Source organism: Lolium rigidum, chromosome 2 (assembly GCF_022539505.1).
Source record: "Lolium rigidum isolate FL_2022 chromosome 2, APGP_CSIRO_Lrig_0.1, whole genome shotgun sequence".
Taxonomy (NCBI): Eukaryota; Viridiplantae; Streptophyta; class Magnoliopsida; order Poales; family Poaceae; genus Lolium; species Lolium rigidum.
In genome coordinates, this window is record NC_061509.1 from 165000662 (window position 1) to 165071876 (window position 71215).

Below are 71215 nucleotides of genomic sequence, written 5' to 3' on the forward strand. Positions count from 1 at the left end.
CCAAGCGCGACGGACCGAAAAAATCGTCGTTGGACTTTGCCTGACGCAGTTTCCACAACGGAACCCATATCGTCGGGTTAGGCCCATAGGCGACGAAAAATACCCCTTAGCGGACGATTTTGAGACGTTGTCTATCAGAACTTTTCTTGTAGTGTAGACCATAGTTGTAGATCAGTATCCTAGGTTCCTAATCCCGACCTAAACCCTAAACTTACACCCTAAACCCTAGCTTACACACTAGTAACAGAAAAAAAATCTTGTAACAAGTGACCGTAGGCACACTATTATGTAAAGGTCTTTGGACGTTTTCCGCCTATTCTCGGGGGCTAGAGGGAGTTGTTTTGGATTCACTTGTTTTCACTTATGCATGAAATGATAAATAGATACTCCCTCCCGTCCTTTTAATTGACTCGAATTTAGTACAAAGTTGTACTAAATCCGAGTCAACTAAAAGAGACCGGAGGGAGTATTACCTATCATTTCATATGTCGTCCCATCCTATTGCCCGCCAAATTATGCGCGCTGAAAAGCTAGGGTGTTTCCGTCCCGGTGGTCGTAGAATAGGGGCAACACTCATGAAATCGTGCTAAAAACCATCGAAACCCAAACTCCTTAGCAAGTAGTAAGGGCAAGCCCACAATTTTGAGTATGAGTATTTAAAATTATAGTCAATGAAGGACATATATTATATGTGCTTGAGAAACCCACACAATGAAGGATACTTATGCTTAAGAAACATACGTATTTACGAAAATAAAAGTAAAGAAATAATATTTGAATTTTCAATAACAAAAAGACATGCAAAAAAGATTATTTTGTAAAATAAGAAAGTGAGCTACATGATCCTTTTATGTGTAAAAAAAGACATGCGTGTATTTAAAAAAAATATTTGGGTGTGTAGTTGGGTATTCATGTGAATACAACTAAATTGAAGTACCCGCCCACCGTGTGGTAAGAACTTGGGTATACAAGGTTGTCGTAAATAGGGAAATACACAAATTAGTTTGGCATGGAGACCTAGACCATATGTGTAGATCAGTATCCTAGACTCCTACATCTTAACCATAATCCCGACCTAAACCCTAAACTTACACCCTAAGCCCTAGCTTAGACACTAATTAAGTCTGTATACCTAGTAAGAGAAAAAAATATTGCAACAAGTGACCGTAGGCACACTATTATGGAAAGGTCTTTCGACGTTTCCCGCCTATTCTCGGAGGCTAGAGGGAGTTGTTTTGGGATTCACCTGTTTTCATTTATGCATGAAATGACAGATATATATTACCTATCATTTCATGTGTCGTCCCATCGTAGTGGCGGCGTGCTATGAATTTTAGGTGCTTGGAGATTTCTCCATGAATTTCTTTTTCAGCGAGCCGTAACTTGCGAATATGATCTCCGGTTGAGGCGGTCCTCAAGGCAATGGAAACCTCCCTTGGAGTTAGGGTTTCTCATACTTCTACTTTTTGGATCTTGTTGATCCGTCGATCTCTACTTTGCCGGACGTCGTGGTCGAGGTTGACAGATCAGACCCCTTGCGACTGAGTGGAGGATATTAATACATAGAACATGATAATGTCGACAACTATATATATAGAAGCCATTCCTACAGAAGATGGCGTTGAACCCTTCTACACCAAGTTGGCGTTGTAGAGTTCCATAGCCATAAACCCTAGATCACATCCCTAAACCTCATTGGGTGCATCTATGTGACCGTCAAGTCCATCTTCTAGTCTTCAAGTCGTGTATTGTTTATGATCACGCCGATAAGAAATGTTTGAGAGAAGTTCTTCATCACGCCGATAAGAAATATTTCAGGTCGTCAAAGGGACCTCGCCATCGGCGGCGCCGAGCTCGTATACAGGTAGTTATCTCCCTACGTGCTTATTCATTCATGTGCGTCTACTCGCGCGGGAGAAGTCCAGCAGCGAAAACTCTGTCGAAATTCGTATCTACTCACGCGCCAGCAGAGTCCAACTGGCCCAGCAGCCCAACTAGCCCAATAGCCGAGCAGCCCGTTTTGCGCTCTGCGTGTTATTAGCCGTCCAATGCAGATCGACGGTCGAAGCTCATCCCCCGGAATAAAACAAGCCGAACCGAATTTCTCCCCCTTCTTTCCTCTCCTGCGATGAGAGAGGCGGCGACCACGCCGGCGCGGCCGGGCTTGCTCGCCGGAGCGCGCACGCCTGCGTGCATCCACGCGAGCGGCTCCGTCGATCTCGCCTTGCCGGCGTCGCGCGCGTGGCCGCGGCGGCTGCTGAGCGCGGGTGAGGGTGCGCCGGGAACCAGGACGACGCGCCGGCGACGATGCGTGCCGCGGAGATCCGTCGCCCACACAAGCCATCCTCGTTCCCTCCGCCGGCAACGAAACACGGCAGAGCCGACCAGCTAGAAGAGATGGCGGCCAGGGGACTACGGTGTGCTGCTGCTCGCCGGCCACCTCCACATCGCCGCCGGCGACCTCGTCCGCGACGAGCTCGCGTCCACCGGCCAGCTTGCCCTGCAGGTAAGGATCCCTGTTTCTTCACTTCTGGTTCCTGGTTCGGTGCGCTGTGGATCTGCCAAGGCTGACATTCGTATTCAGAATTTAACCTCCTGTGTGTGCTAACCATAAGATTTCTAGGTGTCTATTTCCGTGTGAGCTAGATCACACCATACGATTTAGTTTAGGCTTGCTATAAAACATTGACTCTTGTTGTGCAGAATTAGCTTGTCCGAGCTGTCAAGATGCAATTGCTGCCCAATTGCTCTTGATTGATTCTATAATAATAGAACAAGTTCGAAATGCTACATGTTTATATGAATCTCACCGAATCAATACTTGAGATCAACTTTTCTGATTGCTATTTCATTCCAATTGGGAAAGTGTAGAGCTTTATTAAGTAATTAATTTGTTCAGAATTCTTCGACAGCAGTAGTATTCTTGCCCCACGATTGTAAGTTCTCTTTATTTGTTCACTTCAGGATCTGCATTTATCTGCTAGTTGTTACCATGTCTGCAATGGCCACCATGGGCACTAGGATATTAGAGAACAGCTACTGCTAGCTGGGAAAGGCAGTAGTGTTATTGCGCTCTAGTCTAGATTATATTTGTAGTGCTTTATTATTCTTTTTTAGATAAAAAATCTTACCCAGAATATACACAATCGGCAGGTCTTTTTATGGCAGCTGCAACTCGCAAGGGTCGCAGCGATGCCCGTCACGTGCAAGTATGAGGAGATCTAGGCGCCAGAGGTATGGACACCAAACGCTTTTCATCTGCTCATCTCATTGATAATGTGTGTATTTTTCCATACCAGCTTAATTGCACTCGTTTCTTTTCTAATATGCATTTTCTAATATGTGAGGTGCATAAAAGTATGCTGTGTGACTGCTGCTGCCAAGGCCGTGGCGGAGAGTTCACCACGCCGCAACCGCGGTGGTGGTGCTATCTCGGTTTTGGCTACAATTCTTTCAGGTGATTCCTTGAGTCGATGTCCAGCATCTGGCTATGAAGTCTTTGAATTAATTATATGTGGAGGTTTTCTGGTACTGTTTTGTGCTGCTGGTGATTTTGTTTTGCTGCTTGTTCTTTCCCCTTTGCACCATTGAAAGATTTTTCAGTTGCCAATTGCTTGTATATCATTTCCTAGATGTTTTTGCCAATTCCCAATATGTATATGTGTTGTGCATGGTGCTGGATATATACAACTCAGTAACTTAATCCAGCTTATTTGTGTTGTACATTAACACACCAGTTATGGTAGTGTTTATGTGATTTTGATGTGCAATTTTCTGTTAACAAGAAGAGATTCTTATCTTTTAGATTCTCCGGTGCATCCATTTTAAGGGCTGAAATTCTCCTTTTTTTCCAAACTAAGATTCAATGACAGCGCAGCCATTAAATTACTTTAGTCTGGGACTAGTAAAAATTTGGTAATGTTGCCTGTTCAAATTTAGTGGTGTTGCTCAGCGAAGCAAAGCTAGTTTATGTGGTTTGTGTGATTTAGAGCAGATCTTGTTTAGTTCTTTTGACCTCTGTGCTAATTATTGTTATAAGATATATAAGAACAGGGTGTGTTGTACTAACCCTGAATTGTTTTTCTTCTAGGGCAAGGAAGGAGACCGACTAAATGACAGACAAGATGGAACCATTAGCTGTAGTACTTAAGCTGGACTACCTAGGAGACATGTATCAGTTCTTCTTTGCTTATAAGCATCAGCTGAACAATGGTAAGCTTCCTCTAGCTTCTGAAAGACGATTTGAATGTCTGAGACATTTTTAAGGTGCATGAAATTATTTGTTTGGTGCATCTACCATATTAACCCGTAGAATTTGGTCTTGACTAGATCCTTATTTCTGCTTGTTAGTAATGTCAGTCCGTATAGAGTCTTGATCTGTTATTGTTTCAAGAAGAAAGCTGTCTTAAAGTTCGGGTCTGTACAAGTCTTTTCTCGCTTTGTTTCTCTTTGGGATGCTTTTGTTTGTTCCCAATGTGGTGAATAATCAACTCGTTCTAGTTCAAGCTGTGAGACCAATCTCAAAATGAGCATTTTTTAATCACTATGCTAGTTTTACTGGCTGTATATATTGCGTCATGGTCTTTGCTATTCACATGAAACAATCTGGTAGTGTGCATAGTACTTGTTTCTGGCACGATATTTATGGCTACTTTGCAACCTTTCATCTCAGTGCCACAAGGTGTGAGTAGCTACCCACGTGTCGATTCATTCTAGAAGAATCTGATGCTCATTTGGTGTTTTTTTTATATCAATTGCACTTTTATCTTGAATAGCCATCGTAGCTGTTTATCTTTCTGCATCTTGTTTATGTCTATGTATGTGTGCTGTACTAACCATGAATTGTTTTTCTTCAAGGGCAAGGAGGACGACTTAATGGTAGACAAGATAGAACCAATACTTAATCCGGAGTACCCACAGACAACAGAGACATCTATCAGTTCTTCTTCTTCGTTGCTTATAAGCATCAGGTGTACAATGGTAATTTTCCTGTAGCTTCTAAAGACAATTTGAACCTCTGAAACATTTTTAATTTGTACGAAATTTTTTGTTTGGTGCAGCTGCCATCTTAATCTTGGAAAGCATTTAGAATATGGTCTTAACTAGAATCCTTGTTTCTGCTTGTTACTAATGTCAGTCTGTATAGAATCTTGATCTGTTATTGTTTCCAAAAGAAAAAAAGCCGCCTTATAGTTTTGGTCAGTACGAGTCTTTTCTCGCTTTTTGTTTCTCTTTGAGCCGTGTTGTTCATTCCCAAATGTGGTGAATAAAGTTTTGCTTTATATGTTCTCTGTGGATTCATTCCTTTGATTGTTTGTAGCAGCTGCGGCTGATGGACAATGGACGGCTAGCGGCTCGGCATGGTTTTGGTCACCGGCACCAGTAAACTGATAATACCCAGTTGCAGAGGACGGACGGCAAGCGTCGCTGGTAAGTGAGGACTAGCTGGTGTTCCTCGAACCCACGAGCAAAGGACGGAGGAGCTGGTTGGTCTGCAAGCATGGTTCACCCTTTTGTTGTTGCTGCATGTTGAGAAGCTATGCTGGATCGATTTGTGAGCGGATGATGTGTCAAGTGGGTGGTGTTATTATTATTGGTTTTGCTGTTTGTGATGTCTGACAGTGAAGTCAAGACGTGATATAGTTCCATGGTTTTGTGCACCCTTTGGTTTTTGCTGCTACGACGCTGGGATTTCCTGGAGCTCGAGGACCGTCGGTGTGTTCGAGTTCCAGCTGAATTTGATTAGGCGGCAGATCTGGAGGTTGATGATGAAGTGGAGAATGATGCAGAGGAGCTTCGTGGCGACGGCGTCGATTCCAGGGGTAGGTTGTTCGGAGTCGGTGCTCGGTGACTTGTCAGCAGCGGCGGTGGATCCAAGGCCTCGAGTGGAGACTCAGCAGCTTCGGACGGCGAGGTTTGGATTCGTGAATGAATTATGTCAGCCGCTTCGGAATCGGAACCAACGCATGCAGCAGGCAATTACGAGTAGTAATTGATTTGCGGGTTTCCTTGGATCGACCGACGACCCTTGGTTTCGTCCTTGACTCCAGTACCTTGCGCACGCTAGTGTAATTACCGGTTTTTGACAAGGCAAGTGATTGAGCACGCTGGAGGTGGAGACGCGCAGGCCTCCAACCAATTAATGCCTTCTCGTCTCAATGATCGCGCGTACGCAACCAAAGAAGGAGACTCAGATCGCCAGCCAGACTTGCCGGGTGCGACCCGGACACTTTACTGTGGACGAGACCAGAAGATTGGCCCGTTGCACATCTGACCGCCCAAGGCCCATTTCGACAGCACGGAGCACACTCATTCTCCCAGCTCCCAGCTCCACTAGGCAGCTCACTCATCTCCTCCAGGGTTTCCGGCGGCTGCAGCTCTTCCGCCGCCGCCGGCGTCTAGCTCCCGTTCACTCTCTCCACGCCAATGGCTACCTCCAGCGCGCGCCGTCGGAGCCCTCCCGCCTCACCCCTCCGCGCCCGCAGCCCGCGCGCTCGCCTCTGCCGCCGACTTCTCCTTCTCCTTCTTCCCCAACCACGGCGACTGGGCCGTTCAGGACATCCGCGACGGACGCGTCCTCCTCCTCCACCCCGGCAAGGGCCTGCAGCGCCAGGTCTCCATGGAGCTTGCGGTGTGCGACCCCTTGCACCGGCGATACGTCCTGCTTCCGCCAGTACCTGACAACCTACCCGCCTCGGTGGCCACGGCACAGAAGCCCTGGTGCGAGGCTTTCCTTGTCCCCCTCGACCAAGATCCGGAGGCGGCATTTGGTGTCATCTGGCTGGTACTTTCCGCAACTAGGGTGGCATCCTTCGTCTACTCTTCGACCACCGGACAGTGGCAAACCGCTGCATCCAAGGAATGGAATGACTTGTTCCTTGAACGGGGCGAGTCTGTCACGCCGTCACCGGTCGGTCTTGGCTTTTATCAGCGCCATTATGCTTATGGCTGCTTCTACTGGGAGTCCACCATGATGGATAACAAAGAGATGCTTGTGCTTGACACCCGGCGGATGGAGTTCTCGATTTCTGACGTCCCACCCGGAGATTTGTATATTCGGGCGCTGGGTCTAGCCATTGTAGAGGCAGGGGAAGGCAGACTGGGGATGTACGGTATCCTTAAACCTTCAGTCGGCAAGTTCGATCTCTGTTATTACATCAAAGGAAATGCAGGCGAGAGTTCGAGCCAGTGGCAGCTGGAGAAGATAATTTCACTAGGCTTTTGGCGCGGGTATCGGTATGATATCAAAGCTGCAGCCGGGAGGTACTTGCTCATAGGAAAGTTTGGAGCCCTGCGGTTTGTAGGCACAAATCCACAGCTGCCAGATCTGGAATATATCTCATTTGATGTCAAAACGTTGCAGCTTGAGAAGGTTTGTGGTAAATCTTCTGGGTTTGCCAATTCCAGGACGTGGATATATGCCAACTTTCCACCATCGTTATCTTCACCGACATTATGAAATGGTAAATTTTCTATTGCATCCTAGTTACTATGTCCTTGCCTTCGTAGTTCACACACAACTTTTCTTATGCTTAACAGTTCATTATTAGGATTGGCCATTCGCGTTTACACAATTTAGCAATTTTTTTGGCTTATGCTTTTGGGTAAGCTAATCAAGCTCCGGAACATAATTGTGATTTATTCTTTTGTTTGTTCCAATCGCCGTTTGGACGGAATCTGATAAGAGGAAAGATCTTCCACATCACTTATGCATCATCCATTGTTATTTTAGGCCTAATGAAATGATGGAAATGCTATATCACAAAAATTGTTTTCGATGAATGCCTTATGTTTGGTGTGTAGAAGGAATACTAACATATATCCAGTTTATCTTTCGATTGTTTCGCTCACCGCATGAAAATTTGTTTAGCACGGTTCAGCTTGTCTGCCTTTTCTTGGATAAATTTAAGGATATAGAAAATAAACCATAATTTTAGTCATCTTCAATCTGCATAATCGCCATGTTCACAAATAAGAGCCTGCCTCACTGCTCTAGTGCTCGTATAGCAAACACAGCTTGTGCTCACTGTTAAGGTTCATGCACTAGCCACTTGAACCAAAAGTCCGAACTGATGGAAAGGGCTAGGCAATCTACTTATACACTTCACAACACCCCCACTCACGTGTGACGGGAGAAGAGAAAGTCAACACGTGAAAGAAGAAGAGCACACCGAAACAGAGCATCAGCGGTGGCTAAAGAGGGGGGCAACAGCAATTTTTAGGCTTAATTGCGAAAACCATGAGAAAACCAGGATTTGAACTCGAGACCCGGGGCTCTGATACCATGTTAAGGTTCATGCACTAGCCACTTGAACCAAAAGTCCGAACTGATGGAAAGGGCTAGGCAATCTACTTATACACTTCACAACACTCACAAGCTGTTTGATTTGAATCAGCCTCATAAGATCAGTTATAGGAGGAGGGGCACCCAATTTAATTTTTGTTTCCTTTTAAAGAAAGTTTGAACATTTCTCCTGCCTCTTTCGGAGTCTGCCAGTGGATGCCATTAATCTCTGTAGGATGGTAGAGGCACACCCAGGCAAACTTTGTTGATTGTGGCTGCCAAAACCCATAATTTATATATATCTTTTGGTGAAGTTTAAGATTTTTTGGACTGGCCTAAGTTAGATGTTTGTTTGACTAATTTATTTGCGTTTACATAAATCCCTTGCGATGTATTCCAAGTTTCCAACGCACTGCAAATTACTCCATTAAACGCATAAAATTGATTGTTTGCAGTTACATATTTCAAGAGCTATTCTGCTTCTGCCTTTAATACTATATGTACTATAAAGCCTCCACATTCTATTCCATTTAGCTTGTAAACTGATAATACCGTGTGCTATACTGCTATGTGTGTAGCCTCCACAATCTTTTCCATTTTGCTTGTGAACTCTTGAATGTAAACATTTTGAGCTGTCTGAATGTTAATCCATTGCCCTGTTTGCACAGATCGAGCCATAGCCAGATCAGTATTCCCATTCTCACGGCTCCAAGTTTTTTTTTTTGGTGATTTTGGAAGCATGTACTTGGCGTGGATGCCATTGTCTTGGCAGTGTTCTTTTTTTTTTAAGAGCTCCAGTTGTGTCTACATTCGTGAACTCGGTCAATGTAGTTTAACCGACATCAGTCACGTGGCTGCTGTCCCAGCCTAATTTAGAATGTGGCACTGAAGTTTAACATTCCTGAACTTCTGATCAGCAGTTTGGAATATGTACTGACATGGCTACATTTGAAGGAGCCACTTTTCAGAGGATTGTCATCAGTTGAGATCGTCTGACTGAAATCAATGGGGAACCTTCAGTTTTCTTTTATCCATCCAGCGTGCATCTTTTCCTTGTTTCATTGACTAGGTATAGAAGATGGATTGATTGGTCAGTGCTTAATGGTAGTTTTCTTCAGGTTTTGTTTGAGTCTGAGCGAGGATCCTTTCATGTGCAAAAGGAATCAGGGTTGCTGCTTGTTCACATCCAAAAAGTGCCGCTGGCAGGTGAATTGCAAATCTCGCACCAGATTCTACCCTTCGTATCTTGGTTAATTGTTTGGAAATAATAAGATGTTAACGTGGGAATTCGTGCACCTTCTTGGCCTGCCTTGTTTATGGGCTCTTTAAGTTTTAAGCAGATGCAGAGCCATATTAGAGGTTATCAAGGATCCCGCATAGAGGAACGAAAGCACCGCCAGGTGGTCAGCTTTCTTAAGGATAGTTCCACATCGATCACCCAGCTCGGTGTAGGTGGTTCGTTGTGCAGTTAATAGGGACGCAAGGGCGTGATCAAAATCATACCTTTCTTGGCCTTTGGTTAAGATCAAGCGTAGTATCTGTTTTTATCAGTTTAATATCTGATGTGTGAGCCTATCATGATATTAAATTAAATTTTTATGGAAGATGTTTTAGTGGCTTGCTGCTGATTCTCTCAAACGTCGCCTTCGCGTTGCACTATAGCTTTGGCTTGGCACGCCCCAACCAAGATCGAAGAATATGAATCATGCACTCTCTCAGTTTCATAGATACATCGGAATTTTGACAAAGTTAAAGTTTAATGGGATGGAGGAAGTATTCATGTTCAGGTGAGTTGAGCAATTTAACAACATTCCTCTTCATCTTTGTTTGTAGCTCACACGCAGCTATTAGATGATGCTTATTCCTCAGCAAAAGATGTCACATGTTTATTTCCCTCTTACAAAAGACCACATGTTTATTGCTCATCCAAAATAAACACGAGAACATTATTCATCATGCAGGCAGTCTCGTTCAAAAAGACCACCAAAAAAGTTTGATCTAGTTGTTTCAATGCAACAAGGTCTTTTCTAAAATGCCCAGCGACAGCTCGCCACGACTCTTCTACCAGAACATACAACAGCAACAGAAACGCTTATGTCAAACATGGATTAAGGCATTCATCAAAGAACTAAAATATCTTTTCACGAAAAAAGAGAGCTGACATGCAAAGAAAGCCGTGACTGCTCGATGGTTTCTAGCATCTATTTTGTGGGCCAAAACTGATGTAGTACATCGAAAGGGACAATGTGCTTTTTAAAATCGCTTAGGAAAAGTTTTGACGGGTCCACAATCAATTAGATAACTTGCATTCTGCACATAAGCAACATCATCTGAGTTAAATAGCCCTGGCTCAGCAACAACCTGAAAATACATAGAAGGTTGGAGGGGGGAAAATTAGGAAAAAAAACCCAGTGAAAAGCATGGCCATTGCCAATTCGTGTCATTTGTTATCCTGTCCATGTCCAAGAAAGGCAGGGGAAACCTACCCTGACTTTGAGGTGCAATGCAATGCAATGCGAAATTCAGCATCACAACAATCAATGAATTCCAGATAATCCTGAAGTTTAACATGGAAAGATAAGTGTGCAGAGTTAAGTGTGTGTAGCATAATTTGTTCATGTTTCACTTGTACTGTAAAACTTGTCTTTCAAATGTGCAGAGTTAAGACAGTAATCTAGATTCAACATGTTAGAGAATATGCGTGTTGTATTATCAGGGGGCCAAATGCCACAATATATAGTACATGTACAGGTGCACATATGCAGAAAGCCCCCTAACATATGGGGAAACTACAATAGACAGATATATACATCTAACACCCCCCCTCAAACTCATGGTGGATCCACAACACTGAGTTTGGAGAGTAAGAAATCATGCTGCGCTCGAGTCTGTGCCTTCGTAAAGAAATCCGCCAACTGCAAATCTGAAGGAACATAATGAACCGCAACAACATCATCCTGTACCTGGGCACGTGTGTAAAAAGCATCCACACCGATATGCTTGGTCAGCTCATGCTTGACCGGATCACGTGCAATACTGATAGCACCTGTACTGTCAGACAAAAGTGGAGTGGGTGTCGTAACAGAGATCCAAAAATCTGCAAGCAACCACCGTAACCAAGTCACCTCAGCAATCAACAAAGCCATAGTCCGCAACTCAGCCTCAACACTCGAACGGGAAACTGCGACCTGTTTCTTCGTCTTCCAAGCAACAAGCGAACCACCAAGAAACACACAGTAAGCAGAAAGCGAATGACGATCCGTAGGATCACTCGCCCATGTAGCATCTGAATAGCACTGGAGCTGGAGAGAGCTAGAACGGGGAAAGAAAATACGACGAGTGATCGTGCCACGAAGATAACGAAGAACACGGAGGAGATGACTATAGTGAACAGTGGTAGGAGCTGAGACAAACTGACTCAGAATATGAACAGGATAAGAAATATCTGGACGAGTGACAGGAAGATAAACAAGACTCCCAACAAGATGGCGATAACGGGTGGGATCAGGAAGAGGATCACCATCATAGGGACGAAGCTTAACATTAAGCTCCATAGGAGTATCGACCGTGCGCTCATCCCCAAGAGCAGCACGAGCAAGAAGATCCTGAATGTACTTTTCCCGAGAGATAGAAAAGCCATCGAAGTGGAGGAAACCTCAATGCCAAGAAAATAGCGAAGAGGACCAAGATCAGTCATAAGAAACCGATCACGAAGACGAGCCTTGACGAAGGCAATATACTCAGGATCATCACCGGTAATGATCATATCATCAACATAGAGAAGAAGAAGAGTACGTCCACGAGGAGAAGTGTGAACGAAAAGTGCTCGGATCATGAAGACTACGAGAGAAACCAAGCAGCAGTCACGACAGAGGCGAAGCGCTCAAACCAGGCACGAGGGGCCTGTTTGAGACCATAGAGAGAACGTCGAAGACGACAAACCATCCCATCGGGAACAGAATACCCGGGAGGAGGCTGCATGTAAACCTCCTCACTCAACTCGCCATTAAGAAAAGCATTCTGAACATCAAGCTGGGAGACAGACCAGCGGCGAACAGAAGCAACAGCAAGAAGGGTACGCACAGTAGTCATATGAGCCACAGGAGCAAAAGTCTCATCATAGTCACGGCCGTGCTCCTGCTGAAAACCACGAGCCACAAGACGCGCTTTATAGCGCTCAAGAGTTCCATCAGTGCGAGTCTTAATTTTATAGACCCACTTACACGTGATGGGACGAACACCAGAAGGGGGAGAAACAAGATCCCAAGTGCCAGTGCGCTCAAGCGCAGCGATCTCCTCAGCCATGGCAAGCTGCCATTCAGGATGACGCTCGGCATCCCGATAAGAAGTCGGCTCAGAAACGACAGAGAGACCATACTGACTAGGAGAGTAATGAACTGGAGCACGACGCTGACGAATAGGCCGGGAAGGGGGAAGCTCATCAGCAGAAGACAAGTCATCAGAAGAAGAAGAAGAAGAAGGGACAGCATTGGAAGGAGCCGAAGCTGGAGAACGAGGAGTACTAGGTGGACTAGACGAACGAGAGGATGGCGCCGAAGGGGGCGCATCAGAAGTAGGAGGGACAGCAAGGGGTGCATCCGGAAAAAGAAGAAAAGAGATATCATCCACCGGGTAAGTACCCGAGGTGGGGCGAGGATAGAAGGGACGCGTATCATCAAATGTGACGTCACGAGAGATGCGCATCCGACGACCAACGGGGTCCCAACAGCGATAGCCCTTATGCTCATCACTGTATCCGAGAAAAACACACTCAACAGACTGAGCGGTCAGTTTGGTGCGTTCGCGAGGAGGCAGAAGGACATAGCAGACGCGACCAAATGAACGGAGAGTCGAGTAGTCTGGAGAAACACCAGAGAGACGCTCGAGAGGAATGCCAGACTGTAGAGCAGCGGAAGGCTGAATGTTAATGAGGTGGGCCGACGTAGCGACAGCCTCAGCCCAGAAATGTGGCGGAAGAGAAGAGGCAATCATCATAGCACGGGTGGTCTCAAGAAGATGACGATGCTTACGCTCAGCGACGCCATTTTGAGCATGCGCGCCGGGACAAGAAAACTGAGCGAGGGTGCCCTCCTCAGCAAGGACACCACGAAGGTGCTGAGAGATATACTCACCAGCAGAATCAGCACGGAACACGCGGATGGGTGAAGAATACTGAGTGCGGACCATGGCCGCAAAACGCTGATAAATAGAGAGCACCTCACTGCGAGAGTGCATGAAAAACACCCAGGTGTACCGTGAAAAATCATCAATGAATAAGATATAGTATCGATGACCCCCTTTTGAAGCAAAGGGAGCCGGACCCCAAACATCTGAATGGACTAAATCGAACGGTCGGTGAGAGACAGACACACTAGTAGGATAGGGAAGCTGAATCTGTTTGCCTAACCTACAACCCTGACAGTGTAACGACCCATCTCCAGAGACAGAACCCAGAAGGCCACGATGAACCAAAGACGACGAGCGAGAGTCACAAAGGTGACCAAGACGATGATGCCACTCGCTGAAAAGAGCCGGTGACAGAGGCAACAACCGGAGGAGAACTGGCAGATGAAGTGGCAGCGGAAGGAACACGAAGCCAGTCTAACTCCCAAAGCCCCGGAGACTGACGGCTACGAGGGCCAGCTCCAACCAGGGCATGTGTGCGACGATCCTGGACCGCACAAGACTCAGCGTCAAGAATGACGCGACAACCAGAATCGGTTAGCTGGCTAGCAGAGAAAAGGTTCATCTGAAGGCGAGGAACATGAGAAACATCAGGGACGAGAGAAAGAGGGAGTAGAAAGGGTGCCCGTACTAGAAACAGGAATAGAGGTATCATCAGCCGTGACAACACGGACGAGGAGAAATAAGAGACCGAAGAGCGAGACGGAATAGAAGACTCGGAGGTCATATGAAAGGAAGCTCCGTAATCCAAATACCACGGGGACCTACCCGATCGTGTAGAAAGTGGTGGTCGCGCAGTGCCAGAAGAGCCAATCACAGAACTAGCAGCGCCCGGCGAGGAAGAGTCTGGAGTAGCGTGCAGACCACGAAGACCCCTGAGAATGTCCTGATCAGAGAGTGCCACGGCAGAAGATCCTGAAGAGCCAGCCTGCTGACGATCCTGGAACTGCGGACGTAAACTGGGATCCCGCGTCCAGCAGGTGGAGGAAGTGTGGCCAACCTTGCCACAGTAGGTGCAATGAGGACGAGAGCGGAGACTCGGACCCCGGCGAGGCTGCTGACGTAAACTGGAATCTCAAGCATCAAGCAGGCAGTGAAGCTGCGCTATCTCATGCGCAGAGAGGGGCGCGACTGGAGAGGTCGACGTACAATCAGGTGTCGACGAGGAGCTATCACCCACACGCACAGAGGCCACCAAAGGGAGCGACGGAGAGCAACATGCCGATGAAGACAGAGTCGGCAAAGCGCGGTCATAACCACGTGTAGGGGCCGCGAAAGTCGATGAAGAGCGGCAGGCCGACATAGACGAAGTCGGCGAAGCGCGGGCAGAGCCGCGTGAAGAGGCCGCGAAAGTCGATGTAGAGCGGCAGGCCGACATAGACGAAGTCGGCGAAGCGCGGGCAGAGCCGCGTGAAGAGGCCGCAAAATTCGATGTAGAGCGGCAGGCCGACATAGACGAAGTCGGCGAAGCGCGGGCAGAGCCACGTGAAGAAACCGCAAAAGTCGATGTAGAGCGGCAGGCCGAGGGAGACAAAGTCGGCGAAGCACGGCCAGAGCCGCGTGAAGAGGCCGCAAACAGCGACGAAGAATGGCTAGCCATCATACACGGAGACAGCGGACAAATACCAAGTACCGAAGGAAGGCCCAAAGATAAGGCAGGATCAGCGGAAAAAGACATCGGGTAACAACAGTATTTTTTTCTTCTTTTTTTAATTTTTTTTTTTTGGAACAGATCGAAGTCAACTACTGTGCTGGATCGATGGAAGCAGGCGCGGGGCGGGCGACGCAGGAAAATCAGGCGGCGCGGGGCATTGAAACAAGGCGTAGCTCAGCTGGAGTGCTGGCCGCGTACGCCGCAATCTCACGCGCCAGCAGCAATCTCACGCGCCAGCAGCGGCCACGCGCGGATCGCGGGAGCGCGCGCAGATCGCGCCACGCGCGGGCTCTCCCGGAACGGATCGGCGCGATGCGAAGAGCGAAGCGGATCGGCGCGGCGCGGCGCGAGGAGCGGATCGGCGCGGCGCGAGGAGCGGATGATCGGGCGGGCCGGGGACGGAGAAGCGGCCGAGAACGGAGAGGCCGGGGCGGATTCCGGCGGACAACGGCCAGGGACGGAGAAACGGCCGGAGGAACACGTACTAGACTAGAGAATCAATTTTGGCTCTGATACCATGTTAGAGAATATGCGTGTTGTATTATCAGGGACCAAAGGCCACAATATATAGTACATGTACAGGTGCACATATGCAGAAAGCCCCCTAACATATGGGGAAACTACAATAGACAGATATATACATCTAACACAACAGACTGAAATATGTGATTTTTATGGGTTTTCAAGTTGTATAAAGTTTCTTTGAAGAAGTTAATTACATTATGTACGGAACCATTCAGCTATGCCTTCCTATTAGAGCACAAATATTATGGAGACTAACTATTTCTTTAAAAATTAAATAGACTAAGGGGAAAAATCCATTCAGCTTATTTTTATAGGGGCATTCTTGTGTACGCAATGGAATTACAAGCCCAGAGGCTCGAACCTAGACAGGCTAGCATGTATCAGCCCGTGCTAACCATCCTAGCTATGCCGCGGTTCTCATTATGAGGACGAACTAATGCTTTCCTAGAGTTAAACATGTGCATGCATAGAACCCTGGGAAAGGTTTCACATTTGCACCAATATACCCTTCTCCTTGATGTTTCATTCCCCTTCTTTGCCCGGCAATTTCTTCGTGTTTAAGATATCCACAGTAAATTTTTCTGCATCATAAATAATGTTTGACGATCTACCTGTAACCCTCCCGTGCCGCCCCTGCGTGGCGGCCGGGCGGAACCCTACCGCAGCCGCCTCCCCCTCTCCCCCTCCCCTCCCTCGCCGCCGCTAGGGGGCGCGGTCAGGCAAAGCCTGGCCGGCGCCAGCGGCCGCGGGGATTCCTTCGTCCTCTCGCGCGTGGGGGTCGGGCGCGGGTCGTCCTCCTCGGGCCAGGGCGTGGCCCTATCGTCGGGGACCTCGGTGGCGGCGCCTAGTGTAACATCCCAAATTTCAATAAAATAAAAGAAGAAGAATTCCAGAGATTCAAAATTCAGAGCCAACAAAAACTTTTATTTGCATATAGTGCCATGCATAGGACTTGTGCATTTGAGTGCTATGCCATGATGATTGTTAATGTGTTAGTGTGCTAAACCCTAAAACCCTAATGTGATCAAGTGAAGATCACTAACCAAATAAATAAAGGAGAAAGAAATCAAATAAGAAAACCCTAATACCCTCACATATGGTTTATGCCATTTTTATAAATCTTGACCCTAGACCATTTTGGTCTTTACCATTAGTTGGAATATGTTACTAAACACTTATTACAACTTTTGGAATCATAGAAACACAAATCAAATCAAATTCAAATGCAAAATGGGATCACATAGAATAATGGTCAAATCTGCCATTTATATTCTGGTCACTACTTTGAGCCCTTGCAATTCAAAATTTTCAAACTAAACTTGCTCAATTCTTTGCACCTCATCCAAGAGCACATCAAGGTGAACAACTTTGGTAAAGACCACCATGCCAAATTCACTTTGTATAAAATTCTATGCTCATGTAAAGTTGGAACTTTTTATTATGGGGAACAATCTCACTTTGTCCAATTTTGCATTACTTTGAATTTTAAAATTTCACCAACACACATAGTTGTCTCTGGTCATCTACACCATAACCAAACTCCCCATTTTCAAATTTTGAATCCACTTGAGCTCAACCAAATTTGGACAAATTTGCAAATTACAAATATGGATTAAATGCAACACTATTTGAAATAGTGCTCTACCCCAACCCTAATGCCCCAAACTACTCTACCCTGTCCCCTTGCCCCCTCTCTTCCTCACACCACCACAGCAACCCTAGGAGGGCAAGCCCTAGCTTGCATGCATGGCCATGTCGGCCATGTCGCCACCATGCCGCACCACCTCTCCTCTCCTTCCTCCCCAGCACCGGCCCTGCTGCCCAAACGCGCCACCAGGCAACCCTAGCACCACCTAGCACCGCCCTGGTCGAGGAGGATGTCGACAGTCGCCGGCAAACGCACGCCCAGAACGGCATCGGCATGCCGATGACGTCGCGAGTGTGCACGCCGCAGACGTCACTGGACACGCGCCGCACGGCCACCTCGCGCACGCCCTGGAACCTCTCGCTGCTCGTCGAGCCTCACCATGCCACCGCGACCTCGCCAGACACGCGCGCGACCACGACCCGTGCCCGCCGTCGCTGGAGAAGGAAACCCTGCCCCGCCGCGGACGCGCCAGACACGGAAGCAACGCGGCCCAACCAGATGCCACCCGACCCCGCTGTCGCCACCAGGAGGACCGCCTGGGCATGCTGAACACCGCCGTGTCACTGCCTAGCCCTCTAGCTCGCCGGAGACGCCGCGCGCATGTCGCCACCACCACTGCCCCGCAGCACCCAAGCTCCTCAATAAATAGGGCGTTCCCTGGACGCCATTGAGCACACCAATCCCTTCTCCTCCCATCCCTGACTCTCCACCACCACTCCATTCACCAAATCATCGCCGGAGCAAGCTCAATCGAGCGATCGGAGCCGCGGAAGCCCTGGTGCAATCGCCGTTGATCCAGGCCTCCTCGAGCTGCGCCACTGCTACCAGCTTCTTCCCCTTCATCGACAACCTCGCCTCGACCACCGCCGCCGCTCGCTGGACCACCGGTTAGCCCTCCGACCCCCTACCTGAGCCGCCGGCGAGCTCCTCTCTCGTCGTCGACGACGACGAGCATGAGCCGTTGGATTGCGTTTTAATCCAACGCACCGCACGCCCCGTACCGCTTCGCGTAGTAAATAGAGGCTGACGGGTGGAGCCCCCCTGTCAGGCAGCCCACGCGTGCGTGGACGCGTGGTGGGCTGGCCTTGGGCCGTTTTAATCGATTCGGCCCAACTGTGTTTCCCGCCGGCCCTTTTATTTCAAATTTAGTTTAAATGATTTAGTTCAAATTCAATACTGGCCCTGTGTTTGAAATTAAATAGAATCTGTTTGGCTTGGCCAAATTCAACAAATTTTATATTGTTGGAAAGCTAGTAAAAAGTTCTACAACATGCCACCGGTCCCACCTCAAGATCTGTTGTAGAAATAAAATGATAAAAAGTAGAAGGCAGGGACTTTTTTCATATTCAAATAATTATTAAAAATCAACCAAAATAGATATTTAGTTAATTCCAACTCCAATAGCTCACATTTGACTTACACTAATTGTTTCTGGAAGAAAATGGTGTGGTCACTTTGCATGATCATGCCCTAGTTTAAGTAGTGGACAATATGGCTAGTTTATTTAAGTGATATTGTCCAAAACTATTATGCAAATCATATGAAGTATTTTACTTCATTTAAATCTTGTCCCAAGTGAATTCATGTGATGTTTGCACCCCTGGTAAAACACTCTTAGATGAAATACTTGGAGATTTAAATCATTTGTAGAATTATTAAATGGTATGAGGTGGTCTACCTCATTTAAATCATTTTCTCAAATGATGATCATGAATGGTTGACTTAGGTCAATATAAAATTCATATATGATTGTTGAGAAATTAAATCTTAAGAAGATTCAATGAGATGAAATTATTTCTCAAGAACCTTATGGAAACTATCATTTACATACGTAATGAGAGAAAATTATTTTTCCTCAAGCAACACAACCAATGCACCCTAATTATATTAATTGTGTGCTTAGCATAGTTTGTGTGAATATATGTGATGTTTGGAATAGCCATTGAACTAGTTGAGTGATTATACTCGTATTTAAATTTAGACGCTAGCACCGGAGAATATCCGGAGGAAGAAGGTTGCTACCAAGAGGAGGAGGAGGAAAACTTTGAGAACTACCAAGGCAAGCTAATATTCTTGCAAAGTGCAAAGTTCTACCAAGAACAAGGCACACTCATCTTTTCTTATGCTTCATGAACCCATCCCAAGTTTTACTTTTCAAGTTTTCAATTTGACTATTGAAGTTTCCTTTTATAGTTAACTTTGGTCTAAGTCTAGAATACTACCAGAGTATCACACTTAGCCTAACTAGCATTACAAGTAGTTAGCACCCCTCATGACTAGATGCTAGTGCTAATATTAAAACTTGACTACTCTAGATGGGAACATGTGACTTGAAATAAAATTGAAACTTTGGAATGATGATGCATTCCATTGAATGAATTTTGAAGGTGAATATGACCAAGAGAAGATAGTGATTTTTGATTAAAAACTGATATTGGTTTGGATGCGATACCTTTCCAATTCTTGAGTACCCCCACAATACCTGATTATGGGTAAGGGCTTAACTAGAAATTTATGTATCTTAGTATGGGTTCCCTTTGAACACACATCATATGGGTTATGCCGAGGCTGCCTCCGTTGTTGAGAAATGATGTGAATTGAGGTGAATTGTACGGCCAAGCCTTGTGCAGTTCCCAGGTTGACAGTTGGTCTTCACTGGGAGGCCAAGCTCATGGGAAGAGGTGCTCATACTAGGGTTTGTAAATGAAAGGTTATGGTTGATGATCCGCGTACTGTGTTACGATGATTCGGGGTTATCCCGACCGATGAAATCAAATGTTGTGGCACCAGTGTGCAACCTCTGCAGAGTGTAAACCTATTCGAATAGTCGTGTCCACGGTTATGGACGGTTGGAAAGGCCATACAGTTTCCAGTGTTAGATTCTTGAAAGTGTTGATAAAATGAATGGTGAACTGGTGACTTGTTTTGAATCACAACAGAGTTGTGGGAATGACACTGATGTTCCCACTTGAGTTAGTTAGCACATGAATAAGTCTTTATCAAATACTTGTGAACTAAAATTGGCGTTATGCGAATAAAATAGAGCTCAGCACCCCTTACTAAAATTGCTAGCACTTACACTAGTATTAGTTTGCGAGTACTTAAAGTACTCACGGCTTTGTCCCTGGCTATTCAAATGGCCAGAGTATGAAGATGAACATAACTACCAAGGAGATGATCAGCAGGACGCCTACGACAACTAGGAGTCTTCTGACGTCAAGCGTTGGCCTGTGGACTAGAGAGTCCATTTATCTTTACGCTTCCGCTATGAACTTGTATTTGTTCGTTGATCAATAGATCAACTATTTGTGTAATATGGATCATGTGATTCAAGTTGTAAGACAATATGGTTTGTAATGAATGATGACTGTGATACTTAACTATTATGCCTCGCAACAACAATATTCCTGGGATTGCGATGAATGACATAATAGGCATCTGGACTTAAAAATCCGGGTGTTGACACCTAGCCTCAGCTCGGCGGCGGCATGACGGACGACGAGGCGGTGGTGTGCCCTGCCGGCGGCGGAGGAAGGCGTAGGGGCGGGCTGCAGGGGGAAACCCTAGGTCCTCTTCTACTCGTCTCTCGGCGGCCAGCGGTGGAGGGTGAGAAGCACTTCCAGGTTCGTCTTTTGAAACTATATCTATATCTAAGGCTACCATACACCGTTATGTTAAGTATGATATGATGTTCATATTCTAGAAATTTTGACACATCATGTTTGCATTTTTCTGAGCCAAGATTTTCCCCTTCTACGGTGGAAGAATCGTTTTTCTTATTACGTCAAACATTTTTTTCCAACAAAGAGCATATATTAATATCGGAGATACCAATTACACCCAGCCTTTGCAACAACGTATTGCCCTAGCAGCATTACGGATGCACACAACAACAAAAAAGAATTACATAAAAAGAAAAGTCTCGCTACGGTGGTTTAATCCTTGAACCAACAACACTAACACCACCAAGACAACACCATAAGTCCAACTTCTTCAAAAGCGGCGCCTCCAAGAAGGAAACGGTGCACAAAAGCTATCTTCGCCTGATCAAAGATCTGGGTTTTCACAATGAAGAATGTCCTCGCTCTCAAAACAATGCCTTCAACAAGGCCATTGCTAGGCATAACCAATTAAGGCCAGATCTTGAATTTTCACCCTGAAAGATAAGACTTTGGTCTTCTCCTGTGCAGTCGCTCCCACTTGCATGTCGTTGCTCCAAGTCATGAAACACCAAGCTGACTCCTCCTCGCCCCAAAGATTGGAACCTCCATTGCTAGTCCTCAGATCTCGGCCTTCATGACATTCTCTGCCAGCACCATGGAACGAGAACATGCCCCAGGATATTAACAACCAGCAGAGCTTCGAAGTGTTCCCTCTGAAACCAAAAGGCCAGAGTAAAACAGGGGTGTGCCGACCGAATCCCACCCGATCCAGCAGTCTCCAGGCGTGAATCGCCTATGAAAGATCGCCGGCGGCGCCTTCCGAAACCCGTCACTCTAGCCAGATCAATGGGGACACACCTCCGGCAGATCATCATCTTGAGGCGAGTTGAAATCCTAGGACCGCTGCCTTTATTCAGGTCGTGCCCCCACGCCCGCGACCATCCCAGGCCGGCCAAGGCTGCCGCCGGAGACAGCAAGCGCATATCGCGTAGTCCGGAGACACCACACATGCCTAGGGCCCGCCGCAACCGAGATCCACCGATCAGTCAAGATGCTCAAGCGCGCATCTCCTTTCCGTTCATATGCTCCAGCAATTTCGACCTACAGGACTCCGTGAGTACTATGCCTCTACTTCGTGATGCCTTCTTGACCTTAGCAATCAACGATGGCACCCTATTAGACTAGTAGGCTGCTGCGTCGGTGTCGAACCCCGTCAGTAGAAGATGAAGATCCGTTGCCGCCGCTGTGCTCACCTACTTCGAAAAAGCATGCCACCTCTGCCACACCTGCTTAGTGGGTTTTCGTTGTTGATGACGACGAGGATACCGATGAGCTGCCCCTGGCTGCTGCCAAGGACTGCACAACAGATGTTGTCGACCAAGGTAATGAGGTGGAGATGCCCATGTGGATGCTCTTGGTTGTCTCCAATGGCCGCGTCACCGAGGATGCCGAAGAGGAGATGGCCAGATGGGCTGTTGCTGACGATGGTGAGGCGGAAAAAGGGGTGCTGCCCCTCGCTACCGCACCGTCGCCTCCATCTTGGGCGTCCGCTACGGACAATGACGAGGAGAACAGCGAAGAGGAGCTGGTTCCCCAGACACCGCTGGCCGCCAAGTACTTGAATCGTGATGTTGTTGTTGACAAGGTTGATGGCAGGGAGGTGGAGTGTGTGGCGGGCACGAGTGATGGATGGCAGGACGTGGTACCGCAACATGGCCCGCAGCCCCGGTTCTGCCATCCCCGTCAGTTGCCCGTTGTCATGTCCCTGCTGCTTGGTTTAAGGGTAGATGTTGTAGGTCACTGCGCTGCGGTTTGCTGTGACCCCTTTAGGTGCTCTCGATGCCATGAAAACGGTCATTGGGCACAGGAATGTCGTAACGCTTGGCGTCCTCTTAGCTTTTTGGCAGGACTTGTCGTGCCGTCGCTTCGCCAAGCAAAGGTTCCGTGCCAGTCCCAGGTTGAGGTCTCACTCCCGTCCAATGTGCCTCGTCATCGGTCCTAGGCGTCAGTTGTTTCTGCTCTCTTGGTTTTAGGCCTCGGTGGATATGCAATCCTCCTTGCAGAAGCAAGCTAAGTTCTTTGAGGAGGTCGTTCCGTCTCTTCACGAGGTTGTTGATTCCTTGCATGGTTGGATGCTAGTGATTGGGAGATTTCTGGAGCGGGTGGAAGCTGTGTTGGGTAGGCTTTCCTAGACTCTTGCCGATTCTTTGGTTCTACCAGATGTTGGTAAAGTGGGTGCGAGCGGAGCAGTCCCTTCATGGTTGTTTCTCTACTCATGCTACGGCTGGCTCGACGATCAATGCTCTGGTCATGCAGATCATGCCTGAGCTCCTGGAGTTTTGTGGTGGCGTCCTTGCACCTCCTATCGTTGAGGAAGTTAGGCCCGACTCGCACGAGTTGTCGGATGTGGCTTGCAAACCAAGCGTCGCCGCAGCCATGGACGACAATATATCCTTTCCCATTTCTCCCAGGCTCGAGGGCGCCGATCCACCGGAAAGCACCGACATTGGCATAGCAAGGAGCACACCAGACGCCATCGCCACAGCCACCTCCATTTCATTGCTTGACCACCTCCCCTGCATTCCACAAGATGGTGTCTCCAAGAAGGGGAACGACATCGCAACACCGCTGCCATTCGAAAGGGGAACCAGAGCTTTTGCCCACGTAGGGGAAGGGTAGTGAGGGGTAGAGGAGTAAACCGATAGGATAATTTCCGCGCGGAAACCGGCCACGAATCCGTTTTAAGGTATCCATATCTTATTATAAAGAATCCAACGGATAGGAATATCTAATTCCGAAGTGATGCTCCGGATACAGTATCTAATTCCGAAGCAAATAGCATGCGGATATGGATTCTCCAAAATTTAATTAGGATAATCCGAAGTTTTTAAACCGGATAATACAATTTTTTAGTCATAATCTAAGGCCAATCTCACAAAGTTAGTAGTTATTGAGTTACCAAATTCATTTGGCCAGCATGTTTAGCTCTAAATTTCTATCGATGCTTGAATTTTGGTGTATTGTGTCTCTTTTTTCTTAAGTTCAAATCTCTCTCAATATTTGCAAGTACAACTATCTACCGATGAGAGCACATATCCGACTATTTTTGTTTCCGGTCCGAGTCCGTCGCATTCCCGATTCAAATCCTTAGTCCGTATATCTGCATTCTAATCCGAAACTGGTCAATGTCCGCTCCGATCCAAATATGATAAAAATATATGGTAAAAGATATGGTATGTGGAAAATGCTATCCGATCACACCCCAAGTGAGGGGCGATACCTCGACGTGGCCTTCGAGAAGGACCACGACGCTTGCAACGTTGCCATCATCATGGCCAACTCCGATGGCCAAGGGTTTCCCCAATACCTGCCCGCACACTAGATCAGGCTGCCCAACACCTAGATGGCGGAGACAGCCAAGCACCGGTTCTGGCAGGGGAAGAGTAAATCGAGGGGGAGGGGCTTCAATCTTCAGATCTGGGATCAGGTCTGGTGGTTCATCCCCGACACCATGACCTTCGACACCAGACTCTTCGCCGCCCGCACAGCCGAGGAAGAAGGAGGACATGCACCACGAATGCCACCCGATGCAGAATTGACACTATCCACAGAGCTTGGGGCCGCGGCCCTGCATTCCAGAACCCTCCACGTGAGGCAAAGCGGCGAGGTACCCGCCGCCACCTTCACCGGTGTTGCACGGGCTTGCCCGGTAGCACTTCTGGTGGCGGCGAGGCTAGGAAGGAGGCGGGAGGGGGAGGAAACGAGGCTAGGGTTTTTGCCCCAAGTCACCTCCGGAGAGACAATCCGAGGGTGGGGGTGAGATAGCCAATCGCTGAGAAACGATATCTTTTGTACTCCTACCATCGCCAAAAAGAAGTAGCAAATTTGTCTAAATTTAGATATCTCTATATATTAAATAGTGTTTAAATACATCTGAATTTAAGCAAATCCATGGCACCCTTTTGAGGACGGAGGGAGTAGTATATTTCATCTCAATCATTATCTCAAACGGTCATCATCATCATCATAGTATAACGCCATTTCTACATGCGGGTGCTCCTTTCACCTCTCCTGGTATCTCCACCATGTCTCAAACCATATACTGCAAGAAATTTGCATACCTGTGACAAAGGGAAGGCAATCCCTCAGCATGTGCATCTCTTGTTAAAAAAAATTTCTAGCTTGCATAACACTAAATAAGTGCAGTTTTTATGGACAAATATGCACATTGTTGAATAGTTTCAGTGTCGACCATTTGGAATGACTTCTCTTGATCTTCTTAATTAGATGGTTTAGTTTGCTGTGCCTGTGTGGGTGTCACCTTCAGAAAATTCATCAGAGATTTTTAATCGTGCGAAAGACAGTAGGATAAATCAATTTAAAATAGCATTGATCATCACAAAATGTTTTAGTACATCATTGCTTTGTCCTGCATGAAGCTTTCTTACATTCACCGCTGCCATCTGTATCATGAGATGAGAATGTACAAAAGCTCTCACATAAAAGTCAGTAGTAACCTGCATGAGGAGCGCACTCGCTGATCTATCAGAGCTGGCGATTCTTTCCCGGCCACCAGTACATGAACAAAGGAAAAGGAAGAAAGTGTGAATTTGGTCTCATGTGTATGTGTGTGTGCAAAGGCGAGAGCTTGCTTCTTTTAAAGCTGGAAAGGTTTGCAATTTGCATCCATGCATGGGCTGGTTTGGTTTTGGTGCCCCCTTCTTAATGAACACCATGCTGGCCCACATGTATGCACTTTGCAGTGGCATAAGAAACCTAAAGCCATCATGCATGTTCTTCTGCCACCATTGCTTGTTGCTAATTTGTGGTGCATCATGATGATCTTGTCTTAAGAGTGACCCAAAATTGAGATAGTTATTAATCATTTTGTTCCATATGTCCTCCAAGGACTGCAAATCAATCAGTGTGTGTACACATCTTGGTATCTCTCTTATACATTCGTCTAAATCATTTTTTCCAATGACAGAGATTCATGCGTCTCATCCCAATTAGATATGTGCATGAATTACCTGAATTGACCGCCAGTTTCAACAAAGCCCTGCATAATATAACAAGTGTTTTTCAACGCTTTCTTTGTTCTAGATTGTTTTCCGGTGCATTTTATTACCCAGGATGTTTGTCTACAATCCAATCAGGATATTACACCGACTATCATGGCACACCTCGCTAGACTAGACATCACTCCATTGGCCATTGCCCTTCTTGTCCTTCTATGCTTCATTCTTTGTGCTTCTTTTTAGCTTTACCCTCTTTAGAATCGCCCGAGATAAAGCCCAGCTGCTTCAGTGCTCCTCCTCCTTTCCTTCCCCAAAACGTTCAGCGCTCGCCGCGACCTTTTGCCGGAGACGAAGGGGACACCGGACGGACAGGAGCAAATCATGCGCATCATGACTTGGCTCGGCGGCAAAAGCAGCGCCTCCTTCCCTCACTCCGATCATCTCTCACGTTGCATACATGGCCATGGCCGAATCATTCCGAATGATCCTTTCTCTGTCCGCTTCTTCCATCGGTGCAAGGTGCTGCTCACCGTACGTTCTTGCATGCAGCCAAGGCTCACCTATCTGAACCTGAACCTGATTTCTGAAAGTGTCGATGCGTTTTTATCTGAACCTGCTCTGGAAAAGTGCAGACATGCTCATGGAGCCAGTCAAGCTCGACATTTTGACTCGGGCCCATGATGCCCAATGAGTAGACACACAGACAGACGAACCTGATCTGTTCTTCCAGATCAGCAGGAGATGAAGGAAGAACATCAGGACCCCTCCAAGTAAAGAAGGATGGTTTCGGAACGAAGCAACTCTGTCATGTGTGGTTCATGAGTGTACTCTAAGCTCCACTTTGCTTAGCTATGATGCTGAAAGAATGATCATAATTCAGAATTTCAGATAGATGGATGGATAGATGCTGACATGCTGTATTAATTAGTATATGTTCAATTTGCATGGGTCATACAGAGCGACATCGTTGGATTTGGATCTTGGAATGCTGCATTGATAAATAAGGATTATTCGCGATTCCGGCAAAGATTTCCTGGGTTTGTTTAAGCACGGTAGATTGATAGGTGCTTCTGCAGTGCACAGCTTGTCAGTGCCTTTTTAGCCCCCATAGCCTACAGCTTTAAGCAAGCTCCACATGATTTGCATCTTGATCATGAGCTGCTCCTGAGTTGTACTGTCTCAACCTGCTACTTTTGTTTCAACTTGACAGACCACGGCTGAGATTAATTAGCACGCATTGTGCATGGTTCTGACTGAAATATTTAACCCGGTTCGATCCGTCTCTGCCTCATAGCTTGTCAACCCAGTTTTGCATGAATATTTAAACCCAATTTTCCATGACCACTGGATCAGTCCTACATGTACTCCTCCAGTTCCCTAAAGGTTACTCCACATGTTCTAAAATGTAGGGCGTATTTGATATTACTTTTTTTTTGAAGTAGTATTTGATATTACTTTGTTAATGGTTACAAAACATAGTCATGAGAAAGCGCTTTTGAAGGCGAACGGAGTGATACAATTTGTGTTACATAATCCTCATATTATTTGATTCACTCTTGGTCAAAGCCTGAATTTAGGAAGCCAAAATATGCCTTAAGTACAGGAACATGAACAGAGGGACTACATATTCATTTTAGTAAAATGGCATTATGGTAATATGCATTTCTAGGGATAATTGGGAACATGCTAACACGTCAAGATGATACAACAGTTACACCCCTCATCAGGGAGTACCAAAAATATGCCTAAATGCACATATTTTACAAAAAAAATGTCTGTCAGTATCTTCAAACTTGAATCATATGCCTATATTTGTCCCATAAAATACTTTAATAAAACTACATAGATATATTTCAACAAATTAGAGGTCCAAGTTATGTTTCTGAGACGTAGTACATTGTGTAGAGGACCCGAGAATACGTGAAATGTGAAATGAGATAGTTCTTTATGTCACAGTTATTTTTCTATTCCGTGTTATACATACTAGTGTGCAAAGCACCAGCATAAAGAAACAACAAAAATAACAAAAGTGAGACAAGTCTGAAGTGGAAAAGGCAATGGAGTTTTCTGTATGAAAAAAGTGAGGAGATTGGATTTGGGGGCAATGGATCAACCACCATGATGTTGTGTCTGCAAAGAGGACGGCAAAACATGATCATCCCATCTCACATGCCTCCTCTCCTCAAATAAAGCATTATCTTACAAATGTATTAATTACTCCCCTCTTGCGTGCATCAATTATATTACCTGATACTTATACAACAGCTACGCAACACGAAACAAGGAGCTGTCAAATTACCTGACAACTGTACAAAGTTTAAAGTGTTAAACTTCCAAGCCTCTATGCATGATTGTGGTGATCATGCAACTTTTGACCATTTTAACATGTTATTTGACCACCCACAAGCACAATCAAAATACAATTTAACTATATCCGGCGAAATCACTACGCATTAATCAGCATTTTTCTAAACTGTTTTGTGCAAAAACAAGTGGTGAATTTTCAGCATCTAATCCACCATTGATATCCTAGTATCAGAACTGTAATTAACGGCCAATTAATTGATTCACTTATAAGAGATTAAAATGGGATTGGCGATGCTGATCAGTACTTGTCCGTACTAATTGTACCTGTCCACAGTACGTAGTGGTAATGGGCACTATATATACACGCATCCAACGGTCCAAAAGCATCAATCTTTCCAAGCTACTTGCCCTTGTCTCTTGTATAAATCAAGAGATCCATCTCTCCTGACACCAAGAATCACTAAGCGACCACACGAGCATAGCCAGATAGTGTGTGATCAGTGATCAGTAGTCGGCGATGGACGAGTCATGGAGGTGCACGATGGGTGCGGTGCTGCCACGGCAGCGCTCGTCGGACGGCCAGCACGGCGCCGGCGCCGGCCACCAGGGCCTCGCTCCCGACGATTTCCGGGACGTGTTCGGCGGCCCGCCGCGCACCGTGCTTCTCAGCAGCTTCTACGGCGACACCGCCGCTGACTACCACGCAGCGGCAGGACACGGCGGCCAGTACCCGCACAACTACTCCTACGGTGGCGCCACCGACGCCTTCTGCCGCCGTGACGGCCGGAGTAAGATGCCGCCGGCGGCCGTGCCCACCGAGGAGGGCTTCTTCGACGACATCTTCGGTGCACGCACCCGCCACGCGCAGCGGTCGAGGTCGAGGTCCAAGTCGACCAAGTCCTCGTCGGTGGTCAGCTCCGACGAGTTTGGCTCTGGACGCTCGGCCTTCCGATCGGTGGCCACCGGCGGCGGCCGCGGCGACGCCGCTCTCTCCTCTTTCGCCTCTAAGCTCAGGTAAACTAGAGGATGCATGCAATTGTGCAAAGCATTATATTTGGTCACTGACAGCACAAGCACATTGCATTGTTCGACACTGCATTGTTCGATGATCATGTCGACAATCTAACATTGTTCGATGGTTCTGCAGGCCGATCGCGATCCCGTCGCGCCGGTACGACTCGTCGCCGCCGTCGACGGCATCGACGAGGGGAGAGTACCAGAGCACCTTCACGTGCTCGACGGCCGCGTACCCGGCGTGCCGTTACTACTACGGCAACGGCGGCGACTGGACGAACCAGAGCAGCAGCACGGTCTCAGTGAGCGGCAACGGCGCAGCCGCGGAGAGCTCGTCGGCCACCGCCCCGCGGCACCACCGCGGCGCGAGCAGCGGCTTCTGCTGCTTCACGTCGAACCCGGAGACGAGCAGCCGCGATCCCAGCTTCCGGCGGACGCAACGGTGCGGCGCCAGGGCGGCACAGCCACCGGCAGACGAAAGCTCAGCCACCACCGAGTGCTCCGGCGCCGCCGACTACGGGTGGTACTACTCGCCGTCATCGGCCGCATCGTCGTCGCTCTTCGGCAACCCGCCACCGCGGAGGACGCCACACCAGCTGGAGGAGGCGGTGATGACGCACAGACTGGAGGAGGCGATGATGATGGAGGTGAGGGAGCGGGCGCCGCTGCTGATGGACGACGACGGCGACATTGACAGCGTGGGCGCTGCTGCCGTGGACGAGGCGATTGCGTGGGCCAAGGAGAGGTTCTGGAGTCAGGCCTAGTCTAGTGAACTGGCAGAAACATAATGTTATTTGAAGGCCAAGATTTGGTCTCTCAACTCAACAACATCCAATTTTGATCAATCTATTCATTGTTTGAGTTTTCCATTACATGGACATTCGAGCATATTTGAGAATTTAGATCAACGTTGATCCCAACTGCAATGCTTCATTATGAGGACTGAACATAAGTGCAGAATGTTGCAAGAATGGGATTATTTGGTTCACCTTAAGAAACGAAGGATAAAGATAACAACCATTATTACTGGGTTAACAGATTCAATATCGTACTTTCTCGACAAGCAGTTTCTTTCGTTCTTGTATATCATGTTACATACTCCCATTTATATGGTTACAGGCTTATGTCAGGTGATCCAACGCCAAACTAATACACAGATCCTGTTGCCACCAGTAACTAAAAGCTCTACAGCTGCGACTAGGATGATTCCCAGGAATTTGCAATCCTGAAGTTTCATCGATGTTACACAAAACCCAGACAATGGAAAGAATGCAATTACGAAACCGTGCAAAATTTTCCAAGTGGACCACTACACCTTTGGCAGATTTCTACCTTATCTTCACAATGTGAATGGTCTTGCTATTTTGTCCTTGTGATGACTCTATGTGTGATGTCAATAAGAGCACGCCTTGAAATCAGAACATCTTCGTCATCGCTATCTGGGAGAGCTTCTATGGCTTTGATTGCAAGGTTAACGTGTTCTTGTGCAAGCTCCTTTGTTCTTTCGATGCCCCGGCTCTTCTGGAGGTAGTCCAGGGCCTGTAATTTGCAAGTGTAGACCATTTATCAGGTCAAAACAGTTTTTCTCAACATGGTGTGGATATGAATCATATGGTGACTACTATGATTAGCTAACACAATTCTAACAGCTGGTTGTTTCAATAAATTCTAAAATCCTGAAATATAGGTTTATATTTGTTGAAAATCTAGTCTTCCAACTGTACAAGTGTCTGCTCTAGTGTCTACAAACATGACTTTTATGCATCAATAGCCCATTGAGCATCTGCCTCGAGGTGTAACAACGCAAACAATGTAAATGTTGTTTCTACCCTATAGGTGGAATGAATGAACAATGACATAGACAGCAGCCATTCTTGGTATAAAATAATTACTCACAAGCTCAACATTTGCAGGATTGTCAAAACCCTGGTCAATTACATCATGTAGTTGTGGGAATTCTTCCATCGCATATAGCATTGGGGCAGTAATGATTCCCTGCATCATGAATGCCATTATGTAACAGAAAAAAACAAGTGCTACCTGTGTGGCTGAGCATAACCAAGAGAAACAGCAGAATGTAGCCCTCGGTTGACACATTTCTAACTGGATATACTGGTAATTCATTGAGTGGGTGAGCATAAACAGAAACTAGTATTTTTAGTACTTTCATAGAAGAGCTCTTTGTTAACTGCTCTTTGATAATTGTAACACAATGCATAGACAATTATTCTTACAGCAATATGGTTCAGAATATTCTTCTTGTCTAACTACAAGCAATAAATTCTAGTATGTGAAGTTTATTGCGATACAATGATGGCTGAAAGAAGACACAATTATGCTAGTCTTCTTTGTGAGAAGTACTGTTATCTACACAGCATGAGGGTGACAAGTTCGAGACAGTGGTCAAGGCAATTACAGCAACATGCGTTTTAGTGTCAGACAAGAGGAAGTCTATGCTTATAAACCAATGTAGCATCATTTGAACAGCAAAATTTGATGTGTATATGCCCTAATGAAGGCTGAAAAATGATATTCTAAGTAGTTGGAACCTTGGAAGGCAAACGGCAATTTCACATAGTAAGACATTGCAAATAAAATATAACAAGAACAAGAGGAGGGCTGTTATTACATGACGAATATCAGATAATGAACCCTTTCCAAGTGAAGCAGATGTGCCTGTGAAATCAAGAACATCATCGATCAACTGGAACGCTAGACCCTGCAATGATATCGAGTTAATTAAGTTGCTGCCACGTTTACAGAATTACATCAGACGGGGTAAAAAGAGAGAACTATGAAATCCTTTACAAACCAGGTTTCGACCATATTCATATGCAAGCAATGAAACATCAGCAGTGTGCCCAGTAAGAACAGCAACAGCCTTGCAACTATTTGATATCAATGATGCTGTTTTGTAGTATGTCTTCTGTAAGTAGTATTCCATACTGCACGATTTTTAAGAAGCATATCAGAACCAACAAACAATGGCATCGAAATAAACAGAGTAAATAGAGTAAATAAAGAAGCAAAATATGTCCAAGCATTTTTATCCAGCATCTCTTGGTTTTAGTTGCTAAATGTGATGAACAATTCGAATCATGACGGAGATAAATAATTAACCTTCGCCGTTGCTCTCTACTTGTTGAAATTTGCATAGTTTCACCAGTGACTAGATGTTCCACAGCAGTTGCCATTAGAGATACCACCTGCATAAATTAGCTTGATTATGATCCGCCTCCTAGGAGGATGTAAACTAATCTCTATCTTTTCAGTGAAATGAAACGCAAAGGCCCTTTGCGCTTTCTCGAAAGAAGAGTAATACATAAGACTTGAAAGAAAGAGAACATGCCAGTGCCAGTACTGCAAATATAAGGGGCAACCTGGAAATACAATATGAGCTCAGCTAGGAAACAGGAAATAGGCAACGACAATATTGTGAGCGATAATTCATTAGAATGCATAAGCTTGGACTGGGAAAACAAGGCACATGAGCCCCTGAGAAATGGGACTGTCAGACTAATTTAACTAGCTAAATACTTTCCGAATGGAAAAAACCTAGCTAACTACTCATGTTTTGTAACAGATATATAAAATAACACCAACTGACCAACCAATGATAAAACAAATCAGGCTACCCAACTTTGCTAGAAATCAGGACCACCATCTCAAGTTTTTGCAACAAATCTAATTGACACATCAGCAGGGAGGAAAAGGAGGTGAACGGAGAGTGATCACCGATTGGCATCAGTAGGAAACATGACTTCAGCTAGGACATGATGTGAAAGAAATAATGAGAATCCCCCGAGCAAACTACAAATAATACAGTAACAAACTGGTTCAACCTTCCTGCTTACTTACCCTTATATATCGAGAAAGTAGTTTTTTCTATCAGGAGAAGTAAATGTCTAGAGATCCAGAGAGGTGACAGAAAGAGTCAAAAGCCTAAACGCCAATCTAACAACCAGCATAAAGCATAACCACTTTAATTTTCGCATCATTAGAGGAGCATACAGAATACGTACAACAATCTATGCTTTGCATAAATAAATGATATTAATGTACCTCTGTATTCCCAAGAGCCGCAAGTGCCACACATGCCCTAGACAGGAGGAAGTCACCAGCCAGAACAGAAAGCTGCACACATCAGAATTTCAGGAATACTGATACCAAGACAATTCTGATTGTAGCACCCTAGCATATAAATCTCAAAACATGATGCCCAGCTAAAGCTTCCCACAGTGGTACAGAGATTTTCCTTGGAAGTTCATCTTTTCATCGTGTGCTAACTACTAAAGTAACTTGTAGTTCTTAGTGTCAAGGACCCAGTTGATTCACTTAGTTTACTACATGTGCAATGGTGTGGTGCTATACCTTGTTGCCCATAATGCAATTCAACGAAGTGACACCCCGCCTAGTGTCAGCATCATCCAGAACATCATCATGCAATAGACTTGCGACCTGCAATATATGTGTGCTTGAGAAACTAAAAGACAACCACGGTGGGTCTGATCTGAAGGTCAGCCGCCATACTAACATGGATCATTTCAGTTATCTCGGCAATGTTTTGCTGCCGTGTGCGCATCGTACTTGCCAACATACTGAAAACTCCACCTTCTGCTGATTCTGATATTGGGAATTTCAGAGCTGATGCCATCAGCAACAAAACCTGACAATATAATAGATCACTGCATTCAACGCATAGGGTAGGATAGGGAGACAACCAAAGAGTGAAACGATGATGTAATAATGTAAATATTGACTTAAATAAATGAAGAGATCAATGTGTTACCGTAGGTCGGAATCTTTTTCCCTCAGCTCCCAATTTAAAGAAATATTCAGCAGCTGATGCTAGTTTAGGGACCTGCAAAAGCAAAAAAGAAGTGTCCACTTAGGCAAAATCGGTATGTCTGACAATGTGGTGATAACCAGATAAACGAAGAATCCAAACACTGTGCCACCAGCAGCCTAGCTTCAACAAAGTGTTGATATGAATAGGATTCATTCGGTAATAACCTCAGCAGCCACCATCGACCGTAGTCTATTTGCAAGAATTGACAGCTCATCAGCAACCAACTCAAATGGATCCTGTCGTTCCTGAGAGCATGAGGAAATTCACTCTTCAGAGAATAGTAATTCGCTACACTTTCCACAGCAACCTTTCATATGGAATAACAAAAGAGGTTTTCAGTGCCTATTTATTATTAAAATTAAATCAGCTTTATCTTTCATTTCGCAACAGCATAACCCCATAGCCAAGGCAAACTTAAGCCAATTTTTTCTTCGGCTTCTATATAAGTGGCGACATGCTGGGAACATCAAACATACTTTTCTCTGATGGAAGGAAAAGAAATATCAGTTTATTCAAGTTCCAAATTTATGTAGAGTATAATCCATGGTTGTCTTGTTAGGCTTTTCATACAACAATTTGATTCCATTACAGGCTCGATATAGTTCACCATAACAAGCCAATTTATCCAATAAAAATTGATGGTAAGAAGAAGCCATTCACATGGCATGCCATATCAGCAAAAATGCCACAAATAAGTGAGAGCCATAAGAATGTCAAGGATAAATAATCAAATGGCAGCAGTCAATAAGCAAAACAAGGGGTGTCCCACGTAGCAGATAATGTGTGGAACTAGCAACTAAGAATTCTGTTTTACAACAGCCTACTTTACATACCATCTTTCATTGCTAGACAGGTGACATTTCAGACATTTAAATTCATAATCATGCATTCAGGGGGCACGTAGAGTATAGCATGTAGCTAGCAGAACAATGTTGTGATCTGCCATTAGTGATGCGCAGTTTCTATATTAAGCTGGGAACTACTGGTTTCAGCCTTTCAGGTACAATTGCAAAGATCATTACTTCATTAGCAAAACAAACGAGCAGCCCGAAACCAAATCACTGAACAAATAAGGATTCACCTACTTCAGCCCTCGAACCTCCATCTTGGTGAGTCTTGTATTGGGTGGCATCGTGTAGCCATCGCGCGCTCACGAAAGCAGCTCCTCTGCAAGCCACCACCTACTAATCCACACCAAAAGTAGAGAACGTATCAGCATAACAGAAGGCTAACTGAATCCGCAGTTGAATAATACGTGGTCACCTACCTAGCAGGCAAATCCCACTAGAAGTAGAAACTGAAAACAGGTCCATGGGTTTTACTATTTCTGCCCCCCTTAATGCTTTTACTGTTTGTGGTGCTTAACTATGTAGCCGATTGACTTGCTAAATTCAGTAAACAAGTAGTACAAAAGACATCAGTAATGAGAGTTAGGTGGCGTCATGTAGCCATCTCGAGCTCACAAGAGTAGGTCCTCTGCAAGCCACGACTTACTAGTCCACACCAAAAGTACAGAAACCTATCATCACACCAGAAGGCTTATCCAATCTACAGCTCAAAAAGGCATGGTCGTATGTTCATCAATACCATTAGAAACTGACAGCAAGCCCGCGAGTTTCACTACACATCATTTAAATTCTCTTTGCGTTACTGAAATTAGTACTTCAAGAAAATGGAAAAACATCAGTAAGGACTAATTGGTGTGTAGGCCGATACTTCACAACTACGAAGACGACCTGATTAAGATTTCCCCGGGGCGCTACACTACTGTGCATAAACACAAACACATTGCAGGCAGCTCGGGCGCTACACGGACCGATGAGCAGAACAGTATCACGACCACGCACGACGCGACGAGGCGCCAACCGGAACCCGCTACGCTGACCGCCGAGGGCATGGGAGAAAATGGGAGGGAGAGGAGGGGACCTCGTTCCGGATTTGGGACGCGGGAGGGAAGCGCCTCCCCAGCAGGGCGCCCGACGAGGAGAAGAGCCTCTGCGGCTGGGCACCGGCGGCGGGAGCGGTGCTGGAGCCGGTGCCGACGAGGGTGGCGAGGCGCCGCGCGAGTGCCCAGCGCCAGGACATCTCGCTCCCGAGATCGGGGGCGGCGGGGCGGGCGGCGGAGCGTTGAGCTTGGGGAAAAAGTCAGAGACGGAAGGGGACGGAGAAGAAGGCGGCGGCTAGGCTTGTTGGTTTGTTCGTTCGTGTGACGGGGTGGGGTTGCCTACGTGGACGCGCAGGAGGTGTGCCACGTCAGATTGTGGTATGCAGGGACAGGGAGTTGCCACGGCCTCGTCTTCGAAGATGAACCTGAAGTTCCTAAGACTAGTCATAGTGGGGAGTAACATAGAGTAGTAACATGCACATGTTACTAGTCTATGTTACGGAGGAGGCATTTTGGCTCATAGGAGCATTTGCTCCCATTATATAAAATAATTAAAAAATAATTTTAAAAATGATAAAAAATTCTGACATAATTTTTTTGGTGTACATCGTGACATTCTATGTGCATACACAAGTTTTTGTAGAAAAACAACATTTTATGTGGCATGTACAAAAAAGACAAAAAAATGTACTGTACGTAGTCGTGTTGGAGCATAAAAATTTGTCTTTTTTACATGAGTCATATAAAATATTATTTTTTTCTGAAAACTTGTATACGAACATAAAATGTCTAGATGTACATGCAAAAATTTATTTTAGAATTTTTTGATACTTCAAAATGTATATTCACATAATGGGTTCATATGCTCCTATGAGCCAAAGTGGATTTCCCTCTATGTTACTACCTTCATAGTGGGAAGTAACATATGTGTAGTGTCATGCAAAGCCACATTAATTAGGTTGAAGACTCATCTAATCTTGAAAAATGTGATGTTATGGTAACATAGCTAGTTACCACAATGTTCTCTTTCCTCAATTAATGATGTGCCATGTCATCAAATTGCTTAGTTGGCATTGCATGTAGCTCTATGTTACTACCCAAGTTACTCCCACTATGAGTAGTCTAAAAATTTCCAAGATCTTGTCGGGCATGTGGTCACTTTGGTCATAAATGTGGTACTAGAGAACACGAGGAGGCCAGCTGACTTTGAAACTTGGCACACCCGGTTTGTCAATGGGTAACCGAGGAGGTTTTAGACGTGGAAGAGGACACGATCGATTCAGTTGGGTTTCGAGGGCCAACATGGCTAATCTTGGTTAGCATCTAAGTTGGACATAAAATGCACTCCAATGCACTTCTTCTGTTGATGATGATGATGATTTGGTGAAAGACACGGCCTCAAGCCCAGTAAAATTACCGGAAATCGACATGCAAGATGGAGGGTATTGGATATGGAAGCTGCAGACGCCCTTGTACCAAATCCTCCTGACGCATTGCGTCATACGGGTGACCCACATGCCATGGAAGTGCTGGAATTAGTGGGCATTTGGCCTTTGGCCCATGGCCCATTATCAAATTCTGAAACTCACATGGCCCATATCATAAATCAGTGGCTGCACTAGTGGGGACTAAAGTTTAGTCCCACATTGCTAGTTGGGAGAGAGTTGGAGTGGTATATAAGGTGGGCTGTTCTAGTCCTAGTAAGTGAGTGAGAAGAGAGAGAGCCCTCGCGCACTCCTCCTCCTCCGCCGCCCGCCTCGCCGCGCCTCGCCTCGTCACGACGCGCCGCGGGTTGCGGGAATCTCGCCGAGCCGAGCTTATCTTTTTGTTGTTCGGGAAATTGATTGTGTAATCAATCACAATTATGAGTCATTAACGGACGCGTTAACTCAGCCGTTTTGCCTTCCGGATTTTCTGGATCGTGGCTGTGCCGACTCGGACGTGGGCTGCGCCCCACGACCTTCCCGAAACCGCACTATATAAGCGCGGACGAGAACCCTAGCCTCGTACGTGCCACATATGCGACTACCTGTTTCCAGTTCATTGCGCCGCCGCCTTCGTCTTCCTCATCCCGTCCGTCGGCGTGCACCGACTGCCGGGACGAGAGGCCTCCGGAACCCCGCCTCTCGTGAACCCGTACGGGTGAGGGGCAATCGGGTTGTTGGGGAGCGCTCCGGCGCGACTACGCGGCAGCACGACGTCGTCTTCGGACGACGAGTTTCTCCACACCGACAACTTCTTCCCGGACCTCGGCGACTTCTTCGACAACCTCAACATGGGCGACAAAGACGCCGCTGTGAAGTATGTGATCTTGTCGTTTCTCTTTCAGTTTATGTTAGAGCTTCTTGTTCTAGTTTCGTGGTAGATGCGATCGGTTTGTCTTGTTTAGATGTGATATGTTCATCTACCTTACTAGTCTGCACGATTAGTTTATTTGTTATTTCCCTAGTCATGATTTATCAATTACATCTACGGATTATTTCATATGGATATTTGCTTATATATTCAACAATCCAAAAACCTGATTTTAGGCAAATCAATTCAAGCGGCGTTGCTGCCGCTACTCGACCTCCCCTCTTTGATGGTATGCATTACAAGAGGTGGCGCACAAAGGCAGTTCTATGGTTTACAAACCTAGGCTGTTTTAGCGCCACGGATGCTAGACTCGAGGGGCCTCTCTCCGCAGAGGAGCAGGAAAAGTTTGAGAAGGTCGACGCCATGTTTAAGGCGGCCTTGTTCAGCATTCTTGGGGACAACATTGTTGACCCGTACATGGCTTTCGACCATGGCAAAGATGCGTGGGATGCGCTCGAGGCCAAATTTGGGGTCTCGGACGCTGGCACCGAATCGTATGTCATGGAGCAATACTATGACTACGGGATGACCGATGAGCGCTCCGTGGTTGAACAGGCTCATGAGATTCGGTCCCTTGCCAAAGAACTCGAGCAGTTTAAGTGTACCTTACCGGACAAGTTTGTGGCCGGTGGCATTATTGCCAAGCTTCCTCCTTCATGGAGGAACTTTGCTACTTCTCTGAAACATAAGAGACAAGAGTTTTCGGTTTCGGATCTCATTGGCTCGCTTCATGTGGAAGAGAAGGCGAGAGCAAAGGACACACGCGCTCGTAGTTTTGAGGGAGGTTCTAGTGCCAATGTGGTACAGAAGAAAAACTTCCAATCCCACAAGTCTAAGAATAAGAACAATGGAAAAGGCAAGTTTGACGAGAAGAACAAAGCCTCTAACTCAACCAACTTCAAGAAGAAGACTCCTTATAAGAAGAAAGGGAATTGCCATGTTTGTGGCGCTCCTGGACATTGGGCTCCTGATTGCCCAGAACGCCATGATCGGCGTGGGAACAGCGGCAAGTCCGCAAATGTTGTTATTGGTGTTGATACTAAAATGAAGGACGTTGGGTACGGTATTTCTCCTACTGTCCTTTCAGTATGTAATTCTCCTGATTGGTGGATAGACACCGGAGCCAATACACATGTATGTTCTGATGTCTCTATGTTTTCTTCTTATCAGGTTGCAAGAACTTGCTCCGTGCTGATGGGAAACGGCTCACGTGCTTACGTTCGTGGTGTTGGTACGGTGGATCCGAAGTTTACTTCGGGAAAGACCATCCAGCTGAAGAATGTGCAGCACGTTCCCTCTATTAATAAGAATCTCGTTAGCGGATCGCTTTTATGTCGAGATGGTTTTAAGTTGGTTTTTGAGTCCAATAAAGTTGTAATTTCCAAGTGTGGACAATTTGTTGGAAAGGGTTATGTGTGCGGAGGCTTGTTCCGCTTATCTCTGTCAGACATATGTACTCAAATTATTAATCATGTTTGCAATAATAGTGAGTCCGATATTTGGCATTCACGACTTTGTCATATTAATTTTGGGTGCATGACGCGGCTAGCGAATATGAATATAATTCCGAAATTTGCTATTGTCAAGAAATCCAAGTGCCAAGTATGTGTGCAAGCTAAGCAACCACGTAAGTCTCACAAGACTGCGGAGGCAAGAGACTTGGCACCGCTGGAGCTTATACATTCGGATCTTTGTGAAATGAATGGCGAATTGACAAAAGGAGGGAAAAGATACTTCATGACTTTAATTGATGACTCTACTCGATATTGTTATGTGTACCTCCTGAAATCTAAAGATGAAGCTCTTAATTACTTCAAAATCTTTAAAGCTGAAGCGAGAAAACCAACTTGATCGAAAGATCAAGCGGCTAAGGTCCGATCGTGGTGGAGAGTATTTTTCCAACGAGTTTGATTCTTTTTGTGCGGAACATGGTATTATCCATGAGAGGACGCCTCCCTACTCACCTCGGTCAAATGGGGTGGCCGAAAGAAAGAACCGTACTCTAACCGATTTGGTTAACGCCATGTTAGATACATCGGGTCTATCCAAGGCATGGTGGGGGAGGTGATATTGACCGCATGTCATGTCCTAAACCGTGTCCCCACAAAGAACAAAACCCTTACCCCGTTTGAGGAATGGGAAAGGAAAAGGTTGAAACTCTCTTACCTACGAACTTGGGGTTGTATGGCGAAAGTAAATGTGCCAATACCCAAGAAGCGCAAGCTTGGACCAAAAACCGTGGACTCGTGTTCTTCCGGGATATGCTTTTCATAGCATTGGCTATAGATTTTTGATAGTAAAATCTGAGGTACCCGACATGCATGTTGGTACAATTATGGAGTCGAATGACGCGACTTTCTTTGAGGATATCTTTCCTATGAAGGAAACGTCTAGCTCATCAATTCAGGAGATGCCCAGTTCATCTACTCAGGAATTATTTCCTGAACCTACCATGGCTATAGAACACTTTGACAATCCTGTGGAGGATGACAATGAAGCTCCCAAAAGGAGCAAGAGACGAGAGGACTCGCAAAGTCTTTTGGTCATGATTTCATTGTGTACCTCGTGGATGATACTCCCACTTCTATTTCGAAGCCTATGCATCTCGGGATGCCGACTCATCGGAAGGAAGCCGTCCAGTAGCGAGATGGATTCCATCCTAGCTAATGGAACTTGGGAGGTTACCGATCGTCCTTATGGGTGCAAACCTGTAGGATGCAAGTGGGTGTTCAAGAAAAAGCTTAGGCTCGATGGTACTATTGAAAAGTACAAGGCACGCCTTGTGGCCAAGGGTTATACCCAGAAAGAAGGTGAAGATTTCTTTGATACATACTCACCTGTTGCCAGATTGACCACCATACGAGTGCTACTATCCTTGGCTGCCTCACATGGTCTTCTCGTTCATCAAATGGATGTTAAGACTGCTTTCCTAAATGGAGAGCTTGAAGAGGAAATTTATATGGAGCAGCCTGATGGATTTGTAGTAGATGGTCAAGAAGGAAAGGTGTGTAAATTACTGAAGTCTTTGTATGGGCTTAAGCAAGCGCCTAAGCGATGGCATGAGAAGTTTGAAAGAACTTTAACCGCTGAAGGCTTTGTTGTAAACGAAGCTGACAAGTGTGTATACTATCGCCATGGTGGGGGCGAGGGAGTTATTCTATGTCTCTATGTCGATGACATATTGATATTTGGGACCAGCCTTACTGTGATTAAGGAGGTCAAGGAGTTCCTATCTCGTTGTTTTGAGATGAAGGACTTGGGAGTAGCTGATGTGATCTTAAACATCAAGTTGCTTAAGGATGACGATGGTGGGATTACATTACTTCAGTCCCACTATGTGGAAAAGATCCTGAGTCGCTTCGGGTATAGCGACTGTAAATCTTCTCCAACGCCTTATGATTCTAGTGTGATTATTCGTAAGAATAAAAGAATTGCTAGAGATCAATTACGATATTCGCAGATTATTGGCTCGCTTATGTATTTAGCCAGCGCCACAAGGCCTGACATCTCCTTTGCTGTAAGTAAACTCAGCCGTTTTGTGTCTAGACCTGGAGATGTTCATTGGCATGCTCTTGAGAGAGTTTTGCGCTATCTAAAAGGCACTGCGAGTTATGGCATTCACTACACTGGGTATCCAAGGGTACTTGAGGGTTATAGTGATGCAAATTGGATATCTGATGCCGATGAGACTAAGGCCACAAGTGGTTATTTGTTTACACTTGGAGGTGGCGCTGTTTCCTGGAAGTCTTGCAAGCAGACCATCATTACGAGGTCAACTATGGAAGCAGAACTCACAGCATTAGACACAGCCACTGTTGAAGCAGAGTGGCTTCGTGAGCTCTTGATGGACTTACCTGTGGTTGAGAAACCAATACCCGCTATTCCTATGAACTGTGATAATCAAACTGTGATCGTCAAAGTAAACAGTTCTAAGGATAATATGAAGTCATCAAGGCATGTGAAGAGGAGACTGAAAACTGTCAGGAAAATGAGGAACTCTGGAGTTATAGCGTTGGATTATATCCATACGTCTAGAAACTCGGCAGATCCCTTCACAAAGGGACTATCACGAAATGTGATAGAAAATGCATCGAGGGAGATGGGTATGAGACCCACACTATGAGCTGCCCACGGTGGTAACCCACTCTATGTGATCGGAGATCCCGTGAATTAGAGCTGGGAGACAAGCCGTTGGTCAGCCGAGAGGAGAGTATATATCCCTATAGCAATTTTACCACTCCGTAAGATGCAATACTCTCCTAATCCGCATGGCAGGTTGATAATTATCTTAATGTGTTCTAAGTGGCTTATTTTAGCGAGAGATGTTGTCCTGCGAACATCTTTTGAAGAACACACCTATATGAGTCCGATTGTTAAACGTCGCAATCTATGAGAGTTGGGTGCTCTCTAGTAAACTCATGAAAGGCCCCGGAGTATGACGTATAAGCTCCAAACCGCGAGGAAGCCTCGCGGCAGCCTAGTATCGGTCTAGGCTTTGTATGAAGCTAGTGCGCAGAAAACTTGTAGTTCAAGGCATAGTCCACTATCCAAGTTGCAATCTAGTGTAATATGAAGCTTTAAGTGGAAGTTCAACTTAACCGTCTCCACGACATACCGGTATATAAAACAATGTTCTGGAAACTTATTGATGAGATGTGCCAATGAGAGTTTGTGGGGGATTGCTGGAATTAGTGGGCATTTGGCCTTTGGCCCATGGCCCATTATCAAATTCTGAAACTCACATGGCCCATATCATAAATCAGTGGCTGCACTAGTGGGGGCTAAAGTTTAGTCCCACATTGCTAGTTGGGAGAGAGTTGGAGTGGTATATAAGGTGGGCTGTTCTAGTCCTAGTAAGTGAGTGAGAAGAGAGAGAGCCCTCGCGCACTCCTCCTCCTCCGCCGCCCGCCTCGCCGCGCCTCGCCTCGTCACGACGCGCCGCGGGTTGCGGGAATCTCGCCGAGCCGAGCTTATCTTTTTGCTGTTCGGGAAATTGATTGTGTAATCAATCACAATTATGAGTCATTAACGGACGCGTTAACTCAGCCGTTTTGCCTTCCGGATTTTCTGGATCGTGGCTGTGCCGACTCGGACGTGGGCTGCGCCCCACGACCTTCCCGAAACCGCACTATATAAGCGCGGACGAGAACCCTAGCCTGTACGTGCCACATATGCGACTACCTGTTTCCAGTTCATTGCGCCGCCGCCTTCGTCTTCCTCATCCCGTCCGTCGGCGTGCACCGACCTGCCGGGACGGTAGGCCTCCGGAACCCCGCCTCTCGTGAACCCGTACGGGTGAGGGGCAATCAGGTTTTTGGGGAGCGCTCCGGCGCGACTATCGGCAGCACGACGTCGTCTTCGGACGACGAGTTTCTCCACACCGACAACTTCTTCCCGGACCTCAGCGACTTCTTCGACAACCTCAACATGGGCGACAAAGACGCTGCTGTGAAGTATGTGATCTTGTCGTTTCTCTTTCAGTTTATGTTAGAGCTTCTTGTTCTAGTTTCTGTGGTAGATGCGATCGGTTTGTCTTGTTTAGATGTGATATGTTCATCTACCTTACTAGTCTGCACGATTAGTTTATTTGTTATTTCCCTAGTCATGATTTATCAATTACATCTACGGATTATTTCATATGGATATTTGCTTATATATTCAACAATCCAAAAACCTGATTTTAGGCAAATCAATTCAAGCAGCGTTGCTGCCGCTACTCGACCTCCCCTCTTTGATGGTATGCATTACAAGAGGTGGCGCACAAAGGCGGTTCTATGGTTTACAAACCTAGGCTATTTTAGCGCCACGTGATGCTAGACCCGAGGGGCCTCTCTCTGCAGAGGAGCGAGGAAAAGTTTGAGAAGGTCGACGCCATGTTTAAGGCGGCCTTGTTCAGCATTCTTGGGGACAACATTGTTGACCCGTACATGGCTTTCGACCATGGCAAAGATGCGTGGGATGCGCTCGAGGCCAAATTTGGGGTCTCGGACGCTGGCACTGAACTGTATGTCATGGAGCAATACTATGACTACAGGATGACTGATGAGCGCTCCGTGGTTGAACAGGCTCATGAGATTCAGTCCCTTGCCAAAGAACTCGAGCAGTTTAAGTGTACCTTACCGGACAAGTTTGTGGCCGGTGGCATTATTGCCAAGCTTCCTCCTTCATGGAGGAACTTTGCTACTTCTCTGAAACATAAGAGACAAGAGTTTTCGGTTTCGGATCTCATTGGCTCGCTTCATGTGGAAGAGAAGGCGAGAGCAAAGGACACACGCGCTCGTAGTTTTGAGGGAGGTTCTAGTGCCAATGTGGTACAGAAGAAAAACTTCCAATCCCACAAGTCTAAGAATAAGAACAATGGAAAAGGCAAGTTTGACGAGAAGAACAAAGCCTCTAACTCAACCAACTTCAAGAAGAAGACTCCTTATAAGAAGAAAGGGAATTGCCATGTTTGTGGCGCTCCTGGACATTGGGCTCCTGATTGCCCAGAACGCCATGATCGGCGTGGGAACAACGGCAAGTCCGCAAATGTTGTTATTGGTGTTGATACTAAAATGAAGGACGTTGGGTACGGTATTTCTCCTACTGTCCTTTCAGTATGTAATTCTCCTGATTGGTGGATAGACACCGGAGCCAATACACATGTATGTTCTGATGTCTCTATGTTTTCTTCTTATCAGGTTGCAAGGACTTGCTCCGTGCTGATGGGAAACGGCTCACGTGCTTCTGTTCGTGGTGTTGGTACGGTGGATCTGAAGTTTACTTCGGGAAAGACCATCCAGCTGAAGAATGTGCAGCACGTTCCCTCTATTAATAAGAATCTCGTTAGCGGATCGCTTTTATGTCGAGATGGTTTTAAGTTGGTTTTTGAGTCCAATAAAGTTGTAATTTCCAAGTGTGGACAATTTGTTGGAAAGGGTTATGTGTGCGGAGGCTTGTTCCGCTTATCTCTGTCAGACATATGTACTCAAATTATTAATCATGTTTGCAATAATAGTGAGTCCGATATTTGGCATTCACGACTTTGTCATATTAATTTTGGGTGCATGACGCGGCTAGCGAATATGAATATAATTCCGAAATTTGCTATTGTCAAGAAATCCAAGTGCCAAGTATGTGTGCAAGCTAAGCAACCACGTAAGTCTCACAAGACTGCGGAGGCAAGAGACTTGGCACCGCTGGAGCTTATACATTCGGATCTTTGTGAAATGAATGGCGAATTGACAAAAGGAGGGAAAAGATACTTCATGACTTTAATTGATGACTCTACTCGATATTGTTATGTGTACCTCCTGAAATCTAAAGATGAAGCTCTTAATTACTTCAAAATCTTTAAAGTCGAAGCGAGAAAACCAACTTGATCGAAAGATCAAGCGGCTAAGGTCCGATCGTGGTGGAGAGTATTTTTCCAACGAGTTTGATTCTTTTTGTGCGGAACATGGTATTATCCATGAGAGGACGCCTCCCTACTCACCTCGGTCAAATGGGGTGGCCGAAAGAAAGAACCGTACTCTAACCGATTTGGTTAACGCCATGTTAGATACATCGGGTCTATCCAAGGCATGGTGGGGGAGGCGATATTGATCGCATGTCATGTCCTAAACCGTGTCCCCACAAAGAACAAAACCCTTACCCCGTTTGAGGAATGGGAAAGGAAAAGGTTGAAACTCTCTTACCTACGAACTTGGGGTTGTATGGCGAAAGTAAATGTGCCAATACCCAAGAAGCGCAAGCTTGGACCAAAAACCGTGGACTGTGTTCTTCTGGGATATGCTTTTCATAGCATTGGCTATAGATTTTTGATAGTAAAATCTGAGGTACCCGACATGCATGTTGGTACAATTATGGAGTCGAATGACGCGACTTTCTTTGAGGATATCTTTCCTATGAAGGAAACGTCTAGCTCATCAATTCAGGAGATGCCCAGTTCATCTACTCAGGAATTATTTCCTGAACCTACCATGGCTATAGAACACTTTGACAATCCTGTGGAGGATGACAATGAAGCTCCCAAAAGGAGCAAGAGACAGAGGACTGCAAAGTCTTTTGGTCATGATTTCATTGTGTACCTCGTGGATGATACTCCCACTTCTATTTCGAAGCCTATGCATCTCGGGATGCCGACTACCTGGAAGGAAGTCTGTCCGTAGCGAGATGGATTCCATCCTAGCTAATGGAACTTGGGAGGTTACTGATCGTCCTTATGGGTGCAAACCTGTAGGATGCAAGTGGGTGTTCAAGAAAAAGCTTAGGCCTGATGGTACTATTGAAAAGTACAAGGCACGCCTTGTGGCCAAGGGTTATACCCGGAAAGAAGGTGAAGATTTCTTTGATACATACTCACTGTTGCCAGATTGACCACCATACGAGTGCTACTATCCTTGGCTGCCTCACATGGTTTTCTCGTTCATCAAATGGATGTTAAGACTGCTTTCCTAAATGGAGAGCTTGAAGAGGAAATTTATATGGAGCAGACTGATGGATTTGTAGTAGATGGTGAAGAAGGAAAGGTGTGTAAATTACTCGAAGTCTTTGTATGGGCTTAAGCAAGCGCCTAAGCGAGTGGCATGAGAAGTTTGAAAGAACTTTAACCGCTGAAGGCTTTGTTGTAAACGAAGCTGACAAGTGTGTATACTATCGCCATGGTGGGGGCGAGGGAGTTATTCTATGTCTCTATGTCGATGACATATTGATATTTGGGACCAGCCTTACTGTGATTAAGGAGGTCAAGGAGTTCCTATCTCGTTGTTTTGAGATGAAGGACTTGGGAGTAGCTGATGTGATCTTAAACATCAAGTTGCTTAAGGATGACGATGGTGGGATTACATTACTTCAGTCCCACTATGTGGAAAAGATCCTGAGTCGCTTCGGGTATAGCGACTGTAAATCTTCTCCAACGCCTTATGATTCTAGTGTGATTATTCGTAAGAATAAAAGAATTGCTAGAGATCAATTACGATATTCGCAGATTATTGGCTCGCTTATGTATTTAGCCAGCGCCACAAGGCCTGACATCTCCTTTGCTGTAAGTAAACTCAGCCGTTTTGTGTCTACACCTGGAGATGTTCATTGGCATGCTCTTGAGAGAGTTTTGCGCTATCTAAAAGGCACTGCGAGTTATGGCATTCACTACACTGGGTATCCAAGGGTACTTGAGGGTTATAGTGATGCAAATTGGATATCTGATGCTGATGAGACTAAGGCCACAAGTGGTTATTTGTTTACACTTGGAGGTGGCGCTGTTTCCTGGAAGTCTTGCAAGCAGACCATCATTACGAGGTCAACTATGGAAGCGGAACTCACAGCATTAGACACAACCATTGTTGAAGCAGAGTGGCTTCGTGAGCTCTTGATGGACTTACCCGTGGTTGAGAAACCAATACCCGCTATTCCTATGAACTGTGATAATCAAACTGTGATCGTCAAAGTAAACAGTTCTAAGGATAATATGAAGTCATCAAGGCATGTGAAGAGGAGACTGAAAACTGTCAGGAAAATGAGGAACTCCGGAGTTATAGCGTTGGATTATATCCATACGTCTAGAAACCTGGCAGATCCCTTCACAAAGGGACTATCACGAAATGTGATAGAAAATGCATCGAGGGAGATGGGTATGAGACCCACACTATGAGCTGCCCACGGTGGTAACCCACTCTATGTGATCGGAGATCCCGTGAATTAGAGCTGGGAGACAAGCCGTTGGTCAGCTGAGAGGAGAGTATATATCCCTATAGCAATTTTACCACTCCGTAAGATGCAATACTCTCCTAATCTGCATGGCAGGTTGATAATTATCTTAATGTGTTCTAAGTGGCTTATTTTAGCGAGAGATGTTGTCCTGCAGAACATCTTTTGAAGAACACACCTATATGAGTCCGATTGTTAAACGTCGCAATCTATGAGAGTTGGGTGCTCTCTAGTAAACTCATGAAAGGCCCCGGAGTATGACGTATAAGCTCCAAACCGCGAGGAAGCCTCGCGGCAGCCTAGTATCGGTCTAGGCTTTGTATGAAGCTAGTGCGCAGAAAACTTGTAGTTCAAGGCATAGTCCACTATCCAAGTTGCAATCTAGTGTAATATGAAGCTTTAAGTGGAAGTTCAACTTAACCGTCTCCACGACATACCGGTATATAAAACAATGTTCGGAAACTTATTGATGAGATGTGCCAATGAGAGTTTGTGGGGGATTGCTGGAATTAGTGGGCATTTGGCCTTTGGCCCATGGCCCATTATCAAATTCTGAAACTCACATGGCCCATATCATAAATCAGTGGCTGCACTAGTGGGGGCTAAAGTTTAGTCCCACATTGCTAGTTGGGAGAGAGTTGGAGTGGTATATAAGGTGGGCTGTTCTAGTCCTAGTAAGTGAGTGAGAAGAGAGAGAGCCCTCGCGCACTCCTCCTCCTCCGCCGCCCGCCTCGCCTCGCCGCGCCTCGCCTCGTCACGACACGTCACGACGCGCCGCGGGTTGCGGGAATCTCGCCGAGCCGAGCTTATCTTTTTGCTGTTCGGGAAATTGATTGTGTAATCAATCACAATTATGAGTCATTAACGGACGCGTTAACTCAGCCGTTTTGCCTTCCGGATTTTCTGGATCGTGGCTGTGCCGACTCGGACGTGGGCTGCGCCCCACGACCTTCCCGAAACCGCACTATATAAGCGCGGACGAGAACCCTAGCCTGTACGTGCCACATATGCGACTACCTGTTTCCAGTTCATTGCGCCGCCGCCTTCGTCTTCCTCATCCCGTCCGTCGGCGTGCACCGACTGCCGGGACAGTAGGCCTCCGGAACCCTGCCTCTCGTGAACCTGTACGGGTGAGGGGCAATCAGGTTTTTGGGGAGCGCTCCGGCGCGACTACTGGCAGCACGACGTCGTCTTCGGACGACGAGTTTCTCCACACCGACAACTTCTTCCCGGACCTCAGCGACTTCTTCGACAACCTCAACATGGGCGACAAAGACGCTGCTGTGAAGTATGTGATCTTGTCGTTTCTCTTTCAGTTTATGTTAGAGCTTCTTGTTCTAGTTTCGTGGTAGATGCGATCGGTTTGTCTTGTTTAGATGTGATCTGTTCATCTACCTTACTAGTCTGCACGATTAGTTTATTTGTTATTTCCCTAGTCATGATTTATCAATTACATCTACGGATTATTTCATATGGATATTTGCTTATATATTCAACAGGAAGTAGATGTAATACCATCAACAAAAGGTCCTCGTGGGGGACCTAAGAAAGATCGATAGAAAGAAAATGAAAATGCCAAAAAAGGATGGTATTAACTCAAATAATTCCTGAGGATTAGCGGGCTCCCTAGAGGGGGTCTGCCCGGTCGCAATGAAAATCATAGTTTGGAACTGTTGGGGATGCGTAAACCCTCAACAGTTCGTGCGCTCCTAGGTCTCATGGAGAGGTGAGACCCAATGTGTTACTTATGTCTAAAACATATCTAAACAAAGCAAGGGCATAAAAATTGAGACGACAGCTGGATTTTGATGTTATGGCGGTAGCTGAAAGTGATGGCCAAAGTGGTGGTTTAGTGATGCTCTAGAATCATGAGCTTCAGGTAACATCAAGAAGGTTCATAATAATTTCATCGTCATCCGCTTTGATGAACTTGGTGAGGAGGGATGGTGCTTTATGTGGAGAACTAAGTGGGGATCGAAAAAACATGTCTTGGGATTATGTTAGAGATCTGAACCAGATGAATGATCTTTCGTGGTTGCTAGTGGGAGATTTCAATGAAATTCTATATCGTCATGAGAAGGAAGGGGAATTTGTGTCCACAATGTTGTATGCAAACGTTCAGGACTGACTGCATACATACGAGCTTGATGACATGGGGTACAATGCATAGAAATTAACCTGGAGGAGGGTTCGTATTGGAGAACGTCTAGACCATCCAAGTCTTTGGGAATGCAGGGTGGTCTTCCCAGTTTCTTCTTCATGGTCTAGCCAATGGGGATTCCAATAAATCTAATCATCGGCCCATCTTAATTGACACAGAGCTACATAGTGGGCTCAATCTGCATAGGCCTGGTGGGCCAAGAAATTCAAAGTTAAATGGCTTTGTGAGAAGTCGGTCAAAACAATTATTCAAACGGAATGGAAGCGCGCGAAACTATCATCTACTGATGAGTTTGCGGAGAAAAACAACATGTGCATGCTCAGCTCTACATGAGTGGGACCATGATGTTATAAAAGGACCAAGACATCGCCTTCGTGAGTTGCAAACGTATTTGAATGATGCCATGTGTGGTCAGTTATGTGACTACGTAGTGGATAAACAAAACAAAATCAGATAAAAATCGTTGTGGTAGGTGAGGGTCCTTCCCATGCACATTGGTAGGGTTTGTTTTAGATGTCAAGGTTAGAGTTTGGCGTCATGTCAGAGTTCTGGAGCGCATCACTGTCGCTTTTGAGGTGCACGCAACGGCTTGCAGCGGGGCCCTTCATGGTTACAGCGGCAAAGTGTTGCGTGCGACTAGTGGGAGCAGTGCCCGCGTCTTCATCAATAAGCTTGAGTGGTTATCTCGATGGGTTCGGTGATAACGATCAAGAATCGAGATCCACTCTTAGTCCTCGTCATGGAGGCAAGGATGAAAGGAGATTCGATGCCTGCAACGGACGGTGGCCGAATCTGGAACATGGTAGCGGTGAAGTTTCTATCAGGAGTGCATCCATGGCAGTACTGCTTTCGCTCCATCTTCGATGGCCGAAGGGCGGCCACTCCCAGCTCAGTCGGTGGCTTCGGATTCTTCCGGGCAATGACAGAAGGCGTTGATCAACCTCCACCATGACATGCCAAAAAGGAGGCATCTATGCTACAGTATAGTGGGCTCCCGTTACTGCGCCCCAAGTGGTTTCATCCCGGTAATGAGGTGGTTGACTGTGTTGCGGAGGTCCATGCGGTGGAGATGGAGGTGCACTCGATGACTTTTCTATGTTTAGATATGGGATCCTTTGTGCAAAAAGTGAGAACCTTGTATTTTCTTATTTTTTTGCTGATCTTAATGCAATTTGTGACTCCACGGACGATTGCAATGTAAGCTTCTTGGTCCTTCTGGACAGCCTCCTCTTTTTTAAAAAAATCTGGTACTTTCTTTGGCTTAAAATAATTTCCCAAAAATAGGTGCATCTATTGAGTAGTTCATTTTCAGTAGTTAAGTCAAAATAAAAACCGTGAACCCTAAATTGTGCTTTTCATATTGTTTTGAAAACTACACAAGTTTCAACCAAACTTCCTCGAGTAAATTTCGACTCAGATATCAACTTGTTCTACACACACTTTTTCTCTTGGAAAAGAAAATCAAAGATGAAAAAGGAATTCTCGCTTCATCCCCATCTTTCTCTTTTCCTGGCTCGCCCTGGCAGGCTGCATTGGTAGCTGGTAGGACAGGACATATTAGTGGGCGCCGGCAACTATCTTCTCCAGTGCTAGCTGCCCCGCTCTCTCACGGAATCTCTCACTGCCATTTTGAGCAGAAAATGAAAAGAGGACAACCACTGTGAGCTAAAACCACGGCCGTTGATCCCATGTGTTGATCAGTATCATACCTCGTGGCACCTTCAGCTGGTCGACAGACGACAGAGCACAAGCAAGGCCTAGCAGAACAATGGAAGCTTGCTTCCCTTGCTTGGGTGTGAGAAAGAGGAGAGTGCGACCGCTGCCCGAGGAAGCAACTCCGGCCGATCCGCGCCACCGCCATGTCGCTGCTGCCGCTCGAACCTTCTCCTTCAAGGAGCTCGCGGCGGCGACCAGGAACTTCAGAGAGGACGGCCTCGTAGCTGATGAGGACGCGGTCCTGTACAAAGGGTACCTCAAGAGTGTCAGCCAGGTGACGATCTTCCAGTAATTCTTTGTTGTTAATAGTTAATTAGTTTCGTAGAGATCCATGCTTGATGTGAGGGGAAAAAATTGATTCATGCTTGATGGCCGGATCATGTCAATTGGTAGGTTGTTGCTTTAAAGCTGCAGCATGTTGCTGATGGTAGAGGGTCATCGGAGAAATACAACAGCGAGTTCCTTGCCCATGCCCTGAAGCTGAGCGCGCTGCGCCACCCGAATCTCGTCAACCTTATTGGCTTCTGCGCCGATGGCAATCATAGGATTTTGGTTCATGAGTATATGCCGTTGGGTTCTCTGGAAGATCACCTCCACGGTATGTGTGCTACCTACTGAAAAATCTTGCTAAAATATCATCAGTTTTACGGAATCAATGATCTTGTAATTTTTCTGCTCATCAGATCTGTCTCCAGACAAACCACCGCTAGATTGGAGCACGAGACTGAAGATAGCTGCCGGTGCGGCCAAAGGATTGCAGTATCTGCACAACAAAGGCATGGCGTACCAATGCATGCGAAGTTCAGACATCTTGCTCGAAGACGAAGAAAGCCACGGGTACCACCCAAAGCTGTCTCAGTGTGGACTAGTAGAGCTCGGCCTGCTTGGGCCTGGTGCACCCTTGCACAAACAATACTACGGTTTTGCTTGCCCCGACACCTTCATGACCGGGAACCTGACAGCAGCGTCGAGCCTGTATAGCTTCGGCATCGTGCTGCTGGAGCTGATCACAGGGCGCAGGGCCTTCGTTGACCAGGCCGCCCCGGAAGATCGGACCATTGTCAGATGGGTAATTGTTCACAAATTTGCTGCTACGTACTACTTGTTAATTTGGCCTTGAATGATGTGATCGATGTGATGTCTGCTGCTGAATCAGGCTCAACCATTCTTCAAATACAGGACGCGGCTCCGCCTGATGGCTGACCCGACGCTGAAGGGCCGGTACCCGTTGAAGGATTTGGAGAGGGCTCTCTCAGTTGCTTTCGTGTGCGTCAAGCAAGATCCGGCCATGAGACCGCCCATCGCCGACGTTGTTACGGCTCTGGCTTTCCTCGCCAGTGATCGATCAAGCTGAATCACACTGCACGGTGCACGGCATCTAACTAAACTAGGAATGGGATAGGATCTCGTGTTAATTATGCATCTGGTTACTTGATTTGCTGTGATTTGCTACAAGTTGGGATCATGATTGTTACTTGTTGGGGAATAACAAGTACTGCTTAATATGGACTGTTCAGTACCATCCTGTTCGTACAAAGGTTAATTGGCCGGTTTCAATATGGCTTCAGACATTGTGGTCGTTCTAGAGGTGGAGAGGAGTGTGCGACATGAGGAAGAATACCAGAGTTTCAGCTGGACCGGTCCATCTCGATCTCTTTACATTGCTGAAACCTGAAAGATCCTGGGGCTTAAGGGCTAGCACACGAGTTGTGCCATGGTTCAAGACTTGCTACTCTCTTAACCAAAAAAAACAACGGCGTTCCTCTCCCGTTGGTCTAGTCTTTTAGATTGTTGTCCCTCTAGCATATCGGTCCATCTGAATATTCATTGTTGTCTTTCACATTGTTGTCTCTCTTGCATATCGATCCATCTGAATATTCATTATTGTCTTCAGAGAACTATATATTCACACATTAATTACACAGCTCCCCTCAAGATTAGGCAAATAAGCAAAAACATCATAAGAACGCATCTTACTACAAAAAAATATAAACATCCTTTCAGGTAATCATCTTGGTTTTCATATGTAACGTACATAACCCCCATATGTAGCTCGGGCTAAATGAAGACCCCCCCCCCCCCCTCCCCCCTCCTTTTTTTTTAAAAATTCGAAATGGGTATTTTTAAGTTTCAATTTTTTTTATAGATGTAGTCAATGATGTTTCAACCAACCTGCTAAATCTCAATGTCAAATACCGTGCATTATGGGCTACACAAAAAATGGGAAATCTGATGAATTTTGGAGGTTTGAAAATTTGCATGGTTCGCTACCTCAGATCCACGTTTTTGTCATTTTTGCACAACCCAGAATGCAGATTATGTTTTTTTTGCACACTAATAGAAGACATCATTGCCTATTTCAAGGATTATTTTAGAATTCGTCGAACTTTAAAATGTGTTTTTTGATTTTTCTTTTAAAACGGGCTCTGTGTAGCCCGGGTTCCATTTGTCCGCACTCATCTAATATATGCCTATATCATGACTTGCTACATACTTATGCACTACAGAATTCAATCCAGTTGGTCCCGGAATACAAATTTTGCACTAACAGAATACATCATTGTTTACATCTAGGATATTTTTCAAAATTTGTGAAACTTTGAAATGTTATTTTTATTGGTGTAGCTTGGGTTCCATTTGTCTGCACCCATCTAATATATTCCTATATCATGACTTGATACACACTTTTACACTAAGGAATTCGATCCAGTTGGTTCTAGACAAGTTCTTGTTATTCTAAACTTTGGAGAAAATCCCCACTTTTAATAGGGAATTTGTTCAAACTCCAAACACATAGCAAAACAAAAATGCCGACAAATCGCAGACGAACTATTTGCCTAGAAAAGGTCTCAACCATAGAGAAACGCCTCCCAAGACAATAAAAAGGGAAACAAAGACGACTTTTATCATATAATCACTAGATGATCTTGCGTTATGGCGACTTTTGTATTTTTATGCTCAAAGCAATGCAATAACATGGACAGAACATGGAGTTTCTGCAGGAAAATGATTATTTAGAAACTCATATACGTGATTGCATATCTATTCTTTATATGTTTTGTATATCTACACCTTATACAAAAAGCAAAAAAAATTCTAGTTATACTATAGATTAGTGCGGAGATTGGTATGCATACTGAAGATCAAACTAATAAAAAATATACTAGAAGCATTTCATGCGAGATGGGCAGACTGACTTGTTGTTCAATGAAGGAACATTGAAGACAATGGTTTTTGTACGAAAGAACAAACAAATGAGCAATACAACCATTCAAGGACAAATCCATCATGATACTTTTCATACTCTAGAATTATCTACTTACTACGTAGAGAGTTATTAATTATATTTATTTACACCTAAAATAGACAACAATCACAATAGAAACCCTGGACACTCTGCCATGATATTTATGATCATAAAAATAGACGTGAACATATACATACATTTGAGTTTAATCTAAGTGTCACAACTAGTATTTGAAAACATTCTATTTTATTATTTTTTAGCTTTCTCTCATGTAGAAGAATATGGTTCAATGAAGATTATTACAAGGACATGCCTCCAAAATGTATTATCTCGCGTCATCTTTCTTGACACATGCTCCAAAATGAGTGAAACTGCATTTTCATAGTTGATGTTGAAATTTTGTAAAGAAATTTATAATGTCTTATAATGTATCTGCATAAGTATATGGTAATTGTGTTAACTACAACACAAAGGATGACATTTAAGATTATATGCCGAGAGAATGAGTTAGTAATTATAAAAAGTAAAGAAGTTTAATACAAATAATTAAATGCAAGAAACTACATTTGGATAAGAGTGCGAGAAATTAAATGCTTTTGATAATTAATTATACTCCCTTCCTACAAGATTATTAGACTATATTAGCAAAATGCTGAGAACAAGGTTTCCAGTTGGTGATGAAAAATGATAGCAACGAGAACATCTCGCCTAGATAGATAGAGTAAATAAAAGATGAAGGCAAGGCACGGATCACGCCCACACAAGGCATCTGGAAGAGGGTGAGGAAAACGGGGAACCTTGGGAGTAAATTTAGGCTAATTAATGCGCAAATTAGCCTAATTAGTCGATATATGTCCAAAACTGCTATTAGCCCAATATGGTAGGGAGATTACTTGATTTGTGATACTATAAAACATGCATATATAGTAAGCAATTAACAACTTCAAAGTCTTAAATTGTACAAACAACTCCTTCTATCCTATCGACCAAACCAAAAAAAAAAAGCATAGTCCTCACTTGTTTCCCTATGAAGAAGAGAAGAAGGGCACACCTATTGTGAGATCCAACCTCTGACCGTCCTCCTCCTTTACCACAAGCAATCTCGTAAATGCATAAATTATCCACCTTGGTTGGTAGCAGGGCAAAAAGCAATCACAAAAGGAAACCACCAATTAATGATTTCGCCATCCGAAATATTGCATATTATAATCCATTTACTACACGAGGAAGAATAAAAAAATGCCAGTGGGAGGTGGGTGACCTTGGAGACGACTGCTGCATGGAGCTGAGTGCGCTCAGGCTAGAGGTGGGGAGGGGTGGAGCCGCTGGATCTCATAGTCATCGTCGAGTTGGAGAGGGGCGATCCTCCTTAGAGGAGAACACTGCATTGGAAACGCTCGCTGGGGAAAGGACACATGATGAGAAGGACGAGTGGCGCCCCTGGCTAGGATTTTGAGGAGGTGGTAACACAGGCTAATGGCCATCGACCTCTCACGACCCTCAATATTGGACATGTGGTCTTGGAGTAGATCCTCCACTGTGACCGTCCTCTCACTCAACAAGCACCAGCGCAAACACCCGCTTATATATCTATATCTCCACGTAGTCCACAGCTAGCTCCGTCAAGGCAAGGTGAAGAGATGAACATAGAGGATAGGCCATCCCTGGACTGCACTCCCATTGTTGATCTCACTCCAGAACAAGTTACGGAGGAAATGAATGTGCAGCTGTGCAAAGATTTCTCAAATGAGATTTCAGACGCGTTATTTCAGATTGGGCCTATTAAAGCCCCTGGACCAAACGGTTTTCATGCTAGATTTTACCAGCGGAACTAGGCTTTAATGTGGGATGATGTTATTCATGCAGTAAATTTTTTTCTTTCAGACAGGTTTTATGCCCGAGGGTATAAATGACACCTCCATTGTCCTAATTCCAAAAATTGAGAACCCTATGGAGCTGAAAGATTACAGACCTATTGGGCTCTGTAATGTCTTGTTTAAGGTTGTATCTAAATGCCTAGTGAACCGACTCCGGCCTTTGTTAGGGGAAGTTATATCATAAAACCAGAGCGCCTTTATTCCGGGTCGTATGATTACTGATAATGCATTGTTAGCTTTTGAGTGCATGCATTTCATGGAGCACGGAACTAAACCTAGTTCTCCATATTGCGCTTATAAGTTGGACTTGTCGAAGGCTTATGACAGAGTTGATTGGCACTTTTTGGAGAGTACAATGTCTAAAATGGGGTTCTCACACCGGTGGGTGCAATGGATAATGGCGTGTGTCACCACGGTGCGGTATTCAGTCAAGTTTAATGGAACTCTTTTGGAAGCATTTTCTCCTACCAGAGGGCTAAGACAGGGAGATCCTCTCTCCCCGTTCCTTTTTCTGTTTGTGGCTGATGGCTTATCTTCAATTTTGAGGCGTGGAGTTGAGGAGAACAGAATTTCTCCAATCAAGATATGCAGAAGGGCTCCGGGAATCTCCCATCTTCTGTTCACGGACGACACTCTCTTGCTTTTTAAAGCCTCGAGGAGGCTGCTAGTGTTCGTAATGCATTGGATTTATATGCTCAAGGTATGGGGCAACTTATTAATCCGGCCAAATGTTCAATATTGTTCAGTCCTACTTGTACTCAGCATACCCAAGAGCTCGTTCGTACAGTATTGGTTGTGCAGCAACAGGCCTTTGATTCAAAGTATTTGGGTCTACCAACCCCTGAGGGTCGGATGCATAAGGGTCGCTTCGATAGTATCCAGGCAAGATTGAGCAAATGGTTGATGGAATGGGGTGATAACCTTCTAGCCCAAAGTGCAAAGGAGGTTCTAATAAAAGCTGTGGCACAAGCCATTCCCGTCTATGTTATGGGTGTATTCAAGCTCCCACTAGGTTTATGTGATGAACTTACTAATTTGATTCGGAACTATTGGTGGGGTGCTGAGTGTGGTAGAAGGAAAATGCACTGGCTAAGCTGGCCTAAACTGAATCGTTCTAAATACCAAGGTGGTTTGGGTTTTAAAGATATGAGGATTTTCAGTCAGGCTCTTCTCGCAAGACAGGCTTGGAGGCTTCTTGTTTTCCCGGATAGTCTTGTTGCCCGAGTTCTCAAGGCACACTACTATCCTAATGGTGAACTCATTGACACGGTGTTTACTGGGAATCCGTCATCTACTTGGACAGCCATCACACATGGCCTGGAATTGTTGAAAAAGGGACTAGTATGGCGTGTTGGCAATGGGAAGAGCATACGCATTTGGCGTGACAGTTGGCTACCTCGGTCATCATACTGCAAAGTTCTATCACCAAGAAGGAACAGCCGGGTCCGACGTGTATCAGAACTGCTAGATGAGCATGGAAACTGGAAGGCTGACCTGATTCACACATATTTCTATCCAGTTGACGCCGAGGTGATCCTACGGATCAAACCTTCTCGCAGACTGGAGGAGGATGTACTGGCTTGGCAACCCGAAAAGTCGGGTGTTTCTTCTGTACGCAGTGCATATAAGCTGGGGTTTAATGAGCTGCCAGAGCAATGCATGTTTACAACCTCGAGCATTAGACCTGATGGTGATCATCCATGCTGGAAGAAGATCTGGCAATCTTCTTTTCCTCCGAAGGTTAAAATGTTTGCTTGGAAGGCTGCTTCGAATTGCTTGGCTACGGAAGAAAATAAATGAAGAAGGAATCTATGTGTAACCGACTACTGCAATATTTGTGGTGCTGAAAAGGAGGATGTGGCTCATGCCCTTTGGCGTTGCTCCCATGCACATAATCTGTGGGAGTGTATGAGAGGGTCCTGGAGCCTCCCCTCGAACACTGATTTATGCATGTCTGCTGATAGCTGGTTTCAGTCTGTTATTGGACAACTACCACCTCACATGGTGGATACTATCCTTCTGGTTGCTTCGCGGGCTTGGTATGCACGTAATGAGGTTACTCATGATAAGCCTCTACCCCCTATTATGGGTCACACCGATTTCTGAGCGGATATATCAAGCTGATCGGGGATGTGAAGTCCATTCCTACAGAGAACCTGGTTAAAGGAAAACAGCCAGCTTCACTAGTGGGTATGGAAACAGTGCCAGCGCAACATTGGACTCCATCCTTAAAGCCTTGGACTAAGCCACCGACTGGATGGATTAAGCTGTTGATTGATGGGTCTTATAGTCCTGGTGAATCTGCTGGTGTTGGAACAGTTGTCCGTGACTCGAGCGGTGCAACACTGTTCACATCCTGTCAGTTCCTAAATGACTGTGTGTTATCACCAGATTTTAGCCAAATCAGGAGATGGGCCGTGATTGAGATGGGCTTGGAAGATATGCACATAAGGTGTTTCTGAATCGGCCTCGTGCGTGAATTTGGGCTAGATTGCCCGTGTATTTGTACATTATGGTAGATCGCATGTTAGTTTAGAATTAAGAGATAGAGTTTGGGTCGTACACAGTTAGGTTTATTCCAAAGATAGAAAGTCTACAGACTATAAATATGTATCTAGGGTTATTGAGAAAGGAGGACGATCACGTTCACAACAAACACAATCTAGGCGCATCGCCACCCCTTGTTTCGAGGGTTTCTTCCGGGTAAGCGCCATGCTGCCTAGATCGCATCTTGCGATCTAGGCAGTATTGGTTTATTCGTTGTTTGGTGTTGCTCTTACTGAAGCCTTTTTGATGGCGAGTAACACTGTTTATCATAGATGTTTTAGGGCTTGCATCGATGCTTTTTTGATATATTTGCTTAGCTGTGCTGCCCCTGAATATCTAGCTGTCTTTGCACCTATCTCAGGTGTAAGGGCAGCGCCCTGCTTCATCTTTATTTAGTAGATTCGATATGTTATAGTTGTTCCTTGTTCTTCAAGGATTAGTTTGATATCCGTATGGTTAGGCCTTGCAAACGGGTTGAACGATCCAGTAGTGCGTAAGGTACGGTTTGCCGATCCAAGAAGGGATGTTCCGGGAATCGACTCAGTGTTGGTTTTTAGGCCTCTTTTTGGTTTAGTTTTCTGTTATCTTTTGTATCTGCCAGGCTCAACTACGTGTAGGATGTTCCGGTTATGCGGTGAAAACCCTAAACTGTCGTAGATTGATTTAACTCAGTATTGGTAAAGCAGGAAACCCATGTCATTGTAGATCCAACATGAACCATGGGTTAATCGGCTCTTTGAGCCGATTCACAGGGTAACCTGAGAGCCGATCGAGGCTCATTTAATGTTTACGTGTCTACCATGCAGGAAACTAATTGAAGCAATCCAACACCTTCCTGACCAGGTATAGGTCAGGTGGCACGCCCTTGCAATCACCAGGACGTGTGCCGGAGCATTGCGGGCCGTCGCCCGAGGGACCAGGGCCCACCAGCAGTCCTGGGAGCCTCCCGGCTCTCCGTGTTGCCCGTCGCTGCTCGCCGGTGGGTTTTGGCAGGCAACACATTCTGGCACGCCCGGTGGGACACTCTACAACAACTGCGTCAACATCTACAACTGAGATGGCGGATGCACCAGTCACATACGAAGAGCTCACTGAGGATCACAAGAAGAAGTATAATGAGGTCAAAGCTCTCTTCGAAGCCGATCTCATCGGCTCTTTCGAGAGGACCCGTACACATGGCATCAGGTGGAAGGGATTCTCACCTGAAGGCGTCCTCGATGGAGTAGACCTGTCTCTCCCTTCAGAGGAACGCACCAGAGCTCTGCGCCAGGAAGTTAATTACATGGTGGCTCATTCTATACACCGTCATTCTGAGAGCCTGGTGAACTCTTTGGAGCGCATTGCGGTTCGCGTAGTTCAGGAAATCATGAAGCATCAGTACTCTCCGTCAGGACCTACCCTAGGGACTCACCAGGGAGAGATACCGTTCCAGACCAGACCGCAGCTGCCATTCACGCTTGCCGCTCCAGAGCCACAGGCTTCACCGGCATACGTCGTCTACAAGGCTGGAGGCGATCCTGGAGATTGCCAATTCCTGTATGAGCCGCCCAAAGAAATCCCACATGGATACGTGTGCACATACGTGCCGGACTGCAACAACTTCACGCGCACAAACCAGATTGCAGCAGCAGGGATTTCTGCAGGAGGAATTTCTGGAGCAGATGCCGATAAACAGGCGTGGCTAGCTAAATACGCCACCGGAACGAGTCATGAAAGTTCGGCCCCTGCAGCTAATACCGTGGAACAAATCAGTACAATCTTGAGAGACCAATTTGGCATCCTGCCAAAGAGGAGAACAGTCGGCTATTCCAAGCCGTACCCCAACGAATATGATTTGATTCCGTTGCCGCCCAAGTATCGGCTCCCTGAGTTCTCAAAGTTCAATGGATCAGAAGGGGCTAGCTCAATAGAGCACGTGAGCCGATATTTGGCGCAGCTAGGCATGATTTCGGCGTCGGACCCGTTACGGGTGAGGTTCTTTGCGCAGTCTCTCACTGGACCAGCTTTTGGGTGGTACACCTCATTGCCGCCAGATTCAGTCCGGACATGGAAGCAACTGGAAGAGCAGTTCATGTGCAATATCACTCAGAGGCTACCGAGGCTGGCATTGCCGATCTGGCGCAGGTACGGCAGAAGCGAGGAGAAACGGTGTCAGAATACATTCAGCGCTTTAGGACTGTCAGGAACTGATGTTATTCGGCTCGTTTGAATGAGAAAGAAGCAGTCGAGCTGGCAGCGTTGGGCCTCGCCGCACCGCTCAAGGATCTGGCTTTACAAGCGGAGTACAATTCACTGGCGCACATGGTCCAGAAATTAACTTTGTATGAGCAGCGCCACCCAGAATTGTACCAAGACAAGTTCATCAAACGCCCGATCAGCCTGGTCGAGACAGAAGGCGTTGAGGACTCTGAAGACCAGGAAGTGGCCGTGGCTGAATGGGCTCGGGGGGCAGTCCCTGTGTCCTGCAAATGGGTGAAGCCACAAGGGCCTGCAAAAGGGTTTGACTTCGATATAAGCAAAGCTGAGCAGATATTCGATTTATTGCTTAAGGAAAAACAGCTGAAGTTACCCGAAGGCCATAAAATTCCTACGGCTCAAGAGATGAACGGGAGACCGTACTGCAAGTGGCATCACTCGTTCACCCATACCACCAATGACTGCAAAGAGCTGCGTCGGCAGATCCAAACGGCGATAGAACAAGGCCGTTTGATCTTTAGTCAGTTTGCCATGAAAGTGGACACGCAACCGTTTCCTGGCGTCAACATGGTGGAACTCGATCACACCATGAAGCGTCAGCTGGATTTCTCATTCGGCGTTAACATGGCAGGGCCTGTACACCACCATGGCAGCGATAAAGAGGAAATCGGTCACTCCCGTGGCAAGGATAAGGAGGAGGCCGGTCCGCGAGACCGGCCCCGGTATGACGATAGACGGTACATCACCGAGGAACAAGTGAGAAGTGTGCGGTATCAACGACCACTTTCCGCGCACCTCCTTAACAAATATGAGCATCAGTACGACCGACGTCGGCGGTATGATATAGATGACGAAAGATATCGTCGGTGTCGTTGCCTAATCGACGATACCTCGGAGGAGGGATCCTCAAGAGGGGGAGAAGAAGTAGGGGCCATAGGGCGGAGTGCACACGGGACGGTGGTACGCGAGTTACCCAGCTTCGGAACACCTGCACGATGACAGGGCCTACCGCCGCTTGTCCGGAATTATCCGGGCGCTTGCGCGTTGTTACAATGGTTGTGGTTGTGCCTCTAGGGCTCCCGGGATCCGGCTTATAAAGGCGCACGGATCTAGGGTTTACATGGAGAGTCCTAGCCGGAATACAAGTTGCCTAACTACGGTACAATATCTTGCCGTGTACGTCAAGGATCCGCCTTCCTTATGGCCGTACTGGATCCGGATACTTTATGGGCCTCCACGGATCCGGCCTCCTTCGTAGGTCGGTTAGGATCCGGCTCCAGGCCCTGGGCTGGACTTCATCCTTCTTGATCAACAGCAACTGGGCCGCCCGATGGGCCCCATGCCACCATCACCGTCTGTGGGCCACCCGGGCTTGCCGGATCTAGGCCATGTCGTTGATATACCCATAAAGTATACCCACAACAGTCGGTCTGATGCAGACAACAGAAAATCTCGTCGGTATGATAGAGACGACGAAGGTTATGAGCGCCGCGCTAATGGGAAGTCAAGAGAACAGGAAGACATGGACAGACACTGGGATTGCCCTTTCTTCAAGCATTGCTGGGACTCAGGAATGAGCCGATTGCCTACAATCGACAACTGCCCGGAGTGCAGACAGCAGAAGAAGGGCACAAGTGAGGTTTCAGTGTTCAGGCGTCTAGGACCTCTCCCATCTCAGAACAGAAAAGCTGAGTCATCTCAAGGGGAAGATTTCGAGGAGTCAGAGGATGAAGAAGAAGATAGATACCACCGGCCAAGGTGATGCCCTGATGGACTCAGTCACTCCCAAAAGCGTAGGGTGCAGCGGCTACGTAGTTTGGACGAAGCCGAGGCGCAGTACCTGTACACGTTGAGGAAAGCGCGGACCGATCTGGCCGTGAAAATTCAGCAAACTTTGGAGGCAGAAACTCGTCCACAGAAGAAAGAGTGGCGCCCCAAACAAACAAAAGCCGATGCGAAGGCATCGGCCGGCACAAACATTGTGTTCATACTTCCGTCGGAGTTTTGTGCTCCGAGAACCGAAGAAGTGCTAGTAGCTCAGTTTGACTGTGGCCCACGGCCAGTTATCTTTGAAAAGCCACGAGAGAGGAGCTACAAACATTTGAAGGCCCTGTACCTAAGAGGTTACATCAACGGGCAGCCTGTCGGCAAGATGTTGGTTGACACGGGAGCGACAGTCAATATAATGCCGTACTCCATGCTGCGGCGTTTGGGACGCTCTAACGAGGATCTGATCAAAACCAACGTCACACTAAGCGACTTCAACGGCCAAGCATCAGAAGCGCAAGGCGTTTTGAACGTGGACCTAACCGTGGGCTGAAAAACCATCCCTACATCATTCTTCATCGTCGACAGCAAAAGCACCTACGCTGTCCTTCTAGGGAGGGATTGGATTCACGCCAACTGCTGCATTCCATCCACAATGCACCAATGCCTGATATAGTGGGATGGAGATGAAGTGGAGGTCGTTTATGCAGATCACTCGATCCAGATCTCGATAGCTGGCATGAATATTTGGGACGCAAACGACCAAGAGCCGATCTCTGGAGTTAGTTTGGATGGTTGTGAGCGCATCGAGGCTACAAAAAATGGGGTGAGGCTGGTCTTATCCACCGGCCTGACAGAGTAGAAAGACCAAAATCGACAGACGTACGTGGCAAGGCCGATCCCTGCGATCGGCCCCAAAAAATAAAAAGCAGTAATCCCACCTCAAGCATGTCACGTAGTCGTGGAACACAGATAAGTTGTAAACCTTCATTGAGCAATGCAATTGAAAAGGAGGCCGATTGCAGCAATCGGCCCAAATTATCCTCACCATACGTTTTGCCTGTGTTCAGCATCGATCTAGCAGGCGACGGAAAGCTAGGATATGGGTTTACATCGGCTGATGAGCTAGAAGAGATTGACATTGCTCCTGGGGATAAGCCACGACCAACATTCATCAACAAAAAGTTAGATCCGCATCTGAGGGGCCCGATGATAGCTTGGTTGAAGGAGTACCCGGATTGCTTTGCCTGGGATTACACAGAGATGCCCGGGTTAGACAGGAGCATCATTGAGCATCGGCTCCCTCTGAAGAAAGGATTTCGGCCGTTCCAGCAGAGAGCACGACAGATGAAGACCGAAATTTTAGAAGAAGTCAAGAAAGAGATCGAGAAAATGTTGAACGCTGGGTTCATCAGGCCATGCAGGTATGCTGAGTGGATTTCTAGTATCGTACCTGTGGAGAAAAAGGATGGCCGATGGCGCGTCGCCATAGATTTTCGGAATCTCAATAGTGCCACTCCAAAGGATGAGTACCCGATGCCAGTAGCAGAGACATTGATCAATGCGGCTGCTGGTCATAAGGTTTTAAGTTTCATGGATGGCAATGCCGGTTACAACCAAATTTTCATGGCTCCAGAAGATATACACAAGACTGCATTCAGAGTACCAGGATCGGTGGGCTTGTTTGAATATGTAGTCATGACATTTGGACTGAAAAATGCCGGCGCAACATACCAAAGAGCCATGAATTACATCTTTCATGATCTGATCGGCAAATTGGTGGAGATTTACATTGATGACGTGGTAGTCAAGTCGGTTTCAGTGGAAGGACACTTGGAGGATTTGCGACACGTCTTGGATCGAACTAGAAAATTCGGGCTCCGAATGAATCCAAAGAAGTGTGCTTTTGGTGTAATGGCCGGTAAATTCTTGGGTTTCTTGGTTCATGAACGCGGAATTGAGATCAGCCTGAAAAGCCAGGAGGCAATGCGAACAATGAAGCCACCTACCACGAAGAAGGATCTCCAGTGTCTCATCGGCAAAATCAACTTCGTCAGAAGGTTCATCTCCAACCTGTCAGGACGAATTGAGCCGTTTATGGGATTGATAAAGATTAAATCTGATGATGAGTTCCACTGGGGGGCAGAACAACAGCGAGCGTTTGACGAGATTAAAGAGTATCTAACGAAGCCACCTGTGTTGGTGCCACCCCAGCAAGACAGGCCATTCTATATTTACTTGTCAGTAGCTGACACTTCCATTGCCTCAGTGGTGGTGCAAGTTTATGATGGCCTGGAGAGAGTCGTTTTCTACCTCAGCAGAAGGATGTTGGATGCCGAAACTAGGTACCCTGAGATCGAGAAGTTGTGCCTCTGCCTATTTTTTAACTGCACCAAGCTTCAACACATCTTGCTGACTGCGGAGATTGTCGTCATCTGCAAATCAGATGTCATCAAACATATGCTGTCGGCTCCTGTGTTGAAAGGCCGACTCGATAAATGGATGTTTGCGTTATCGGAATTTGATATCCGGTATCAGCCTGCGAAAGCAGTCAAGGGACAAGCGTTGGCCGATCTTATTGCTGAACGAATCAACACGGATATAGCAGCACTGTCTATGCGTGCATGGGCCCTGTTTTTCGATGGATCGGTTTGTGATGATGGTTGCGGCATCCGCATTCTACTCGTGTCACCCCGGGGGGCAACATATTCCTTCTCCATCAGGCTACCTACCCCTTGCACCAACAATGTCGTTTAGTATGAAGCAATATGTAAAGGAATGGAGTTGCTATTGGAAGCCGAGGCAGAGGCAGTGGAACTTTTTGGAGACTCCAAATTGGTGATTTCCCAACTCACGGAGGAATACAAATGTGAGAGCGAGTTGCTCTTCCCATTATGGATGCAATGCCGTGAGCTGATGGCACAATTTAAGTATATAAACTTCAATTGGATCCCGAGGTCGCAAAATACCGAGGCAAACGATCTCGCACAGATGGCGTCAGGCTACAAGGACGTAGCAGATGGAGCCGATGTTCAGGTATAGGGCCTGGAGTCGGATGACTGGAGAGCCGATATCTTCAATTACTTGAAAGATTCGGCTCGGGGGGCACCTAAACGGATAAGATACAAAGCCATGAAGTATGTCCTTATTGGAGATGACATGTTCTACAGGACTTTGGAAGGCTTACTTCTCAAATGTTTGGGACCAGCCGAGTCGAATCGGCTCTTACATGAGGTACATGAAGGTGCCTGTGGAACTCACCAATCGGCTCATAAGATGAAATGGTTGATCAGACGATCAGGGTTTTATTGGCCCACCATGCTTGAGGACTGTTTTAAGTACTATAAAGGGTGTCAAGCATGTCAGAAGTTTGGGAGCATTCAGATGGTACCTGCATCAGCAATGAACCCCATCATCAAGCCGTGGCCGTTTCGAGGGTGGGGCATGGATATGATCGGCAAAATCAATCCTCCATCGAGCAAAGGCCATGCGTGGGTGCTGGCCATTACAGATTATTTCACTAAATGGGTGGAGGCCGTCCCTATGAAGTCAGTGGCATCGAAAGATGTTGTCAGTTTTGTGAAAGATCATGTCATTCACAGATTCGGGATTCCCCAGACTATCACGACCGATGGAGGTTCGGTCTTCGTTTCTCATGAGTTCAGAAAGTTCTGCGAGGACATGGGAATTAAGTTGATCCGATCGTCTCCATACTATGCTCAAGCAAATGGACAAGCTGAAGCGTCCAACAAGAGCCTTATCAAGCTGATTAAGAGGAAAATCGACGAGTACACTAGACGTTGGCACGAGGTATTGTCAGAGGCTTTGTGGGCTTACCGCATGTCATGTCATGGAGCGATCAAAACCTCGCCATATCATCTGGTCTATGGGCAAGAAGCTCTGCTGCCCTGGGAAATCACGGCTGGGTCGAGACGTGTTGCGTTTCAGAATGATTTAACAACTGAAGAATATGCAGCCCTGATGAGTGATAGCATTGAGGATGTAACGGAACTTAGGCTGTGGTCGCTTGAGAAGATTAAAGAGAACAAAGCCAATGTAGCTCGTGCATATAATAAGAAGGTGAGACCGAAGGAGTTCCACGTTGGTGATCTGGTATGGGAAGCTGTATTGCCATTGGGAACTAAGGATGCAGTATATGGTAAATGGTCTCCAAATTGGCACGGGCCGTACAGAGTCGACCAAGTTTTAAAGGGTAATGCATACATGCTCGAGGAGCTGAACGGTGTGAAATTCCCAGTGGCCGTCAATGGCCAGCATCTCAAGAAGTATTTCCCAAGTATGTGGGATGATGGACAGTAAAACATGGAGGCCGATGCATGAAATCGGCCAGTAAATTTTTTTTTACACAGTGAAATATGGGGGCCGGTGCATGAAATTGGCCAAGCACAGCCGATGCACAGACATCGACTTTAGAATAAAACAGCCGATGCGCAGCCATCGACTCTAGAGGTACAAAATATTACGAGCAGGTGTCAAGTTGTCGTCTGAATTTGGGGAATATCTGCTTGCACCTGTCTAATTTGGTAATTGAGTTTGTCCTTATGGGCGTTTGATGGTGAAAGACCGATGCGTTGCTATCGGTTCTTGGTGCGTTGACCTACTTTGACAATCGGAAGATTGGAATCGGACAATCGGAAAATCAAGTTGGAGGAACATTCTTCATTGATTAAAAGAGGGATTTTACAAGGAAGAGCCGATTGCTCTCAAAAGGATGATCTGGTGCCTAATGCACTACTACTAGCCCTATACGGCTCCCTAATCTAAGGGCCGTCGCTGCCCTCGTCGTCGCCATCCTCGCCGCTGTCGGCGCTGCTGCCGGCGACGTCCTCGTCGCTGCTGTTAAAGTCGCCAGCAGGAGCTTCATCTTCCTCCTCCTCGTCGTCGTCATCCGACCCGGCGCGGAAGCGTTTCGCCGGCGGGTACTCTTCGGAGGAAGAGTCTTCCCCCGCCTCCTCTTCCTCCTCGTCGGAGGAGAGGTCCGCCTCCCAAGAGAAGAGGTCGTCGTCGCTCGCCACCTCCAACTCCCCGTCGACGAGGAATTGGAGGTTATCCTCCCCGTCGGTCAGGGACTCTTCGTCCTCCGACTTGACGGAGAAGTCCCACTCCCTCGCGTCCCACCACTCTGGGGCGCGGGCCTCGTATATCGCCGACAGGTTGACCTCCGGCTCTAGCTCACTGGAGGAGGAGGATTGGAAGGAGAGGCCGGAAGAGGCAGAGGAGGAAGAGGAATCCATGGCTGCAGAGAGGGGTTTTTTGCCGATGGCTAGTGCGGAACAGGGGAGTGAGGAAGCGAACTGCCTGGATGAGTTTAAATAAAGGGGATATAATGAAAGATGGTTCAATGCTGTGGCAGTTTCGAGGATGCGTTGCCAAAACTGTCAAATCGTGCAGCACGGAGAAGTTGAGAAGGCAAGGCATCATGATGAAAGGGCACTGTAGCGGTTCTGCTCTGCAACGCGTGACCCGATGAAAGAAACAGAGTGGTTTTGGAATTATTATTGCCAAAACCAAGAGGGCATGTGTTATCACCAGATTTTAGCCAAATCAGGAGATGGGCCGTGATTGAGATGGGCTTGGAAGATATGCACATAAGGTGTTTCTGAATCGGCCTCGTGCGTGAATTTGGGCTAGATTGCCCGTGTATTTGTACATTATGGTAGATCGCATGTTAGTTTAGAATTAAGAGATAGAGTATGGGTCGTACACAGTTAGGTTTATTCCAAAGATAGAAAGTCTACGGACTATAAATATGTATCTAGGGTTATTGAGAAAGGAGGACGATCACGTTCACAACAAACACAATCTAGGCGCATCGCCACCCCTTGTTTCGAGGGTTTCTTCCGGGTAAGCGTCATGCTGCCTAGATCGCATCTTGCGATCTAGGCAGTATTGGTTTATTCGTTGTTTGGTGTTGCTCGTACTGAAGCCTTTTTGATGGCGAGTAACACTGTTTATCATAGATGTTTTAGGGCTTGCATCGATGCTTTTTTGATATATTTGCTTAGCTGTGCTGCCCCTGAATATCTAGCTGTCTTTGCACCTATCTCAGGTGTAAGGGCAGCGCCCTGCTTCATCTTTATTTAGTAGATTCGATCTGTTATAGTTTTTCCTTGTTCTTCAAGGATTAGTTTGATATCCATATGGTTAGGCCTTGCAAACGGGTTGAACGATCCAGTAGTGCGTAAGGTACGGTTTGCCGATCCAAGAAGGGATGTTCCGGAAATCGACTCCGTGTTGGTTTTTAGGCATCTTTTTGGTTTAGTTTTCTGTTACCTTTCGTATCTGTCAGGCTCAACTACGTGTAGGATGTTCCGGTTATGCGGTGAAAACCCTAAACTGTCGTAGATTGATTTAACTCAGTATTGGTAAAGCAGGAAACCCATGTCATTGTATATCCAACATGAACCATGGGTTAATCGGCTCTTTGAGCCGATTCACAGGGTAACCTGAGAGCCGATCGAGGCTCATTTAATGTTTACGTGTCTACCATGCAGGAAACTAGTTGAAGCAATCCAACACCTTCCTGACCAGGTATAGGTCAGGTGGCACGCCCTTGCAATCACCAGGACGTGTGCCGGAGCATTGCGGGCCGTCGCCCGAGGGACCAGGGCCCACCAGCAGTCCTGGGAGCCTCCCGGCTCTCCGTGTTGCCTGTCGCTGCTCGCCGGTGGGTTTTGGCAGGCAACACTGTGACACTGGAAGCTGAACTAAGAGCTTGTGTGGTAGGGCTGGAATTGGCTCTTCATCACAGTGAGCTTCCTATTATTGTGGAAACGGACTGCTCACAACTAGTAGAAGCTACCAAGTTATCTACAAGAGATAGATCGCCTCTGCTCCATTTAGTTTCCGAGATTAAGCGACTAGCTTCGCAAGATAGAGTTTGTACTTTTGTAAAAGTGGAACGTAGCTAGTCAGGTTAGGGTTAGCCACTACCTAGCTAATATGGCTCGGGTACAACACCATACTCAATTCTGGTTAGGCTCTGGTACTGAAGATGCTCTTTAGTTGTTGGAATCTGATCTCAATGTAACCCATCCTGTCTAATAAAGTTCCTTTTTTACCTGCAAAAAGAACATAGAGGATAGGGTTCGAGGGGTGAGGGGCGAGGCACACATAGTTGAAGGGGTGAGGCACGCGTGGTTGAAGGGGTGAGGCACGCATGGCTGTAGAAGCGTGTGCTAGGGTGCTTTGTCGTCCACCACGTGCGTACAACACTAGAGGAGAAGGAGGAATGACAACAACAAATGTCGGTTTTGCACATGGTAGCAGGCAAAACCACGGCCCAACCACCGCTTGATTTAGTCCGCTTTCTACATCCGCATAGGCCCACATACATACGCTTGCTGACCTCCGGATCCCGTAAAAAGCAGGCTTTCACCGTTTAGTGGGGTAGCTAGCAGATGCTAGGTAACCCAGGGCAAAGAGAAGGGAGTGGATGGCCAGAATTGAGTCATGCAGATCGGTTGGACAGAAGGGACCTCATGTGGCATGAGAAGCCTCACTTTCTCCAGCTATATGCCTATATATCAATAATCCAACACCTACGACGACAGAAAGTTTTACGAACTGACGTGCAATCAATTGGTTGGCTGAGTTTTGATTCTCACTACG

The 71215-nt window shown here is 46.3% G+C and overlaps 3 protein-coding genes, 1 long non-coding RNA gene and 1 pseudogene across 4 annotated transcripts; 4 read left to right on the forward strand and 1 right to left on the reverse strand.

Annotated features, from left to right (window-relative positions):
- The first annotated feature begins 3150 nt into the window (after positions 1-3150).
- LOC124687627 lies at positions 3151-4177 on the forward strand. The gene is made up of 3 exons (XR_006998262.1): positions 3151-3234; positions 3348-3457; positions 4091-4177. It is a non-coding gene; the product is annotated as an uncharacterized LOC124687627 (long non-coding RNA).
- A 5606-nt stretch (positions 4178-9783) lies between these two features.
- LOC124693988 lies at positions 9784-9967 on the forward strand (annotated as a pseudogene).
- Positions 9968-28799: 18832 nt separating this feature from the next.
- Positions 28800-30060, forward strand: LOC124687628. The gene is made up of 2 exons (XM_047221401.1): positions 28800-29296; positions 29430-30060. The coding sequence occupies exons 1-2, from the start codon at positions 28800-28802 to the stop codon at positions 30058-30060; spliced, it is 1128 nt and encodes a 375-aa protein (XP_047077357.1).
- Positions 30061-30301: 241 nt separating this feature from the next.
- Positions 30302-35336, reverse strand: LOC124692555 (solanesyl-diphosphate synthase 1, mitochondrial-like). The gene is made up of 11 exons (XM_047225948.1): positions 35231-35336; positions 34310-34390; positions 34086-34157; positions 33831-33962; positions 33668-33754; positions 33359-33430; positions 32417-32502; positions 32109-32241; positions 31926-32015; positions 31193-31291; positions 30302-30835 (listed from the first exon to the last, which is right to left on the reverse strand). Exons 2-11 carry the CDS (start codon positions 34322-34324, stop codon positions 30656-30658), a joined length of 966 nt encoding a protein of 321 aa, XP_047081904.1. The 5' UTR covers positions 34325-34390; positions 35231-35336; the 3' UTR covers positions 30302-30655.
- Positions 35337-51808: 16472 nt separating this feature from the next.
- On the forward strand, positions 51809-53311 carry LOC124687629 (probable serine/threonine-protein kinase PBL7). The gene is made up of 4 exons (XM_047221402.1): positions 51809-52223; positions 52343-52547; positions 52633-53018; positions 53106-53311. The coding sequence occupies exons 1-4, from the start codon at positions 52002-52004 to the stop codon at positions 53301-53303; spliced, it is 1011 nt and encodes a 336-aa protein (XP_047077358.1). The 5' UTR covers positions 51809-52001; the 3' UTR covers positions 53304-53311.
- Positions 53312-71215: the final 17904 nt, after the last annotated feature.

Bases quoted from the DNA above. Each gene is read 5' to 3' on its own strand.
- LOC124687628 (XM_047221401.1), top strand. From the start codon at position 28,800: ATGGACGAGTCATGGAGGTGCACGATGGGTGCGGTGCTGCCACGGCAG. The intron at 29,297-29,429 runs GTAAACTAGAGG...ATGGTTCTGCAG, and splicing joins TCTTTCGCCTCTAAGCTCAG to GCCGATCGCGATCCCGTCGC.
- LOC124692555 (XM_047225948.1), bottom strand. The intron at 33,431-33,667 runs GTATAGCACCAC...TGATGTGTGCAG, and splicing joins ATTGCATTATGGGCAACAAG to CTTTCTGTTCTGGCTGGTGA. The intron at 32,016-32,108 runs GTTTGTAAAGGA...ATATCATTGCAG, and splicing joins ATGAATATGGTCGAAACCTG to GGTCTAGCGTTCCAGTTGAT.
- LOC124687629 (XM_047221402.1), top strand. From the start codon at position 52,002: ATGGAAGCTTGCTTCCCTTGCTTGGGTGTGAGAAAGAGGAGAGTGCGA. The intron at 52,548-52,632 runs GTATGTGTGCTA...TCTGCTCATCAG, and splicing joins TCTGGAAGATCACCTCCACG to ATCTGTCTCCAGACAAACCA. The intron at 53,019-53,105 runs GTAATTGTTCAC...CTGCTGAATCAG, and splicing joins ATCGGACCATTGTCAGATGG to GCTCAACCATTCTTCAAATA.